Raw genomic sequence first — 56,221 nt, 5'->3', positions numbered from 1 at the left:
GAACACTTTAAATATGTATAATTTATAGCATATCAATTATACCTAATTAAAAAAAAATCTCGACCCCACATACCTCCAGCCATTGTCCAATTTTGTTATTGCCTTTTATGTTAAAACTCCCTAAAGAGCTGTCAAAATGTACCATCTCCAGTTTCTACACCATTCTTTATCTTACTACTCTCCCCTCTCTTGTTCCACACCAGCTAAATGGACCACCTTGCCATTCCTAACTCCCCAGGCACGCTTCTGCACTCTGCCCCCAGATAGCAATGAGGATCCTTCACTTCCTAAAGAACTTTGCTCAGTTGTCATCCCAGTGAGGCCTTCCTTAACTACTCTATTTAAAACTCCAACCCACCTATCACCCCTGACATTTGCCATCTCCCTCCCCTGCCTGATTGGTCTCCATCTCATTTAGCACCAGCCTACCCCACTACATACACACTTGTCTACTGAGTATCTCCCCCAATCAGAACATTGAGGGAGATATTTTGTCTATTTTGTTCATTGCCTATAATCGTGATTCCCTGGCCTCCTATGTGTCTCAATAAATATGAGGACCAGAGGATTAGTGTTTTCAGAGTCATTTGGTTGTAAATAAGAAAAACCCACTCACAGTCACCTAAGCAAACAAGTGTTAGAGGGAATTCAAAAAACATCATGGACCCCTAGGGGAAGAGGTACAACCAGAATAGGGCAATAGGAAAGCATCAGGAACTAAGGTGGTTTCTCTCTCTTCTAGTCTGATCTATTAAAGCAGGATAATCTATTTTCTTTGCACTTAGGTTGCATTCTTGTTCATTCTCTACAAACCAACTTTCTCCACTGATGACCTAGACACAGCATTCCCAGCCTCCCACTTTCCCAGATCAGGAATTTCACTATAAATCCCAATTACAAATCCCTGCTTAGAGAAGGGTTGAGTCCGTTGTACCACCATGGTCCAGTTAACTATAGCCGAGGGAAGAGGCATGTGGCTTTTTAGTGTCTAAGAGGGTATTTTGTTCATAGAAAATGAAATGCCCTCTCTGAGTTGAACAGACTAAATTTGTTTTAATAGTCCCATTTACAATTCAAATTCCCTTAAACAACTTAATAGCATTTATACATTTAAAAAAATGATTCTCTTTTAAGTAGCACTGCAAATGCTTGACCCCATCAACAAAACCTACCCAAGTGCTTAACTCTCATAAATATAATAAATTAAACATATGGTGACTTTCCAACATACGGTGACTTTCCAAGTTCTCTGAAACATTTCAGTACTTTTGCAGACTTAGTAACATTTTTAAAATACCTTTCAACTAAAACTCACGAGTCTAAAAATCTGTTAAGCATTTTAAATTAGAATCTTAAGGCCAGTGTCACATATTGTAATATGCCAATTATGTTTAAATACTTCAAAGAGCAAATACTATAGTTTGTCTCAGTGAATATAATAACCATTCCTGCTGGGTGCAGTGGCTCATGCCTTTCATCCCAGTCATTAGGGAGGCTGAGGTGGGAAGATCGCCTGAGACTAGGAGATTGCCTCAGGCCTGGGCAACATGGTGAGAACTCTTCTATCAAAAAATCAAAATAAAAAATAACCTGGGCATGGTGGCTCATCCCTGTAGCCCCAGTTTCTCAGGAGGCTGAGGTGAGAGGATGGCTTCAGCCTAGGAGACAGAAACTGCAGTGAGCTATGATCACACCACTACACTCCAGCCTGGACAACAGAACAAGACCTTGTCTCTAAAAACAAAACAAAACAAAACAAACAAACAAAAAAGTATTCCTGAATTTAAGTATTAATGGCTATGGGAATTGCTTCCCAACCTGTTTGAAAATGTGTAACTGTTACATATTTTGAGAACTACAGCACTCAGTGAAGCTTTGTTAAAAGGAATGAGTAGTTTAGGCCTCAGCAGGCAAGCTACTGCACAGTGCTGGGATGAAGAGCTCACATTCAGGGACTTCAAGAGCGAATCAACTACTTTCGTTAATTCAATGTTAAATGAGAATAATATCAGCCTTCAATGGCTGTGGTGAGAATCAGATGAAATGACATATGGGAAAACCTTTGTCACATGTTACAAAATTGATGGCAACTACAGCTTTAGGTAGAATTTCAACTTCTAATTTTTACTACTATGCAAATTATAAGAATATTTATGATGTTAACTTTTTAAAAAGGTTTTTAAATAGAAACTTTATTTAAATAAATGAACCCTTCCCAACCCCAAAACTCAGCTTCTGATCTTGACGAAGATCATAATTACTCAGGGAAATACACTGCTGGCTCCCTTACAAGCCAGTGTGCTGTATGATTGCGGAAACCAATTCATGAAAAGGAAACTGGCCCTATTTCCAAGTATACCCGTACGAGAACATATTAAGTATATTCACTTTATATTCATGTAAACGTTAATGTTGGTCTAAATGTTAAATTAACTTAATATGTTAAACTTAATATGTTTATTTAATTTTTACTTAAATAAGTAAAAATTATTTATTTTTACATAAAAGTACAATTACTTGCTGGAACATATTAAGCATTTTTTCCGGAAAAAAAAAAAAACCCTGAATTTACAGAACTACAATTATGAGAGGAGATTCGCATTACAAAATCTTCCTCTATGGGTTCTTCTAGCTCAAGACATTTTTCTTACTGATTTTTAACTACTCGAGTTGGGGTAAGAATTAGAGAAAGGTCAGAGAGGTAGCAACTGTGAAATCAGTGTACTAGGAGTTACTAGCCAACAATTATCTACCAAGAATGGATACATCAAAAAGCCAAGAAAATAAGAATCTCTTTATAAAAAAATAATATTTACAGGCTGGACAAAGTGGCTCACACCTGTAATCCCAGCACTTTGGGAGGCTGAGGCGGGTAGATCACTTGAGGTCAGGAGTTTGAGACCAGCCTGGCCAGTAAGGTGAAACCCCGTCTCTACTAAAAGTATAAAAATTAGCCAGGCCTGGTGGCACACACCTGTAATCCCAGCTACTCAGGAGGCTGAGGCAGGAGACTTGCTTGAACCCAGGAGGGCAGAGGTTGCAGCGAGCTGAGATTGCATCACTGCACTCCAGCCTGGGTGATAGAGTGAGACCCTGTCTTTAAAAAAAAAAAAAAAAAAAAAAACTTATAAAAAAATAATTATTTACATTAAACTTTCAAAAACAACTATTTTTCAAAGCAAACTGCTCTGGATTGGGGTTCTGAAACACAATATGATTGTGAATAATGGGGGGGAATCTAAATACAAATCAGAGAAAACAGTTTTCAGAGGATTAGGTAGCTAGCTATAAGATTAGCTGGAAACATATGAAGAATAGTCTGAAAGGCTATTGTAAGAAAAATGACAAATTCTGTCATTCCTCTGACCTGAAACAAGGTGAAAACTTGGTATAAAGGCTGCATGAAGAGAAGAAAAAAAAAGTAGTCCAATAAGGTCTATCTGTAGAGCTTTCGCTCTCACTCTGAATACAAACCTAGCTAGTGTCAGTTCTTCAGAGCCTTACTTGCCACACTTGGAACCGATGCAGTACCATTACCAGCTGAAGCAGGGCATGTGATCTAAGACAAGTGTAAATATCAAGGAGAGAGGAAGCAAGCTAAGCAAGGGCCTAGGAATCCCAAAGGCACTGATTAAAGTCAAGAAAGAGGCTTTTTGTTGTTGCCATTTGTTTTTGTTGTTGTTTTCCAGAAGTAATACAAGGCTTTGTTCCTTTAGCAGGATTACCAGTTGGACCCTCTCCAGAGAGGATTCAAATTTGAATTCCCATCTGAATACCAACCCAAATGTTGATACAGAACACTCCTGTACTAAAATTAATATCCAACCCAGACAAACCTACTCTGTGACCAAGACAATTGAGATCTTCTAGGTGAAGATGCTATGATTCAAAATATTACATGGAAAACCATGTCTTACTTAAAACAGGTACTTGTTTTCCAGCTATAATTATTCCAGTCTCTTCCATGGAACTGCTTCTGCAAATAGTTTTTTTTAATGTATCAAAGACAGTCTCTTTCCGACATTTAATACATCAAATCTATTCCAACTTCAGAGTTCCTATATGTCTTATTTAGCAGACACTATGATTCTATCTTCTTATTCTCTGGAAATCCATCAGATGTATGTTCCAACACAGAAGTGCCTTCCTTCCTTCTCATGGTGGCAAAAAGCATATCCATCATCCCCAGGGTTTCTAATAATTCTCTTTGGTAATCAATCTCTTTTTCTACAAGTCCTTGAAGTAGCAAAAACTTTTTATCAACTACAGGGGACTGACCAATTACAGGCAGATATATATCTAAAAAGAGAGAAAGAAAACACATTAACTAGCAATATCTTTCTATATATTAAGTGAAAAGCCAAAGTTTTTAAAAGTATAAAAATATTAACCATAAGAACACTGCAAATCTGTACTTACTCTATAAATAATTTATGGTTTATAGAAAGTATAACAATCTGAGTAAGTTTATTTCAAAAAATAATAATTATAGAAAGTATGGAAGTCCTGACTTACTTTCATTTTCCCATTTGAAAAATTGTCGTCATTATAGATGTCTATAAAAGTTTTTTTATAATAACCCTAGCAAAGTCACGCCACTATAAACATTTTACTACCTTTTAAACTGCATTGCCTTATTATTTTCTCCATGAAAATCCATATTGAGATTTGATAAAAGCAAGATATTCTGATCTACTTGATTTCCAAATTTGATTATTTGACATCTCTACTTTTGCAAGCATGTTAGGATTTTCAAGTTTTAATGACCACTTACCAATAATTATTTCAGCAGCATTGATTAAAACAGGGGCAAATCTTGGCTGAGAAAGATGCCTACAAAGTAAAAATTCAGGTTAGTGAAACTTGTAAACTTAAAAAAAAAATCCTTAAAGCAGATTTAGTTGTTTCATCAGTTCTCTATAAAGATCAAACTAAATGTCTTTTATTTGGTGATAAAGGATTTCAGATGCAAAATGTGTTTCACAGACATAAAACATACCTTATCAAAAAATTAAGAACATGACTGATTTCCTTCTCATCCCGACCTGCAAGTGCATTTGCAAGGACTCCTCTTCGATTTAACTCCTTTATGATGGACACCGTAATCTCGGGTGTCTTTATTGTACAAGTGGGCTAGAAAAATTGTCAAAGTCAACATGAACAGACAAAACAGCACAAAAAACATCACTCTCTTGCACTAAATTATCAAGTTTGAATAGGTGTTTATTTTCACAGTTCCAAGACATGGTAATATGCAGGGTAAATAATAACATGATTTAAAAAAACAAATGCTCACTCACATCAAGAACTCTGTCGAGTGCCTTAGAGATCCGAAAATGTTTCAGATCCCTGTCGTACAATTCTAGGTGTTTCTTTGCTGGCCTGTTAATCAAAATGTCATCCTGCAATGAAAAGCACATTTATAGAGAAGAAAAATCAGTACCTGTATAAAGATACACTTAATATAAACTTTTCCATAATGAAGTGGTATCTCTGAACTATGCCACAAATAATGTTCATATGCCCATAATGTAGATTAAATAAAAACGAATCCTGCTAATCAGAGTCAGAAGAAAAAAATGGAGTAACTTGCCACATCAACATGTTCTTACTTTCTTATAATTTTAACTTACAGCATGCAACATTGCCTTAATTCTAGGTAAAAATTCCTCATTTCAAATTTTCTTTATGTGGCAGGCAGTGTAATACAATAGAACCAAAACAACAATCAGAAATAATGAGATCTAGTCTCAACAACTCTGGATACCAGTAATGAAATCCTTAATCAATCACAAATTCTTTGTCTCTCAATCTTCTCAGGTGCCAAACGGGGACATGATTGGTTCTACTACTTCTTGGGACTTAGATCAAATCAGGTAGTATGTGAAAGACAATATTTTGAATGAAGTAGAGCATTATGTTATGATGCAGAGTATTACAAAAAGTAGTCCTTGTTCCCTATTACTCGTCAATAATGTCCCCAATCTAGCAATCTAGAAATAATTCTGATGTAGAGAAATGCAAAATAAAGTGCCATAACTACACTTTCCAGTAATGTGCATGGATGAAGCTGGTTACTCTAAAAAATTTCACCCTTTAAGCAAAAATGAGAAATGCACAAATACCCGTTGCTTCATGTAATTTTTTCCTTTAATAAAGGTTCGATATGCAGGCCTTCTTCTTCTGGGAATTGATTCCTTCTTTGCTTCAGATTTCCGATGTTTAACACTCAGTATTCCATTGGTCATTCCTACAACTATTGTCTCATCTTCATGCTAATAACAATTAGAAAAATAAGTTAGTCTATTCTTAACTCATAATTTATAGTACTTTTACTTCAAAACACATTTATAATGTGTTTGCTGCTTGTCCATACATTCACCAACAGTTCCATTCAGATACACATAGTCTGCCTAACAATGATTGGTATAAGACGTTAAAGTGAAATCCTTTTTTCCTTAGGATACAAGTACATTGACAGAACTTATACTTGTAAAATATCACCGGCAAAGTTTGTATAATAATACAAAGTTAACGGCATCAAGGATTACACAGTAGCATGACTTTTACGATCTTGCTCCCCAAAAATATTTTTAATAAGCTTTTCCTCTCCCAAATCAGATTTCTGTATAATATAGTCAAATGCCTTCCTGCCCGAATGTGGCTTCTCATAAAACTTGACAGTATACATTTCAGAAACAGCAGTAACAAAGAAAAGGAGGTATTTCATTTTGTTGTCCCCTTCCCCCTCAGTCTTTTTTTCTGCTCAGAGAGCTAATCTGCCTTTCTAGTGTACTATAATACTCTTGAATTAAATGAGTTGAAGAGAGATTTACCAGCTTCCCAGGACCTGCGTTTAGTGTTAACAATGCCTAGAGCACTGTACTTAGTTTGAAGTTATGCAGTGAGTGGGACCTAAACCTGAATTCATGCTAAGTCATTAGGACAAGTTACATATTCCAGTAATTGTCTTAACTCAAATATCTAATGTGGTAAGAAAAGTTACTCAAATCCAAAAATAAAGCCCAAAATTCCATTTCAGTTTCATTTAACAGGCAGGGTTAGTGACAGACTTAAAAACAGGTAAAGGTACTTACTGCAAGGGCAAGACTCAAAATTGAAGCTGCATAATCAAAACTGTGGACTACTTTATAGGAAGTTGTGCTGTATACTTTCACCTTCCTAATAAAAAAGAAAAGCTTTCTCAAAAATCACCTTGAAAATGAATATAAAATGCAAATTTCTATTTTCTGAAAACTCAAAATACAAACATTAAAATCTATACAACAGTGAAGAAAAACAAAGATCAGTAATGTTAATTACAAACTAATTCATCACTGAATCCCTTAAAAAATGAGCTGCAGGCAGGGCACGGTGGCTCACACCTGTAATCCAAGCACTTTGGGAGGCCAAGGTGGGTGAATCACCTGAGGTCAGGAGTTTGAGACCAGCCTGACCAACATAGTGAAACCCCATCTCTATTAAAAATACAAAATTAGCGAGGCGTGGTGGCACATGCTTGTAATCCCAGCTACTTGGGAGGCTGAGGCAGGAGAATTGCTTGAACCTGGGACGTGGAGGTTGCAATGAGCCGAGATCACACCACTGCACTCCAGCCTGGGCAACAAGAGCGAAACTCTGTCTTTAAAAAAAAAAAAAAAAAAAAAAAAAAAGGCTGTATACCAGCCCTAACTATAACATCTATATAAAGACTGACTAGCCATTTACAAAAAAAAATAGAAGGTCCGAGTGTGGTGGCTCAGGCCTGTAATCCTAGCACTTTGGGAGGCCAAGGTGGGCAGATCCCTTGAGGCCAGGAGTTCAAGACCAGCCTGGCCAACATGGCATAACCTGATTGTCTACCAAAAATAATAAAAACTAACCAGGTGTGGTGACACATGCCTGTAATCCCACCTACTCAGGAGGCTGAGGTATGAGAATTGCTTGAACCTGGGAGGCAGAGGTTGCAGTGAGCCAAAATCATGCCATTGCCCTTCAGCCTGGGTCACAGAGTAAGACTCTGTCTCAAAAATTTTTTAAAAAAACAAAACAAAACAAAACAAAAAAAACGAAAGGATAGACCATGAGCCACTGTCATCTGAAGATCAAACTTGGGAGTAAAGAAAAGGTATCGGCCGGTCACAGTGGCTCACACCTGTAGTAATCCCAGCACTTTTGGAGGCTGAGGCAGGTGGATCAGCTGAGGTCGGGATTTAGACAGCGGCCTGACCAATATAGAGAAACCCTGTCTCTACTGAAAATACAAAATCAGCCGGGCATGGCGGCACACGCCTGTAATCCCAGCTACTCAGGAGGCTGAAGCAGGAGAATCGCATGAACCCAGGAGGCAGAAGTTGCGGTGAGCCAAGACCGCGCCATTGTACTCCAGCCTGAGCAACAAGAGTGAAACTCAGTCTTAAAAAAAAAAGAAAGAAGGCTGGGCGCGGTGGCTCAAGCCTGTAATCCCAGCACTTTGGGAGGCTGAGACGGGCGGATCACGAGGTCAGGAGATCGAGACCATCCTGGCCAACACGGTGAAACCCCGTCTCTACTAAAAATACAAAAACTAGCCGGGCGAGGTGGCGGGCGCCTGTAGTCCCAGCTACTCGGGAGGCTGAGGCAGGAGAATGGTGTAAACCCGGGAGGCGGAGCTTGCAGTGAGCTGAGATCTGGCCACTGCACTCCAGTCCGGGCGACAGAGCGAGACTCCACCTCAAAAAAAAAATAAAATAAAAAAGAAAAAAGAAAAAGAAAAAGTATCAATGAAAGCACATCAGAAAGCCTAGTGTGATGGCTCACACCTGTAATCCCAGCACTTTGGGAGGCCAAGATCAGCAGATTGCTTGAGCCCAGGAGTTCAAGACCAGCCTGGGCAACAAGATGAAACCCCGTCTCTACAAAAAATAAATCAAAATAAAAAGAAAGAAAGAAAGTACATATGAAGCCAAAGATCAGGGCTTCTCAACCTCAGAATTTACTGTCATTTTGGGGCACAGAATTCTTTTTTGTAAGGGCTGTTCTGTGCATTGTAGGATGTTTAGCAGCCTTCCTGGCCTCTATCCCCTATATGGCAAGTACCACGAGTTGTGATAAAAAACAACACTTTCTCAAGATATTGTCAAACATTCCTTGAGGAACAAAAATCACTCTTGGTTGAAACCACCACAAATAGAGCCAATTTACACTTAGCTTTTAGGAACATACCTAAGAATCAAGTCCCAAATTGCCTAGTAACATGATTTCAGTAACATGTGTAAATACTTGCCATGTATTTACACAAAAAATTCCTTTGTATTAAAAATATTTTCTAGCTTTTAAAATATATACATTCAATCCTTATGGCAGGTTACACATCTGCAGATTCAACCAACCATGGATTAAAAATATCCATAAATACATAAATAAAACAATACAGAATTTTAAAATACAGTGTAACAACTATTTACATAGCATTTGCATTGTATTAGGTATTACAAATAAGCTAGAGATGATTTAAAGTATATAGTGGATGTGTGTAGGTTATATGCAAATATGCCATCTTAAATAAGGGACTCGGGCATCCACAACCAATTCCCCTCAGTTACCAACGGGTGACTGTATACTTTTTAATGAACATGCTGAAAACTAAAGTCTTTCATAACAGCAGAAAAAAATGAAAATATGGAAATAAAATAATCAAAAATAGATCATGTAAGCCAGTCATGGTAGCTCATGCCAGTAATCCCAGTACTTTGGGAGGCCAAGGCGGGAGGATCTGTTGAACTCAGGAGTTTTGAGACCAGCCTGGGCAACATGGCAAAACCCCACCTCAACAAAAATACAAAAATGAGTCAGGTACAGTGGCACATGCTTGTGGTTCCAGCTACTCAGGAAGCTGAGGTGAGGGGATTGCTTGAAGCTGGGAGGTGGAGGTTATAGTCAGCCAAGATCATACCACTGCCCTCCAGCCTGGGCAACACAGCAAAACCCTGTCTCAAAAAAAAATACTAATAATAAATCATGTAAATTCTAAAACTGTGCCATACTTCTAGCCACACGTGGCTACTGACCATTTGAAATGTGGCTAGTGAAAATGAGAAACTAAATTTTTTATTTTACCTAATTTTAATTTAAAAACTGAGACAGTAATTTTTTTTTTTTTTTTTTTAAATTGAAACGGAGTCTTGCTCTGTCGCCCAGGCTGGAGTGCAGTGGCGCGATCTCGGCGCACTGCAAGCTCCGCCTCCCGGGTTTACGCCATTCTCCTGCCTCAGCCTCCCGAGTAGCTGGGACTACAGACGCCCGCCACATCGCTCGGCTAATTTTTTTTGTATATTTAGTAGAGACGGGGTTTCACCGTGTTGGCCAGGATGGTCTCGATCTCCTGACCTCGTGATCCGCCCGTCTCGGTCTCCCAAAGTGCTGGGATTACAGGCTTGAGCCACCGCACCCGGCCTGAGACAGTAATTTTTACAAAGTATTAACGTTCTTTTTTTTTAGAGATAGGGTATCGCTGTCATCCAGGCTAGAGTACAGTGGTACTATCACAACTCACTGCAACCTCAAACTCCTGAGCTCAAGTGCTTCTCCTGCCTCAGCCTCCCTAGTAGCTATGATTAAAGGTGTGTACTACTGTGGCCAGCTAATTTTTTAAATTTTTTGTAGCGATGGGGTCTCACTATATTGCCCAGGCTGGTCTCAAACTCCTGCCCTCAAGTGATCCTCCCACCTTGGCCTCCCAAAGCACTGGGATTACAGGTGTAAGCCACTGCACTCAACCTAAAACATGATTATTGTATCACAGTGCACATGTTTAGATGCTTAATTTATTTCTAGTATCTTAACAATTTTGACATAGATTACATGCTAAAATTAAATTTTATATATAATATATATTTTATTTTTACATTAGATATTAGGCTAAACAAAATATGCAATCTAACTTTTAGGCCAGGCACAGTGGCTCATGCCTGTAATCCCAGCACTTTGGAAGGCCAAGGTGGGTGGATGATGTGAGGTCAGGAGTTCGAGACCAGCCTGGCCATCATGGCAAAACTCCATCTCTACTAAAAATACAAAAGCTAGCCAGGCAGGGTGGCAGGCGTCTGTAATCCCAGCCACTCGGAAAGCTGAGGCAGAATCACTTGAACCCAGGTGATGGAGGTTGCAGTGAGCTGAGATCACACCACTGCACTCTAGCCTGGGCAACAGAGTGAGACTCCATCTCAAAAAAAAAAAAAAAAATTATCTAATTTTAAAAAAACTTTTTAGGTCCAGCACAGTGGCTCACACCTGTAATCCCAGCACTTTGGGAGGGCGACGTGGGCAGATCACAAGAGGCCAGAAGTTCGAGACCAGTCTGGGCAATATGGCAAAATCCCATCTCTATTAAAAATACAAAAATTAGCCAGGTGTGGTGTTGTAGACCTGTAATCCCAGCTAATCAGGAGGGCCACAAGAATCAATTGAACCTGGGAAGCAGAGGTTGCAATAAGCCCAGATTGTGCCACTGCACACCAGCCTGGGCGACAGAACAAGACTCCGTCTCAAAAAAAAAAAAACAAAAAGAAAACCTCAAAATATATGAATGTACAATAATGGTTTTAAAATATGGTTTATAGAATAACATTATTTAAAAGGTTATCATTCAAATGGTTCAATAATGTTGTTTAAGTATACAAGTTAAAACAAATTGTGTCAAAAGAGAAAATAAGTAGCTATATGTAAACAAAAGGTCAAAACTATTTTCAACTCAACAGGTTTTTATCTCCTGGAAATCATTATCAGAATACTTAACACAAATATTGCTGAAATAACTCATTTCCTCAAACAGTAAACATCTGTACACTAATAATAATATACAAAAAAATTAAAATGCCAACCTATCCAGTGAGCCAGAGAGTAACCTCTGTCCAGAGCTGCTTAGACATAAACATGTCACGGTTTTGTGATGATTTTTCAAAGATACGAGCAATTGGCCTCCTTTTAACATATCCCAGACTTTAACATAACGACCTCCTATAAAAAGAAATCATCATTAGTTGGATATTCTGCCAACAGATTCAACATATTAAAGAACTGAAAAGCATTCTTCCCTGGACACTCCACAAAGCTTGCAGGCTGAGTGAGGGAGCCCAGGCCAGGCTGCCTGGTAAAATCCTGGCTCCACCACTTCCTGGGTTATTGGTAATAACAGTTCCTACCTCACAGAACTGTTATGACAAATAATATTTGTGAAGCATACAGAAATTCCAGCAAAATAAATGAGAGTTCATTTGAAGAAATGAAGAGTTCATTTGAAGAAAACTGTAATAAAATCATTTTTTAAAAGAAATTCTATATAGCGGTGGGAGTGAATAATGTAGATTTGCAGCAAAATATCAAGCAGAAAAGTCTAATATGGAAAAACAGAAAAAGGGATGGAAGGGGAGACCGAAATCTTGACTGGGGAACAGGAGTTGGAACCCAACTCACAGTTCCCACCTCTCCACTCCTATGTGGCACCTCACAAGAGGGATCACAGTTGAAATCACTGATCTAGTCCAACCCTCTCATTTTCAAGGTCTAGAGACCTTAAGGGATTGCCCAAGGTCACAATTAGCTAGTGACACACAGTGGAGATTAGCATTCTATTCTCCCTATTCAACTTGATATTTTTTCCATTTGTCAGAATAACAGCAAGAAAAGTAGAAATATCTGACATTATCAACCATATATTTTTTTTAAATTAGAGATGAGTCTTAGAGTCTTGCTATGTTGCCCAGGCTGGTCTCAAACTCCTGGACTCAAGCTATCCGCCTGCTTCGGCCTCCCAAAGCGCTAGGATTACAGGCATGAGCGACCATGCCCCGCCTCAACTTATTTTTAAATCAAATAGCTACTGGGGAAAATAATATAAAGCAGAGTAATTTCTAGCCAGATTTTAGGAAAAAAAAAAAAAGGATGCACACACAGCAACATAGCAACATATATGTTGTCAAGTGTACATACTACCAATACATTCTTCTAATATGAACACATTTTACTTTATTTACAAATGAAAAAACCAATTTACTTCTTCCATTGTAATTATGAAAATGCAATATGTACAAAATGAGAAAAACATCTCAGTCCCAACTTGTTGAAAAATGTACAAGGCCCCTTTTGAGGTCACATTATCTCCTTTCTCTAGTACTAGCAGCTATTCGCTGGGTAGGGGCATTTCAACCAAGAGAGGCACAGAAAAAGAGACAAGCCTACCAGATCTCAAATAACTGATTTTCAAAAGCTGCCGCAGATCTGTTAGGTAGGAGTAAAAGGAGTATGAGCTAAATTTCTGGGGTTAAAAAAGATGGCACAGGGCTAAATACATAAGGTAGGTTCTCGAGTTCTGTGATTTCAGCTCACTTACCACTTTGCCTTGGAAAAATCAGTTAAAACTTTCATTTCATTAGCTGTAAAATAGGGAAAAAGCTAACTACCTTGTAGCATCATCTAGGGCATTAGAGTTAATATGTATATAACAGCACAGTGCCTGGCTCACATTAGGTACACAATAAATGATAACTGCTTGCCAGTCCTATCAACTGTTTGAACAGAAACTTAGATACGCAATTCAAGTGCACACTGATAAATTATAAAGAGCAACTGATTTTAAACAAATGTAATTCAAAACCAACAATATTGGTGAAAGCTATTTTTAAGAAGTACCTGCTGACACCAGAAGACCTCCAGAGGGGAAAAGCAGGACACTCTCCACTGGCTGCCCATGCTCAACAGAGAGAACACTCGTATTCGTTCGTGCATCAAACATCTTCACGGTATGATCATATGATCCTAAAATGTCAATTTTTGTATTTTTAGTTTGACTGTTTAAAACAACAAAAACTGTATGTATCCAGGTACAAATTTTAAAAGGAAAAAAAGTTTAGATGGAATTTTAAAAAGACATATATGTATATTCATGAAGACACAGGACCTCCAAACCCTCTACTACTGATCGTGCCTGAAGAAGTACTACACAATACTATACAGAATCTAACTTGCTCTGATCTTAAAATATTCCTTTCTTTGGACTACTGTCACTACTGAATCATCTGGAAATCTTTGTAAAGGCACCTACAAAGGCTAAACTGCACTGTCTTTGTTTCTTGGCTGCTTGAGGCAGGGAACTATCCACTACAGTTCTGAGAGTCTATTATGTTTTCAGGACAGCCTGATTTTTCCAAACACATTTGGAAGACATGAACAATCCACAAAAGAAGAAGAAGAAAATAAAAAACAACTGGAAGTCAGGCATGGTGGCTCACACTTGTAATCCCAGCCCTCTGGGAGGAAACTGAGGTAGGCTGATCACTTGAGCCCAGGAGTTTGAGACCAGCCTGGGCAACATGGCGAAACCCTGTCTCTACAAAAAAAAAAAAAAATACACAAAGTAGCTGCACGTGGTGGTGGGCACCTGTAGTCCCAGCCACTTGGGAGGCTTAGGTGGGAGGATCACTTGAGCCTGGGGGTAGCAGATGCAGTGAGCTGTGATCACATCACTGCACTCCAGCCTGGGTAACACAGTGAGACCCTGTCTCAAAATAAATACAAACATACATACATAAAAATTAATTTAAAAACTGGAGAATTGATCAGAAACATATTCCTTCATAAAAAAATTTTAAACCCCTCCATCCCAAGAGTCCCTTAGCAACATTAAAGTACATCCCCGTGAGATTATTTGCTTCAGGAGGGAATAGAGGTCACCAACCTGTTATAAAGAGATCCGGATTAAGTTTGCTAGCACATCCACACCTCACATAATCAGAATGTTCTTTAAATGTCAAAATTTCTTTGGAGTTTGGAATATCCCATAATTTAACTGTATAATCATCAGCTCCAGAGACCACATGATATTTATCAGCTGTAAAATCTACTGTATGAACTGCTCTGAAAGATCGAAGATCAGTACATTAAAAAGCAAGAAAATTATTTTTCTGGTACCTTCTAACATAAAATGTTCCTTTTTCTCAGATTAAAAAAAAAAAAGCAGCTGAGTTTTAGGGAGTCTTCATAGAGAGAAATCATGAAAGACAGAGAAAACTTACAAGTGTTTCCCCCAAGCCAATTAAGAAATGTAAATACTCCTATATTGTAAAGTTTAAAAAAAATTTAAAGAATAGCCTTAAAATCATATTTTCTAATATGTTAACAATTCCATTTAGCTGCTGAATATGGGCGCAAAGGCAGTTCAATTTTTAAAATTTCAAAAAGTTCTTTAAAAAACTCTAAAAAGATTTACCACTAAATAGAATCATGTTACAAAAATTTCTGTTATATTTTATCAAATTTCAGCAAGGACATTGGTAATCCTGAAAATGAAGTTATAATACAAAATTGTGATGGCCACTTAAATTATCAAGGGGCAAAATACTATAAATCCAAGAAGAAAATCCACCTTCCAACTTGACTTCAACATGAGACCCTCCAAGACAGTACAGGCCGATAGAGCTCTCATTACTAGCTGTAAGGTTGTCTTTAGATCAGTAACTCATCACCTCAACTGGGCCACAGACCCCACTAAAGTTAACCAAAAGCTACAGAATAGCTCCCTAGATAAACATATATTTCCTAAAATATCACATACAATTCTAGGGAATTCATAAGCCCCATGAAACTGGACCACGGAACCCAAGTTAAGCACTCTTAGAACAATCAGGAAATATAGTACACACAGGCAAATAATCTTCATAAAACTGCTCTATGTTTTTCATCAAAGCCCAGAGAAAAAAAGAGCTTACGACAAAATAAAACCAGAACACATAAAAACCAACTGTCTCTTACTTTGTATGGCCTTCAAACTGCCTGAGGGGAGCCCTCCCACTTATATCAAAAAGTTGAACTCCCCCGTCTTCACTGCCAGCCACAAGCAATCTACCATCTTGTCGAAAAGTAGCACAGTACGCTGTGTCTTTAAATCGAGAAAAGGTTTTTATAGGTTCTTGGGAGTATCGGCCATAAATGTGAATCTACAAGATGAAAGACAGTATTTCACCAGATGGCTCAAGATCAACAGTAAACTATACAAAAGTAAAATAAAGAAATTCAATATTATACTTACTCTTGAGGAAGCTGTGACAGCATAATTATACGGAGGCTGAGGAGAAAAGTCTACTTTTGAAACTGCACCAAATTCCTTAATCTGAACAGGGGTCTTAATAAAAAATAATAGCATGTTAACAGAGTTACTGCTGGTAAGACCTATCTAAGCATTACATAATTTCTTACAGACCATTTCTCTTTGTTCTTAGTAACATTTCTTAGGTTGTATTTAACATAAAATTACAAAGAAAGCAAAAAAGGTCCATATCTCATCACCCAGACTATTCTTGTTGCCACTGAAATAAATGTATGGTTAGAAAGCCACACTCCACTCTGTCTCTTCAGCTATTGAGTTTACTGTGATTTCTACCAGAAAAAAAAAAAAAAAAAGTTATCATGTCTATATCAGCCAATAATAACCATGTACTTTTAAAATAACACAAAGATAATCATACCATGCAGGTTGTTCCACATCTTGCTTCTTTTCACTTAGTAACACATATTAGCTGTCATAGGAGCAACAGACTTACCATCCATTTTAAGGACACACTGAAATTTACTATACCAGTCCACTACTAATAGACACAGGTTTTTCAAGATTTCTACTATTATAAGTAATACTTCATTAAACATCTTTACATACATGAGATTCAAATTTTAAAATTTAATTCACTTGGCATTGATTGATCATCTATTCTGTGCTAGGTATTTGTATGGTTAATCTGATTTACATAAAATTCCAAGAAAAAATAGATATCGGGAGGCTGAGGCAGGAGAATGGCGTAAACCCGGAAGGCGGAGCTTGCAGTGAGCTGAGATCTGGCCACTGCACTCCAGTCCGGGCGACAGAGCGAGACTCCGCCTCAAAAAAAAAGAAAAGAAAAGAAAAAATAGATATCAAATTATCTGCCCAAACTATAAGCTGCTGATAGTTTTTAGTTAACAATTCTCTGTTAGAGCATCCAGAGTATAACATATGCTAGAGAAATTGGCATAAACACAAATCCCTCCTCCCTAATTATCTCCCACATTCACCTTATAGTTGTTCCAGTACAGTGTATCTTGCGTGATTTTTTCACCAAGTATAGGATATGTCTGAATAGCTACAGGCTTATAACCAGCCATAATTCCATATAATTGCACTATTGTCCAAGGGTCACTATTTTGGAATTGGTATTAGAAATAATTGCAGTGACTCTGTCGTAATTCTGAAAAAGAAAATATTTTATATACATATTATAAACTTGTACATATAGTTGATTTCCACTCTGCTTTCTTTAAAAAGTCTATGTGGAAGTATATAGATTAGAGACCAATAAGCCATGTAATTGTAACCCAGAAAAGGCAATCTATAGGAAGCAGGAATAATTAAAGTAAGGGCTATCACATCGCACCATCTATTCAGTTGTACACAAAGGTTCTTACACCTAGCCAACCGTTTTACAACACTTGCAAATAAATCTAGCACAGCCTTACAGTAGCCAAAGCAAAAAGGATTATGCTTGTTTTGAGTGTCCATTTTTTGGCAACAGGAAATATTAAGGTGAAACTGCAAATACAAGTTTCCTGAATCCAAGTTTTGGATGACATTTAATCTATAACGATTATAGTTACGGACTTGATTTCCTGAAAGCCTAAAAATGCTAATAATTAAGAAACACAAAGCTTCTAATGTAGAAGCTTAAAATTAAATTTACTTTAAAAGGTTTAAACTGTAGGAACGAAAACTGTAAAATCCTGAAATTAAATTCAACATTAAAGTGGCAGAATAGGACAAAACTTTTAAATAACATGCAATCGAGCCAAAACATCTTCCCAGAACGATTCAATTGCAAAAGAGATTCAATGTTATCAGGTAAATGATTCCAGAGGTGCTACTCATCATCTATTCCAAGAAGCCTGAAAACTTTACATCAGTAACACCACGATATAACATATATTTATAACATATATATAACATATATTTAAAAGGGGCTTTAATGAAATACAACGACCAATGATTAAACGGGGAACACTCTTCTGTTCATTAAAGTACCTATCAATGTGCAGGACACTGTTCTAGGCACTGGGGATATAATGATGAATGAAATAAAGACATGGTCTGTGCCCTCGCTTACTCCAATATACTCCATTTTGGCTGGTGACTGGCACCAGATATTAACCTAGACTCAGCCTTTCCGTGTCCTTCTTCCTCACTCCCTGCATCCAAATAGTTAACAAGATCTGCTGATTTTATCTCCCAAATCTTTTAAAACTCCATTACGTTCACTTCACCTGAGGGAACCTCGTAAGCAAAGACAAAGATGGAAATGTGTCCATTGCCTTGGAGAGTTGCTGATTACTCCGGGAACTAACAACGGTGGACAGGAGAGGGTGTAATCGTAGAGAAGAATCTAGGTCGAAGCTTAATTGAGGGGAACTTGAACCGGTTAAAGAATTTAGCCACTCTACTATACAGCCTGGAAAGCCCCAGAAGAGCATGCCAGATAACACAGGAAGGCCGGGTGTGTGGGCTTCCCTCAATGGGAGCCGCCTTCACCTACCTCCACCGAGCCCCAAAGGGTCCGACGAGACACCTCGACCCAAGGACAATTAATCGGACTGGGCCAGCTCCCTAACCCCTGGACAGTTCAGCAGCACTGGCGTAAAAATCACGTGGACCCTCAAGAAGCCGGCGACACACACAGCGACCCTAACGTCGCGCGAAAATGACGTACCAGCGCACGCTCAAGATACTCACGCAACCCGGCGGCGCAGAGGCGAGCCAGGTGGGCGGGGCGATCTGTAGCAGGAGGCGGGACCGGAGGGCGAAATTAGGGCTTCCTCTGCTCTGGTGACCCAGAACCGTCAACTGAAATGACCCTATCTGTGTAGTACTCCGGCAGGATGGGCCTTGGCGCGTAAAGGCGGCAAAAAAAAAAAAAAGAAAAAAAGGAGAGAGAGACAAAGAAAAGAAAACCTGAAAGTCTCAGCTGCACTGCTACAGAACGTTTTTCAGCCAGAAGGCGAAAGAAGAACTCGGAAGTGACGTCGCGGCCAAAACAAGCCCGGGCTTGGAGGCCTGTACTGAAGCTGGCCTCAGATGGGAAGGCTCGACTCGCTGTCTGCTGTCGTCGGTGGTCGCGAGACCCTGCACTCTCACCGGGTCGGCCTCCAGCCCCCGTGCCCGGGATCCGCTCGCCGCGGATGAGCGAGAGTTTCTTCCTGGGACTTTTCGGGCACAGCTGGCCGGTGGCGACAGAACGGACTTCCTTTCCTACAAGAGTCTCCCCTCCAGCGGGCTCCTGTCTCGGGACGCTGGGACACCTGTAGCCTGTGAGGCATCGTTTATTTTCATAGCACCTTCCTCTCCTTGTAGGATAATTCCAGGATCAGGAAGAAACGAGGGGCTCCTATTATTAACATCCGCAGGAACTAGCATAGCTGCCCACTTTATCTCCTTAGACTCTCTATCCCTTCATCCCTGGGCTCTGACAGATCAAGGTGAACCTAGCTATCTATTGCCTTACCCCCTTTTTCTCACCACCTCCTCTTCTAAGTTGTGTTTACCCCACCCCCCACACCCCCCCGCCTCCCTCAGCCCCGCCTCCCTCTCCTGTTCTTCAAAATTTTGTCTTACCAATCAACTTTGCTTCTCCTCTCATTAGACTGCTGTGCCAAGATAAGCGTTCTTTTTCCACCCACCCCCTTCCCCTATGCACATTTGCTATTCTCCTCTCGAAGACCTGTAATTCCATCTATAAATCTTGATTTGTAACATGGAAGCTGTTTAGAGCTGGAAAGAATATTAGAAAGGCCTATTTCAACACCTTTTTATAATAGGTGAATTTCAGAAAACTTGTATTATTTATTTGTCCAGGATTGCCCAGCTCGTTAGTAGCGATATTGGGAGTGGAAAGCCAGGTCTAATCAGCAAATGTTAGAAATAGAAAAAAGAGTATGGAAAAAATTATTAAAGTTAAGATCAGAAAACATTTACGGAGCACCTGGTAGGATCAAGTACTGTTTTGTGTGCAGAGATTGGTAAGAGTGGTCCCCATCCTAGGGGAGTTTTCAATTTAGATGCTATTTAAATGGTCAAGAGAATGGTAAATGCTAAAATACAGATATATGCAGGGTACTCAGAGAGCTTAGGGGAGTTGCACTTAGCCAACTGCTGGATAGGAGAAAGGGGGAGATGGTTCTTCCCTCAGGAAACACAGTTGGGATTGTCTAGTACCTTTTAAAACAGCATGGACTAATGCATTGCACATCCATCTCCCTTTGAATCACTGAACTTGTTTTCTTTTCTGGTTTCCTTCTTTTTGCCGAAATGTATTAACCTTCTTCCTGCCCTTTTTTTTCCCCCCTTACTATATACTATGTGTTATTTGTTCAACTCTCTCGTAGAGGTTTTGGCTTTGTTCCGTGCTGCCTCATTTTAATGGTCAGAGTGATGGAGTAAGAAGAGCTGAGTAAGCCCTCATAATTCATGAGTTTCCTTTTTCTCCTCTCCTAGGTGGACATATGATTATCTGACCTGCCTACTCAAAGGATTGTTATAAGGATTAATCTTTGAAAATGTTTTTAAAATTGTAAAAGGTGGTTATCTGTAAATGTAGGGTTTGGTGACCCTTGCTCCACTGTGATCCTAATGCATTTTTCTTTTAATTCGAATTCCAATTTTATAACACCCTGCACCCTCTCAAAACTTCTAAGAGGCAATAAACCCTAACGTGAAAAAATTAACTGGATGTTATTAATTTCCTTCCTGTCCCAAATGATAATGTATCTAAGACAATTACATATCTTGGAAAGCCAATCCATAATCTACCTACTTTATTTGTCATGAAACCTACATTAAGTTGCTAATGCTTAATCTGAACAAAAATTGATAAATGTACCTTCAGTTCATGAAAACCAAAGTTCTGTAAAGTCTTTCACGGTCTAGGAATCACAGGCGTTACAGATAACAATGCCAATAAACTTGGATACAACATGAATTATATCATTTCTAAATTCAAACTAAGGGCCATCTATATAAACATAGCATATTAAAGAACTAACCTTAGGTAAGAAGTTAAAGTTTATTTTCATTGTTAGCCTGATCTTTTATCCATTTGGCAATATTCAGGTATAGGAAATGGGAGAAACAGTAACTAAAATTTATTGGAATTTAATGATGGAGGTGAGAATGTCACTGTCCAGTATTTCATTTGGTCTTTACTAGAACCCTGTAAGGTTAATGGTGGTATCCCTATTTTATAAATGACACGGAAACTCAGAGGGATTGAGTAACTTATACAGGTCACACAGCTAATTAATGGCAAAGCTTGGTTACATACTCAGGTTTCTCTACCTCTGAACATTATATGCTTTCTATTATGTATAGGTGCTTTCAAGAGCATTGTTTCAAAACTGGATTGAAAATGATTATTTTGTGTATTTTTGCCTAAGTTGATAGAATACTTTTAATTTTCTAATTTTTTTCTTTCAGATTTTTAAATATCCAAATTCCAAGAATACACTGGATACTGCTCTTATAAAACCAAGAGGAAATCATGAAGAAATGTTTTAATTATTGAAACTACAGTTGAAATCATGGCTACATCAACAAATCTGGATATTGGAGCCCAGCTTATAGTGGAAGAGTGTCCCAGCACTTATAGCCTAACTGGCATGCCAGACATTAAAATAGAACATCCACTGGACCCAAATTCAGAAGAAGGGTCAGCTCAGGGTGTTGCCATGGGAATGAAATTCATATTGCCTAACCGATTTGATATGAATGTGTGTTCTCGATTTGTGAAGTCCTTAAATGAAGAAGATAGTAAAAATATTCAAGATCAGGTTAACTCTGACCTGGAGGTGGCATCTGTCCTATTTAAAGGTTGAAAGTTATGGTATAAATATCTGCGTTTGTTTTTGTTTTCGTGTATTTGGGTTTTTTTCCCAATCATGAAATTTTAAGTTTGGGAAGACAGTTTAGAAGTCATTTTTTAATATGATTTTCTGGAATCTCACAGAAGCCAAATTAAAATAATTTCAGATTATATAATATTTAAAGGAAGTACATGTTGATTTTTTTAAAAACTTCCTTTTTAATGTTTGTTTACAAATTCCCTAATGAAGTTCCCTATTGTTCCTTTAAAAATCATAGGGCTGGGCACAGTGGCTCATGCCTGTAATCCCAGCACTTTGGGAGACGGAGGCGGGCAAATCACTTGAGGTCAGGAGTTCAAGACCAGCCTAGCCAACATGGTGAAACCTCGTCTCTACTAAAAATACAAAAATTAGCCAGGCATGGTGGCACATACCTGTAATCCCAGTTACTCAGGAGGCTGAGGCACGAGAATTGCCTGAACCAGAGAGGCGGTGGTTGCAGTGAGCTGAGATTATGCCACTGTACTCCAGCCTGGGCAACAGAGTGAGACTCTGTCTCAAAAAATAAAATCATAAGAAAAAAAATTCGTGTTCCTTTTAGAAATGAATTAGTGTAATATCCCTTCCTGAATATTCCTGTTCTTATGAATATTTAATGTGCATTCACTTTCTATGCTTTAATGCATTGAAGTCTGTCATCATGCCCTAGATTTGCTTTTATAATGATACCCTGAATAATAAAACTATTCTCTTAGGATAACATCACTCAAGATTAATATTTTTTTCCAGAACTTTCACTGTGGTAGTACAGTACAGACTTTTTTTTTTTTTTTTTTGAGTGGAAGCCTCACTCTGTCACCTAGACTGGAGTGCAGTGGCGAGATCTTGGCTCACTGCAACCTCGACCTCCTGGGTTCAAGCAATTCTCCTGCCTCAGCCTCCCGAGTAGCTGGGATTACAGGCGTACACCACCATGCCCAGCTAATTTTTTGTATTTTTAGTAGAGACGGGGTTTCACCATGTCTGCCAGGCTGGTCTCAAACTCCTGACCTCAGGTGATCCACCTGCCTTGGCCTCCCAAAGTGATGGAATTACAGGCTTGAGCACCATGCCCAGCCTAGATTAACTCGCCACTATGCAAACAAGGAAGTATGGACTTTCTATGATAAAAACAATTTAGTATCACTTGATAAATAGTTTAATTGAAGCTATTATACCTCATGTATTTCTTTTTAAATGTAGGCATTGACATAGAACTCTTATTGAAATGCTTTTAATGTGTTTACATTTGTTTTTTACTTAGCTGAATGCAATATCCATACATCTCCTTCTCCGGGAATTCAAGTAAGGCATGTCTACACCCCATCTACAACAAAGCATTTCTCACCCATAAAACAGTCAACTACTTTAACCAACAAACACAGAGGAAATGAGGTCTCTACCACACCTCTGTTAGCAAATTGTAAGTATTTGCCACTGATGTATTACTATATTCTTAATATAATACTTTCAAGAATTTGACTTTAAAACATTATTTTCATTAAATGCATATTCTTTGGATAAAGAAATATTATACTACACAATGGAATGCTATTCAACCTTAAAAAAGAAGGAAATTCTGTCACTTAGCGACACATGGATGAACCTGGAGGACATTATGCTAAGTGAAATAAGTCAGGCATAGAAAGACAAATACCACACGATCTCACTATATGGGACATCTGGAAAAGTAGAACTCAGTGGAAATACACAGTAAACTGGTGTTTACAGAGGCTGGGAGAGGTGAGTAGATGCTGAAAGGGTAGAGATATTGGTCAAAGGATACAAAGTTTTAGCTAGACAGGAGGACTACTTAATACCGTATTGTGCACAATGGTGACTATAATAAATATAATGCAGTGAAGGCTGGGCATGGTGGCTCACACCTGTAATCCCAACACTTTGGGAGGCCGAGGCTGGTGGATCGCTTGAGCTCAGGAATTCAAGACTGGCCAGGGCAACACAGCAAGACCTTGTCTCTACTAAAAATACAAAAAATAAAAAACGAAAAACTTTTTAAAAATAGCCAGGTGTGGTGGTGCATGCCTGTGTTCCCAGCTACTTGGGAGGCTGAGATAAGAGGATCACTTGAACCTGGGAGGGGGAGGTTGCAATGAGCTAAGATTGCACCGTTGTACTCCAGCCTGAGTGACAGAGTGAAACCCTGTCTCAGAAAAATAAAAATAAAAAATAATAATGTATTATATTTTTCAAAATTGTTAAAAGAGTAAATTTTAAATATTTTCACCACAAAAAAGTAAGTATGTGAGGTGATAGATTTGTTAATTGGCTTTAATCATTCCACAATATAAACATATATTAAAATACCCCTTTGTACTCCATAGATATACACAATTATTGTCAATTAAAAATAAATAAATAAATGCACTAAACTTAAGTTTTTTGAAAGCTTAAGTGATGTCCTGGTAGTTTTAGCAATTGAAAACTTTTTCATATATTATTACATTTTTTAATATTTCACGTGGGGCTAGACACAGTGGGTCACACCTATAATCCCAGCACTTTGGGATACTGAGGTAGGATTACTTGAGCTCAGGAGTTCAAGACCAGCCTGAACAACATAACAAGACCCCATCTCTACCAAAAAAAATTTTTTTAATTAGCCAGGTGTGGTGGCATGCACCTGTAGTCCCAGATACTCAAGAGGCTAAGGCAGGAGGATCACTTGAGCCCAGGAGGTCAAGACTACAATGAGCTGTGATCACGCCCCTGCACCCCAGCCTGAGCAGCAGAGTGAGACCCTGATTCCAATCAATAATAAGTAAATAAGTTCATGTGTTACATTTCTCTGTTGAGAGCAAATACAGATTAAAATATTATGAAAACTTAAAAGTTTTACTATAAAAATGAGTTAATGAGATTACAGATAATAATTCTGAGCCCTTTGAAATTAAAACACTGTCAGTGTTTTCATGTTCTTGGAGTTCAAGGCTTCACATTTTACTTATAAACCAGATCACTGATTAATAAATGATTTTATAGTAAAAGCTGAGTGATTTGCACTGTAATTTTGAATTTGAATATAATATGAATATGAAACTGCCTCTTTTAATACCTTGAATCCACAACTTTTTAAATGTAGAATCATTCTAGAGGAAGTAAAGTTTTTCTATTTAAACTACAAAAATATTCTATGTAGCATAAGTATGTTCAAAAGAGAAAAACAACTGTATTTGTGTTAGTATTTAACTGTATATATGTTAGTCACTGTATTTGAGAATGTAATATAAATATATCTATATTCTAAAGCATGACAAAATCTGTCTTTTCTTTGGAAACACTAAATCCCTCCTGATTTCTGAGTCACATACTGTAACAGTTTGAGCTAGGAAGAATCTTCCTGTAGGACTCTCACCCCACTGTTGGCCATTTCTGGTTTACTTACATAAATTTGCATAGGACACCAGTTGCTTTTCCTTCTGTAGTAAGGCCATCCAATCGTATCATTGAAGTCAATGATCAAATGCTACTAATTTTTAAGGAGAACTCTCCCTATTTGGCATTGTCTTTAAAGAAGTTGTCTTAAAATAATCCACCATAGAATTTTTGAGCTAAAAACAAATACCTAAGATCATTTGATTTACATCCCACGTTACAGACAAAAATGTTTAAAGTTACCCAAGATCACACAGCTAATCAGCCACAGCTGGGCCTACACTCAAGAATTTATTCTCAGGCCAGGCACAGTGGCTCATGCCTATAACCCTAGCACCTTGGGAGGCTGAGGCTGGCGGATTGCTTGAGTTCAGGAGTTGAAGACCTGGGCAACATGGCAAAACCCTGTCTCTACAAAAAATATGAAAATTACCCAGACGTGGTGGCACCCACCTGTAGTTCCAACTATTTGGGGGCATGAGGCAGGAAGATCACTTGAGCACAGGAGATTGAGGCTGGGTGACAAATTGAGACCCTGTCTCAAAATAAATAAATAAATTTACTCTCAAGGCCTGTTTTTCATTTATGACCTCATTCCTTGTAAAAAGAAAACCCCATAGAGTCTTGAAATAAAAATATTTAAGACCACAATGGGGTCAGTCAATAAAAAGACAAAAAGTGTCTTCCTGTCTTTTAGACCCATCTTCCTCTTAAGTTTGGATACAGAAATAGCATTTTAAAAATTAAATACCTAAGCCATTTCTTGAGAATAGATTTCATTGATAATAACAATTTGTAGATTTTTTTAAAAGGCCGAGGCATGGGGGTTCATGCCTGTAAGCCCAGCACTTTGGGAGGTCAAGGTGGGAGGATCCGCTTGAACCCTGGAGTTCAAGGCCAACCTGAGCAACATGATGAAACCCTGTCTCATAAAAATAAAATTGTAGATATCAAAATTACCTTAAGTGAATATGAATCAATTCTCAGATACAGAATGAGTACTTGTAATTTTAGGATACTTTTTTTTTTTTCTGTCACACAGACTAGACTGCAGTGGCGCAATCTCAGTTCACTGCAACCTCTGCCTCCCTGATTCAAGTGATTCCCCCCACCTCAGCCTCCCAAGTAGCTGGGATTATAGGCGTGCGCCACCACGCCTAGCTAATTTTTGTATTTTTTGTAGAGACAGGGTTTTGCCACGTTGGCCAGGCTGGTTTCAAACTCCTGACCTCAAGTGATTCACCTGCCTCTGCCTACCAAGGTCCTGGGATTACAGGCATGAGCGACTGCGCCCAGCCTTAATTTTAGGATACATTTTAAGTTATATTTTTAAAACAATAAAATTATAGTTTTTGTTTTGGAAAAGAAAATTGTGACACAAACATGAACCCTGGGATGATGCAAGTGTACCCTATAGATAATGCATGAAGTATTTTCTGTACTGTTTCAGCTTTGTCTGTTCACCAGTTGGCTGCTCAGGGAGAGATGCTGTATCTGGCTACTCGTATCGAACAAGGTAATAGCCTATTTAAAAATATTTAAACAAATTCAATAGGATTTATTAGATTTGTTATTTTATTTTAATATAAGAATGTATAAAGACAAAAACAAATAGTTACATAAACTCACCAGGCAGATAACCCAATGGATAGTTAAAAAAAAAAAAAGAAAAAAGGAATATAAAATGTAAAAGTTCCTTTACCACCCTTGCCTTTTCCCCAAAAGCAAACATTATAAGTTTCTTACATTTTCAGAAAATTTTTATGGAAAACATTTCTATTTGTGTTTCAGGTTATGTGTGAGAATGTGTATGTGCTTCTTACTTACACAAAAGGGAAAATATATACTACGTTGCACCATTTTACACTGAATACTGTGAAGAGCTTTCTATATAAGCACATATTAAAGACCTATTTTATTGTTTTTATAGTTCCATAAGTGTGCATTGTATTGCATATACATGTTCTGTTATTTATTTTAACTGCCCCCCCTTAAGTTTTAGGTTTATACTTAAAACTTAAAGTATATCTATAGGGCAGATTCCCACAAGTAGATTTGCTGAGTCAAAGGGTGTGTGTGTATGTTTGTATATATACACATACATACATATATGTGCATATATACATACAACTTATATATGTAAATATATAATATATATGTAAAACCAGATGTGTGTCCTTACACCAGAGCTAGAGTTTCTGTTTCCCCATGCCCTCACTGATATAGGATATTAGCAGACTCCAAATTTTGCTAATCTGACAGGTGAAAAATGGCATCTCAGAATAGTTTCATTTACATTTTTTAAGTTATGGTCTACTGGAATTTTGTGTGTGTGAACTGCCTGCTATATACTGGTATGTAAACTCTAAATTAAGGAAATTAGCTTTTTGTTGTTGTTTATGTTGCATATATTGTTCCCCAGCTTGTCATTTTTCCTTTGGCTTCCTTTATGAAGTTCTGAAAGCATAACATTTGTAAGTCATAAATTTATTTTCTTCTTTGTGACTTCTGGATTTTATATCTTGCTTAGAAAGGATTTCCCATTTTAAGATTATAAATAAATTCACTCATTCCTTATTCTAGAACTTCTGGGGTTTCCTTTTTACATTTCAATCTTTAATTCACATGGAATATGTTTTGTTGTAATGGAGTAAAGATTGAGCTGTATTTTTATTTTCATGCTTTAAAAGTTAGCCAGTTGTCCCAAAACTGTTTATGGAATACAGGGAGTCTGATCAAAGAGTTTTATTTTGCTTAATCACATCATTTTTATAAGAAAGACTTAATCATTATATTTCTGTTTGTTTATGAATATTTGGAGGCGTCTTCAATCTACTAAATAAATTTAGAGAAAAGGCTGTGGACTTAATAACTAGTAGACAATCTAGAGAAGAAAATGAGGTTCAAGGTAGAATTGCATGGTACTGTATTTGAGACTATTCTTCATTCACATTATATTATCTGTCATCCACGTAACATTGTGTTAGCGAACACAAGAATGAGAGAAATTCACAGGCAGCAATGTTAGCTGTGGAGTAGAAGATAGCTTTAATAAGATTCAGTAAGTTTATGTATTTCTGTAATGCTGAGGGCTATCATATAATCTCATTTTTATTATGATCCTCCCAACTGTACATCGAGGTAAGCAAGGAATTCTGTATGTTGAAGAGATTAAGTGTCTCGCCCAGGGTCATATGGCTAGAAAGTGACAGAGCCAGAATTCAAACTCTGGTCTCCTGATTCTGAGACCAATGTTCTTTTGACTGCCTTGTACCTGGCATTATGTCATGTCTGGTAGTTTGTACTTTAAGTAATATGTTATCTGAACCCGGCTATGTACACTGAGGCATATTTTAATACATTCAGACTACAAATTACAACAACATGCAAGAGGACACCAGTGAAAAGTCAGCAAAAAGTGAACTTTGTTGAGTATTATAATCAACTCTTCGGAATGCCAGTTTTTCATAGTGATATTAAGATGTGGTTGTTAAATTAGATCACAAAAATTGCTTTTCTTTTAAATAGAAAATGTTATCAATCACACGGATGAAGAAGGATTTACTCCTCTGATGTGGGCTGCAGCACACGGGCAAATAGCTGTGGTAGAGTTCCTACTTCAGAATGTAAGGAAAATGCCTCAGAAAATGTATATGTATAGTTACTTAAGTTCAGTTAAGTCATTAGTAGAGTTTTTATATATCCAGCCAGCTAGGTATAATGGTAGAGGCTACCAAAAAAAGTTTAATGCTTTTCATATTCTCGTGGAACTTGGATCTATTTGAGAAGACAAGACTAATCATACATGCAACAGTAAGAAATAATTTAAGGCCCAGACCTCTCTAAGTCCCACGGGAACAGAAGTACTGTCAGCTTTGAAGGAGAAGGCTTCATGGAGGAGCGTGACTTGACTCCAGAATGAGGATAATTAGGGGATTGATACAGGACAGAGGAAGGAAGGCATCCAGGCAATCTCAATAAAAGCATCCATGAGTAAAAGTTTTCATTATTTCTATATTAAGCCCAGAACATTACCAGGCCTAGTGTTTTACTATAATTATTGTAGACAGGGATAACAATATTCTTGTTTAAACTAATTGAGAAGTCTTTTATCTCTACTTCCCATACCAGGGCGCTGATCCCCAACTTTTAGGAAAAGGTCGAGAAAGTGCACTGTCGTTGGCCTGTAGTAAAGGCTACACAGATATTGTCAAAATGCTGCTTGATTGTGGAGTTGATGTAAATGAATATGATTGGGTAAGTTTGTGATACTACATTTAAAATTACTCTAACAAGTTTTAGAATTTGTTTGGTTCAGGAGAGATGCAGTAAGTTTTATTAAAGAAGAAATAGACTGGGCATGGTGGTGTACACCTGTAGTCCCAGCTGCTTGAGAGGCTGAAGCGGGAGGATGGCTGGAGCCCAGAAGTTTGAGGCTGCAGTGAGCTATGATTGCACCACTGCACTCCAGCCTGGGTAACACAGACCCTGTTTCTAAAAAATAAATCAAAGAATAAATAAAGAAGAATAATTAGCTAAATACCTAGAAGAAAAAGTTAATATCACAGACTCAATTATTAGTTCTGATTTAAGTATCCTTCACAAAATATTAAAATTACTTTAAATGATTGTATGTCCAATTCTAGTAAAACTTCTCACAGCAGCATTAAATTAGAGTCTTGCTCACCCTGAAAAACTCTGAATCACCTTTTCGTTTTGCAGAATGGAGGAACACCTCTGCTTTATGCTGTACATGGAAATCATGTGAAATGTGTAAAGATGCTCTTAGGTAAGCAGATAAAAGTGAATACTATGTAGAAAATGCCATGTGAGGACTTGATTTTATTTTTTCAACCTGGCCTCCCCCGGTGCTACTCAAGAGAATCATTAACTATTGTTAAATACATGAATCTTGCTGCTCTTCACCCCTAGAGCACCTGCCACCATAAAGTTGCCCATGTGAGAAGCACCTCCATCACATACCACAGTTGCTTTCTTTTTTTTCTTTTTTTTTTTTTTTGAGACGGAGTCTCGCTCTGTCGCCCAGGCTGGAGTGCAGTGGCTGGATCTCAGCTCACGGCAAGCTCCGCCTCCCGGGTTTACCCCATTCTCCTGCCTCAGCCTCCAGAGTAACTGGGACTACAGGCGCCGGCTACATCGGCCGGCTAGTTTTTTTGTATTTTTTTAGTAGAGACGGGGTTTCACCGTATTAGCCAGGATGCTCTCGATCTCCTGACCTCGTGATCCACCCTCGGCCTCCCAAAGTGCTGAGATTACAGGCTTGAGCCACCGCGCCCGGCCCCTTGTTGCTTTCATTTGGGGGGTCACATGTGAATCCACTATGTGGCCGGGCACAGTGACTCATGCCTGTAATCCCACACTTTGAGAGACCAAGGCGGGTGGATTACTTGAGGTCAGGAGTTCAAACCAGTCTGGCCAACATGGTGAAACCCCATCTCTACAAAAAATATAAAAATTAGCCAGGCAGAGGCCGGGCGGATCACGAGGTCAGGAGATCGAGACCATCCTGGCTAACACGGTGAAACCCCGTCTCTACTAAAAAAAATACAAAAACTAGCCGGGCGAGGTGGCCAGCGCCTGAGTCCCAGCTCCTCGGGAGGCTGAGGCAGGAGGATGGCGTAAACCCGGGAGGCAGAGTTTGCGGTGAGCTGAGATCCGGCCTCTGCACTCCAGTCCCGGCAGCGAGACTCCGCCTCAAAAAAAAAAAAAAAAAAATTAGCCAGGCAGGTGGGCGCCTGTAATCCCAGCTACTCAGGATGCTAAGGTAGGAGGATCGCTTGAACCCCAGGGGCAGAGGTTGCAATGAGCCGACACTACACCGTGGCATTCCAGCCTGGGCAATGGAGCAAGGCTCTGTCAGGGAAAAAAAAAATGAAGAAAAGAAAATGAATTCACTATTGTTTTCTTTCTACAGTGTCCTTACGTATGAGCTTTATCTTTCACTGTGTATGAGTTTCAGCTACTCCAGAGGATGCTGTTTGTTTGAAGTGTCTTCCCTCCAATCCACTAAAATAAATTCTGAGTACCCCATGCATTCTGTACTTTGTCAGACTACCCTAAAAACATTCTCCAAACTGAAGACTCTCCAGCTATTTCTACATGAGCCAATAATAGACAAACATATCTTGCATTTTCATTTCATTCATGTAGATTTTTCTATTTTGGTATAGAAAGTGGGGCTGACCCAACAATTGAAACTGACTCTGGATATAATTCTATGGATCTAGCTGTAGCCCTGGGCTATAGAAGTGGTAAGTATGTTCGAACTCTTGTGTCTCATCTTAGTAAAGCTCTGTAAATAGTATAAGCCAGTACTCCAAACCATCTTTATCACTGTAATCCTAAAACACGTTATCCCAACTCCTGACGTACACTTTTAACTTTGGGAAAAGTCCACAAATTCCTATAAAGTCTAGAAATAAGTTAGAAAAAAGTCTAGTTACTATACTTTTCACCAAACCAAATAATTAGTTACCGGAGGATAAGTGCATACCTGTTTATAAGATTTATTTCATATTTTGATAGCAAACTATTTATAAGGCAACCTTAGGATAATCTTGTATTCTGGACTCCTTCAGTTTCAAAAATACAGAAACCAAGATACAACGTCCAGTAACTTGGACAGTTACTCAGGGACAGACTAAGTTTCAAGTATTTTAAAGTGTTGCATTGTATTATCGCCCTCAGACTATGCATGTATCCTGCTTAGAAATAACTTTATTTTACGAAAATATTGGGGCTAAGTTAAATTTGATAGTTTTTTAAGAAATGTATAGTCAGTGTGCTGTAATCTTGATGATCTGTCTGTTCTAGTTCAACAGGTTATTGAGTCACATTTGTTGAGGCTGCTTCAAAATATCAAGGAGTAGACACCATCGTCAGAAAGCATCTGCCCTTTTGTTTACTTCTTGGTCCTTATAAGTGATAGTTTTGTTTACTTATAAATGTTTACCTCAGTTGCAATATTTACTGGTTTTTAGTAGGTTTTAATAAATATTTCTCTGAGTAATTCACTGGTTTATAATAAATTTAATACCCTTTTTGTAACTATGTTTTACTGTATATTTAAAATTATAAATTAATGTTTCATGGCATGTAAATTTTTATGGTACAGATAGTTATCATCGTTCTTTGTATCAAGTGCTGTAACTTGACATTTTCAGAAATTATTCTACCCTAGTCATCTTCACTCATGTATTAAGTCATTCACTTTATATAGGGTTTGCTATTAATCCCTAGAAAAAAATTTTTCTTATTGTTGAATTAAAAAGTGCACAGTGTGATTGTTTACAAAATGATATTATAAATAAATAAAATACTTTTTCTGTCAGTTTGTATAATACTTTTTTTGAGTATACGAGATTATTAGAGATTTCTTTAGGATTTTTAATTTCACCCTTCTGTCCTGCCGTAATACTTCATTAGATCAAACAATATATGTAATTAAAATAAACTGAATCTAAGTCAATCAACAAAGACTTACTGTCATTTCTAGAAGTATATTTAGAATATTTTTCTCTTTTAAGGAAGTTTTTCAGTAGGAAAAGACCTCTGTGAAGAGAAGTCAGTTCTTCAGTACAAGTGCGATATTCTCTAATGGCACAAAGGGAGCACTACAAATCTGTGTTTCACAGAAGCCATGAAGAAAGAGCCATGGGTTAGAAGTTGATTTGACCACTGAGTATAGGACTTGACTTAAATCACTTCACCTGGAAAATAGATGTTTTGTCAGTTACGGTACTTGGTTGTAAGCCACATAAACTTGATCTAGCTAATCTAAACAGAATGGAAGGATACAGAATGGAAGAGGAAGCCGAAGAAGCATGCAGTCCCAAGGAATGAAAGGCAACTAAGGATCTCGGTCAGGAAACCATGGCCAGGCATTTCGGATGCTGTTACTATGATGTTTAGCTTTAAACCCCTTGTTTGTCATTCTGCTCAGGATTTACATTCCCAGGAGGCAGAACTCTGTTAAGCATGGCATATAAATATACCGCTGAGTTGGGGGAGAAGGGGTGACTGATTAACAATACCCAGCATTGCCCCCAGACCACAGGGAATGTGGCAGGCAAAGGTTACCTAAAGGAAAAGCAGGGGGGAAAGAAAAACAATAGATGTTTACACCAAATGCAAATCTAAATAATATGTGAGGCCGGGTGTGGTGGTGCACGCCTGTAAGCCTAACACTTCGGGAGGCCAAGGTGGGCAGATCACTTGAGGTCAGGTGTTCGAGACCAGCCTGGCCAACATGGTGTAACCCCATCTCTACTAAAACTACAAAAATTAGCTGGGTGTGGTGGCACATGCCTGTAATCCCAGCTACGCAAGAGGCTGAGGCAGGAGAATTGCTTGAACCCAGGAGACAGATTGCAGTGACTCAAGATTGTACCACTGCACTCCAGCCTGGGTGACAGAGTGAGACTCTAAATAAATAAATAATATGTGAAAATAGTACTAATGTTTCACCCACAGTCTGTAAGACATATACTTTAAATTGATTTTCTAGTACTGTTGGTGGGTTAACCTAAAACCATTTACCCTTCCATTTGGTTCCTTTTATTACTAATGGTACTTACCCATGAAGTGTTGATTCCTGTTCATATTATACAGTAACAAAATCCAGTGATCTATTTGGGCACATCACTCCGAGTATTGCTTGCAAGTGCTTTCCCCACTGAAGAGCAATGAAACAATCTCTGCCAGAATTGACTAGCATAACCATTTCACCCCAGTGTGACTCAAGATTGACAATCAGCAGATCTCAGAATTCTCAGGCCTGGCTGGGGACTGCACCGTCGGCTTCCATGGTTCTGAGGCTTCAGACTTGGACTGAGCCACGCTGCCAGCTTCTCTGCTTCTCCAGCTTGCAGTCGGCATGTGGTGGGACTTCTCTACCTCTGTGATTGTGTGAGCCATTTCCTCCTAATAAATGCCCTTCCATGTATCCCAACGGTTCTGTCTCTCTGGAGAAGCCTGACTAACATAGCAAGTAATTCTTGGTTGCTTTAAGGTTGCTTATAAACAAACAGATTAAAATAACAAAACAGAAACAAAAAAAGACCAATAAATTGAATTCTCTGTCAAATCTCACCCAACAAAGAACAGGTCTCCCTTATTCATCCAACTGAGATAACCAAATAGACCATAAAAGCAAGTCCCCAATCATTGTTTTGTTGCTACCAATAGGGAATAAGTTACTGAAAGTGTACAAACCAGAAACAAAAACAAATATGAATACATAAAATCAGAAAGGGCAAAAGAACTAGAGAGTCAGAAAAGTTCAAGCTCTGTCGCCACCCAGGATTCACTTCGGAGGTCAAGAAAAGATGAGCAGGCAAATCAGTGTCTTGGGCTCCGCCAGGCTAATCCTCTCAAACATCTCAATACATGACCTTAAAAAATGATCACCTGTGATTTCCAAAAGGTCACAAGACATGACTCTCTCTTACACATAAACACATGACAAGGACTTTATTCAACTCATTAATTAATGAGGAAAACAATAAAATGAAAACTGACTCCAAGAGCATTTGAGAAGCTGGGTAATTCTTGGCAACATTAAGATAAGATTACTGGATTGAATACAAACCTAGCTACTGTTCAACAGGGACATAAATTACCATTTGGGGGCAAAATAAAGTATTTGCTTCTTTACCAGACAAAAATCTTCAAATTAACATGCGACTTCACTAATTCTAAGAACTTGAATAAATAGTAAAGACAGGGCCAGGTGCGGTGGCTCATGCCAGTAATTCCAGCACTTTGGGAAGCCGAGGCAGGTGTATCACTTGAGGTCAGGAGTTCGAGACCAGCCTGGCCAACATGGCAAAACCCTGTCTCTACTAAAAATACAAAAATTAGCCAGGCATGGTGGCGCACGCCTACAATCCCAGCTACAATCCTCGGAAGGCTGAGGCAGGAGAATCAATCGAACCTAGGAGACAAAGGTTGCACTGAGTCGAGACTGCGCCACTGCATTCTAGCCTGGATGACAGAGTAAGACTCTGTCTCAAAAAAAAAAAAAAAAAGTAGTAAAGACTGAATCAAATTACATTTTTCTAGATAGTGTCTTTGGGCAACCTTTGTGTCTTGTGACATGGAAAGGACATGTCACCATGACCTTTAACTACTTCAGTGAAAGCCAGCTGGGGTTAAGGTAATCACCCTTGTAATTAATCTCCCTTCTTTCATGACCTGAGAGGTATAGTAACGTAGGTGTCCTGAAGTGTTGGTGACAACGCTTTTCTTACATCACCTGCTGACTAGATAACGAAATTCACTCCAGAGTTACTTACGGCAAAAGAAGCTACAAAGCTGCAAATCTGAGTGAAAAGGTTAATATTTTTAATATTCTTGATCTTTACAAAAGCATGCCAATAGCTTAGATACATGTATACATTTTTAGGGAAATTATAAAGGATGATTTTTAGTCATTATACGGTAAAGATTTTAAAAGTTTTTAGCTTTGAAATTTTCTCTAAAATGTAAGTTAGCCTCCTCATTTTTAGAAAATATTCTTTTAAGATTTCATTATCATACCTTTTTATCTTTATACGTACAAAAAGTTAAAACTTGAAATTCTTTTGTTAGAACAAACTGCTTATAACCAGTTGGATACATATACATACACTATACATATCTAAATGTTTTGTGCAAGTTATATCATTGAATATTAATATTTCTATTAAGTGGTATTGTATTCATAGCTGTTAAGTGATTTGTTGTGTAATGAATAAAATGTTTACAAATATGAGAGTTATAAACTAAATAAAAATAGAATAAGGTCAGGTGCACTGGCTCACACCTGTAATCCTAGCACTTTCGGAGGCTGAGGTGGGAGATCACTTGCGGTCAAGAGTTCAAATTCAGCCTGGACAACATAGAAAGACCCTGACTCTACAAAAACTAAAAAAAAAAAAGTAGCTGAGTGTGGTAGCACACGCCTGTAGTCCCAGCCACTTGGGAGGCTGAGGTGGAAGGATCACTTGAGCCCAGGAGTTCAAAGCTGCAGAGAATTGTGACCACGCCGCTGCACTCCAGCCTAGGTGACAGAGTGAGAATTGACCTTTTGAAAAAAAAAGAATGAAAGACAGGACAGACTCTGGCTATTGTAAAATTCTTAAATTAATTAATTGTTGGTTTACTCTTTAATATTTTCTGTGACCAGTTCTTATATTTACATACCTACTGAGAGCTTTTGATATCCTGATCTTGCTGATTTGACAGTTCAGTCACTCACTTTATTTGGAAGACTAACATCATTAGAGTAGGTCTGACAATAATAATCTGAGATTGACCAAGGAGCAGGGTTCTCTGTGAGTACTTCTCTACACCAGACTTTTATTACCTCCATTTCTCCCACAGCGGAGTGCGTTACTGAGTTCTTCCAGCTGCGTGTGGAGCTCCCGGCGGTGGCTCGTGTCGCTCTGAGCAGCCTGTGCGAGGCCAGCTTCTCCAGTTCCCGCACCTGCCGCCGGCAGCTCCGCTTTCGCGTTCCAGCTTCTCCGCCTTCCGCCTCCGTTGGGCCCCCTCGGGCTCGGGGAGGATGGGCGTCCACAGCGAAGGCGACGGCGGCCGGGACGGTCCGAGACCGTGAGGTCGGGCGCGAGGCGGCCGCGGCCGCGGAGGGATTGCGCGGGGCAGAAGCGGAGGCCAGCGAAGCCACAGCCACAAGGGCGCGCAGGCAGCCACAGGCAGCCTCCCGGGCCAGGAGGCCCCGAAGCGCGGAGCCTAACGGGGCTACGGTAACGAGCAAGGGGACTGCGAAGGCCATGCCCAATCTGCGCGGCCTGGAATCCCAGGAACGATGGTTCCTTCCCCAGTTACGGGGACCGAGGGAGGAGCCTCGAAGTCCAGGGACCAGAAGCGCTTCGGCCGCTCCCGAGCGGAGCTGGAAACGGTGGCCAAGAGTGTTTTAAATCGAGTTTCCATGTGGCTAGCTATGACCTGCTGGTTACTCTTTTTTTTTTTTCTCCATTTGTTGAGCTATAATTGACAAATTGAAAAGTGTATTTTTTAGGGTGTACAACAGAGTGTTTTGAGATGTGTATACGTCTTTAAATTATCTCAGTTAAGCTAGTTAACATATCTATCCCCTCACATAGTTAATACGTTTCTGTGCGTGTGGTGAGAGCACCTGAGATCTACTTTTGTAACAAATTTCAAGTACACAGTATTAACTATAGTCACCAATCTGTACATTAGGTCCCCAGCAGTTACTCACCTTATAACTGAAGGTGTGCCCCCTTCCATGGTTATCCCCCCACTTTCCCCACTTCCTGGCCCATGGGAACCACCGTTCTACTCTGTTTCCATGGCTTTTTCTTTTCTTAGTTTTTTAGATTTTACATACAAACGAGATCATGCAGTAGTCTTTCTGAATTCAGCTTATTTCACTTAGCATAATGTCTTCAAGATTTATCAGTATCGTAAATGAATTTCATTTTTTATTAAAGCTGAAATTATATATCTCTCCGTTAATCTATTTATCTGTATCAGAGGAGTGCAGATACCCTTGACTATAGTGATTGTATGCCCTTTGGCTATATATTTCGAATTGGGATTAATGGTAGTTCTAGTTTAAAAATTGTAAGGAACCTCCATACTGTTTTTCATAATAGCTGCACCATTTGACATCCTCAGCAACAGTGTACAAGTATTCTCTTTTCTCTGCACCCTAACGCTTTTTATCTTTTGACTTTTTGATAATAGGTATCCAAACACCACGATAAGGTGATACTTCATTGTGATTTTGATTTTAATTACTCTGATAATTAGTGATGTTGAGCATTTTTTTATATACCTGCTGGCCATTTGTATATCTTTGGAAAATTGCTATTTATGTATTTTGCCCAATTATTAATCAGGAAACTGCTTTTAATTCTACTGTGGATTCTTTTGTATTGATTAGTATGATATATATTTTGGATAGTAACATATTGTCCTACATATGGCTTACAAATATTTTCTCCCATATAATGCCTTTATATTTTGTTGTTTCCTTTATTGTGTGGAAACTTTTTACCTTGACATAGTTCCACTTGTTCATTTTTGCTTTTGCTGACTGTGTTCTCGGTGTCAAATCCAAAGCATCATTGCCATGACCAGTGTCAAGGAGGTTTTTCCCCATGCTTTTTTTTTTTTTTTAGAGGATTCATGATTTCAGTTCTTAAGTCTTTATTTCATTTCAAATTCATTTTGTGATGGTATGAGAGAAAGGTTTACTTTTTGTCTGTGCATATCTACTTTGTCCTACACCACTCCTTGATGTGTTTATCCTTTCTCCATTCTGTAGGATTCATTGACTGTATATTTGTGAGTTTATTTCTGGGTCCTCTATTCTGTTCTATTGGTTTTTATGTAGGTACTATACTATTTTGATGACTATAGCTTTGTAATATAGTTTGAAATCCGGAAGTGTAATATAGTTTGAAATCAGGAATTGTTCTTCTCAGTATTTGGCTATTTGAGGTCTTTTGTGGTTCCATACTAATTTTAAAATTGTTGTTCTGCATTTTTAATAAAATGGCATTAAAATTTTGATAGAAATTTATTTAACTCTAGATCACATTGTGTAGTATGGATATTTTAACAATATTAATTTTTAGAATCGATGAACACAGGATATATTTTCCATTTTGTATTCTTCATTTTCTTTCCTCAACATTTTGTAGTTTTCAGTATGCAGATCTTTCATATTCTTTGTTAAACTCATTCCTAAGTATTCCATTCTATTTGATAATATTGTAAATGGAATTATCTTTATTCCTTTTTCAGATATTTTGTTGTTACTGTAAAAAAAAAAAAAAAGCAACTGATGTCCATATGTTAATATTATATCCTGAAAATTTACTGAATTAGTTGGTTAGTTATAACAGGCTTTTTTTTTTTTTTTTTCTGGTAAAATGGTGGGTATTCTGAACTCTGGTTAAACTTTTAAATTGATAGTTGCTATTATCATTTCAAAATTATTTAGAATATGACCAGATGGATTCCTGCTTTCATGAATTCAATGGAATTCAAATCTTCCCATTTAAAATAATTTTGTGTGGTTGACCTGGGTCCTGGGGATAGGGGGCACCCAGTGGGAGCCGGGAGATTCGGTGGGGGGTGGGAGGGAGAAGCGGTCAGAGAGGGGGCTCAGCTGGGGAAGCAAAGAGGGGCTCCGGGGACAGCAGAGAAGGGAAGGGGGTCGTGTTGGAGAGCCAGTGGGGAGACAGATGGGCCAGAAAAGGAGGAAGGGTGAGAGTGGGCAACAGGACGGCTTCCCGGCGCGGCAGGGAACTTTGCTGAAACTGCGGGCCCCAGGGAACAGTGCGGGAAGGGCAGAGGGAGTGGAAAGGACCCGGCAGACCCCAAGGTCAGTGTGGAGAAAGGGACATTTCCCGGTTCCTTCGCCTCTGCCCAGCGTTCTGCGGGCATGGCGCCCCCAGGGGCAGGGCAGGGGAAGAGGTGGCTCCCGGCGGCTCGGAGAACTAAGGGGCGCACACGCGCTTCGCAGGGCCGGGGTGACAGGTGTAGCCTGAAACGGCTGCGGATCTCCCTGGCTCCGTGGGTGGGCGCGGGGGCGCCGGCAGGGCCTGCAGGGGACCCTGGAGGAATCTGCAAGCACCTGCCCGTGCAGCGGGCCTTCTGGGAGACCAGTGTGGACACGCCCTGGACACGCCCTTCCCAGCTGGGACGTGTGTGAGGCTGGAATTTAAGCTCCGGCAAACAGAGAAGTGGCCAGAGGCAGAATTGGAAGAAACCCAAGTGCAAAGTCCAGCCCGAGGGTAGGAAGCAGAAATGCTTGACCTGCGTCAAACTGCGCTGTGAGGATAAGGTTCTGGGCAGAATGGTTCACTGCCCTGCAGAGACGCAGACTCGGCAGGAGCCTGAGAAGCACCAGGAAGCCCGGTGCAGCCGGTCGGAGCGGGCGCTGAGGACCCCACGGCTGCTGCTTCCGGCGCAGTTCGCCTCCTCCAAGGCCCGGCCCTCAGCAGAGCCCAGCACGGAATCGCATGGCGCCCCCTGGAGCACTGGCGGGGTAACCAGTGGAAGACCGCACCTCCCAGGGGGAGGACCCCAGTATATCCCCAGATAATAAAACTGTTCACTCCCCCCAAAAAATATAATTTTGTCTGGTCTTTGAAAATGTGTATTCTCTGTCTACTGGTCAAAACGCTGCCCACTTATCTATATGCCTAATTAGTCCAAACTTTTTAATGAAGTTACTTAACATTCTTTTTTATTGTGAAACAAAACAGTAAATTTGTTAATGGTTTTAATATCATCTAATATAATTGAAAATATGTCAATTTGTTGTTCCAATGAATCTTTGTGTTATTTATTTTACTCTGTTAGATATTCTGTCCATAAATGTCTAAGTGGCTTAGAATCTAGCCTAACATATTGTATGTGCTAAGTACTACTCTAATTCATCAAAGTATCTTTCTATACCATTCTTAAAATACAATACTATTTTTTATTTATTTTTATTTAAAAAATGTTTTTGCCTAATCTAATTATCTGTGACAATTATGTGGTCTATTCAGTTTGCCCTCTTGATAAAAGCCAAAGTTTTTTTTTTTTCTTTTTTCTTTTTTTTGAGACAGAGTCTCCCTCTGTTCCCCAGGCTGCAGTACAGTGACACAATCTTGGCTCACCACGACCTCCGCTTCCCGGGTTCAAGTGATTCTCCTGCCTCAGCCTCCTGAGTAGCTGGGACTACAGGTGTGCTCCACCATGCCCGGCTAATTTTTGTATTTTTAGTAGAGACAGGGTTTCACTATATTGGCCAGGCTGGTCTTGAACTCCTGACCACGTGATCTGCCTGCCTCAGCCTCTCAAAGTGCTGGGATTATAGGCTTGAGCCACTGAGCTAGGCCTTTTTTATCTCTTAATTAATACGTTAGAGAGTACAAATGCATCTCCCTCACAGAAGCATGTTGCATAGTGACGAAGTATGGGCTTTTGGTATGACAATCATCTGAATGCCGCTTATTGTCCCAGTTAGTTATTTTCTCATTCCTAAACCCTCTGCCAACCTCCCATCTTTCTGAGTCTCCAGTGTCTATTTTTCCAGTCTCTATATCCAAATATATGCATAATTGAGTTCCCACTTACAAGTGAGAAAATGCGGAATTGGAGTTTCTGTTTCTGAGTTTTTTCACTTACAATAATGGCCTCCGGTTTTATTCATGTTGTTGCAAAAGACATGATTTTAGGCCGGGCGCGGTGGCTCAAGCCTGTAATCCCAGCACTTTGGGAGGCCGAGACGGGCGGATCACGAGGTCAGGAGATCGAGACCATCCTGGCTAACACAGTGAACCCCGTCTCTACTAAAATAATACAAAAATCTAGCCGGGCGAGGTGGCGGGCGCCTGTAGTCCCAGCTACTCGGGAGGCTGAGGCAGGAGAATGGCGTAAACCCGGAGGCGCAGCTTGCAGTGAGCTGAGATCCGGCCACTGCACTCCAGCCCGGAGAGCGAGACTCCGTCTCAAAAAAAAAAAAAAAAAAAAAAAAAAAAAAGACATGATTTTATTCTTCTTCATGGCTGAGTAGCATTCCATGGTATAAACGTAGAGCACATTTTCTTTATTCGATTATTGATTGATAAATTTAAATTGATTTCATATATTGGCTATTGTGAATAGTGCTGTGATAAACATGTGAGCATGGGAATTTTCTTTAGTAATAAATTATTTTCCTTTGGGTAGATACCAAGTAGTGGGAGTGCTGAATCAAATGCGAGCACTATTTTTAGTCTTTTTTTTTTTTTTTTTTTTTGAGACTGAGTCTCGCTCTGTCGCCCAGGCTGGAGTGCAGTGGCTGGATCTCAGCTCACTGCAAGCTCCGCCTCCCGGGTTTACGCCATTCTCCTGCCTCAGCCTCCCGAGTAGCTGGGACTACAGGCGCCCGCCACCTCGCCCGGCTAGCTTTTTTTTGTATTTTTTAGTAGAGACGGGGATTCACCGTGTTAGCCAGGATGGTCTCGATCTCTTGACCTTGTGATCCGCCCGTCTCGGCCTCCCTAAGTGCTGGGATTACAGGCTTGAGCCACCGCGCCCGGCCTATTTTTAGTCTTTTTTGAAATCTCCGTACTGTTTTCCATAGACGTTGTAGAAAATTACATTCCCACAAACAATGTATAAGTGTTCTTTTTTCTGTGTATCCTTGCTGATAGCTCATTTTTTCTGCTTTTTAGTAATAGCCATTCTGCATGGTGTAAGTTGGTATCTCATTGTGATTTTTAATTGGCATTTCTGTGATCATTGACAATGCTGAGCATCTTTTATGTGCTTGTTGACTATCATTGTCTTTTTTTTTTTAAGTTCATATTCTTTGCTTCCTTTTAATGAGTTACTTGTTTTATTTTTGCTGAGCTGTTTGAGTTCCTTGTATATTCTGGACATTAGATCTTTGTCACATGCAAAACTTGTAAACATTTATCTCATTCCATAGGTTTTCTGTTCACTGTGTTAAGTAAAAAACTCATTTTCAGGAGCTTTTTAGTTTCATTGAGTTCCTTTTGTCTATTTTTGTTATTGTTACATCTGCTTTTGAGATCTTAGTCATAAATTCTTTGTCCAGTTAATGTCCAGAAGAGTTTATCTGAGAGTTTCTTCTAGTATTGTTATAGTTTCAGGTCTTACATTTTAGTCTTTTAATCCATATTGAGTTGATTTTTGTATATAGTGGAACATAGGGATCTCATTCCATACTTCCGCATACGGCAATATAATTTTTCCAGCACACTTTGTTGAATAGGACGTCATTTCTCCAGTGTATGTTTTTGTTGACTTTGTAAAAGATCAGTTGTTTGTAGGTATGTGGCTTTATTTCTAGGTTCTCTATTCTGTACCATTGATCTATGTGTCATTTTATATCAGTACCATGCTGTTTTGGTTAATAAAACCTCTAGTATAATTTTAAGTCAGATAATGTAATATCTCCAGCTTTATTCTCTTTGCTTAGATTTGCTTTGGCTATTCAGGCTCTTTTTGTGGTTCCATGTGAATTTTAGAATTTTTTCTCTAATTTTATAAAAAATAACATTGGCATTTTGGTAGGAATTGCATTTAATATGTAGATTGCTTTGGGCAGTAGAGTCATTTTAATGATCACAATTCTTCCAATCCATGAGCATGGGATGTTTTTCTCATTTGTGTTGGGTACAATTTCTTTCATCAGTATTTTGTAGTTTTCCTTGTAGGGATCTTTCATCTCTTTGACTAATTGTATTTCTAAGCATTTTACCTTTTTTGTAGCTATTGTAAAAGGAAGTGACTTTTTAATTCAGTTCTCAGCTTGATCATCATTAGTGTATAAAAATGCTACTAGGCCGGGCGCGGTGGCTCAAGCCTGTAATCCCAGCACTTTGGGAGGCCGAGATGGGCGGATCACGAGGTCAGGAGATCGAGACCATCCTGGCTAACACGGTGAAACCCCGTCTCTACTAAAAATACAAAAAAAAAACGAGCCGGGCGAGGTGGCTGGCGCCTGTAGTCCCAGCTACTCAGGAGGCTGAGGCAGGAGAATGGCGTAAACCCGGGAGGCGGAGCTTGCAGTGAGCTGAGATCTGGCCACTGCACTCCAGTCCGGGCGACAGAGCGAGACTCCGCCTCAAAAAAAAAAAAAAAAAAATGCTACTAATTTTTGTACATTTATTTTTGCATCCTGAAACATTATTAATTTATCGTATTAAGAGTTTTTTGGTGGTCTTTAGATTTTTATATATATATGGTATTATGTAAGCATCAAAGAGGGACAATTTGACTTTCTCATTACAATCACATAGATGCTCCCACCAAGACCAATAGACACAGTCTCTGGGGAGGGCACAGGTGATGGTATTCCTTTAAGCTGGCCGTGTGATTACGGCTGGAAGCCTGGGCTGACAGCCACTTAGCTAAGCATTGCCTCTCAAGTTTCTAAGTTAGTTTCTTTCTTTCTGTCTGTCTGTCTTTCTTTCCTTTTTCTTTCTTTCTTTTGACAGAGTTTTCACTCATTGTCCAGGCAGGAGTGCAGTGGCGCCATCTTGGCTCACTACAACCTCCGCCTCCTAGGTTCGAGCGATTCTCCAGTCTCAGCCACCCAAGTAGCTAGGATTACAGGCACCAGCCACCACACCTGGTTAATTTTTGTATGTTTTAGTAGAGACATGGTTTGGCCATGTTGCCCAGGCTGGTCTTGAACTCCTGACCTCAGGTGATCTGCCCACTTCGGCCTCCCAAAGTGTTGGGATTACAGGCGTGAGCCACTGTGCTCCGCTGCCTCTCAAGTTTCAATGTGCCTATGAATTATTTCTGATTCCAGGCCTCTCTCTTAGTGATGTGATTCTGCCCAGCTGCCTCTCAACTTTCGATGTGCATATGAATTATTTCCCATTCCAGGCCTCTCTTTTAGTAACGTGATTCTTCAGGTTTGGAAAGGGTCCATGAATTGGCTTCTTTAAAAAGTCTCCTCTTAATGCTGATGTTTCTTCCACTACATCCAACATAGTAGCACTAAGCTAGAGAAAGTAGGCACAGCACAGAGCTCCTGACACCAAACACTCTTACCACAACACAAATACTTTTGGCCCAAAGTGGAAACCACCAGTCACCATTTCCAAACATGTCATTTTCTGCTGACTCTTTACAGTTTAGAAAGCCTAGAGAAGGCATCAATGTTTGAGTTAGTCTGCATTTGGAAAACACCTACATATGAGTTAATACAATGTTTATTGAGTACATACCATGTGTTCAGAAGTCTGTCACAGAGCACTGTTCGGGGAACATGATGATGTGAGTTCAGAAGTCTGTCACAGAGCACTGTTCGGGAAACATTGCATGATGTGAGTTAATCCTCAGCACCCTGGGAGTTGGGTGCTAAGTTTTCTGTAATTTTCAGGATTTAAATGAAGGGCCTAGCATTTCTATTTTTTTCTTCCATTTTAAAAATTATTTACCTGAAAAATATAATGTGCAGAATAAAAACTATATCAACAGATGAGAGGGATAGAGAAAAAAGGGAGAGCTTTTCAGAGAGATGTTTTATATTTGTATTTCCTTTCTTGTGCCTTGTGGAGCAGCTACTGGATTTGCAGGAATGGAAAACAAGTTGCTAGGTGGGATGTCTCTAGAAGCATTGGCTTCAATGAAAAAAAATTATAGCCTCCAAATATAGAATTATTTGCTTCCATTTATCTGCTTTTCCATTTTAGGAAATTGTGGGCACCAGCTCAGGAGGCAGCAGGAGCCTCCACCCGAATCTCCGATCTCCTTTAATCAGTTCTGTGAGAGAAGATTCTAGGGTGAGGGCAGACCTGGATGAGGCCGTAGAAGAGGGTGGATCTGGGCAGAGCTGGACCGGAAAGTGGACCCCATGTTTCTGATGTCCATGCTGGTGGACTATGTCCAGTTCTGTCTTTCCTAAGCCTGCCCAACGGAAGCTCGACTCTTAGAGCTTGTATAATTTTATCTGTTTAGCCACTTCCCTGTTAATTTTTATAACACATGATAACAAGAAAATTAAGCAAAACTCTCAGGGTGTTTTAGGACAATTATTTGAGAAGCTAAAAACTTATTTTTACCAAGATAAAAGAAATAGAAATAATCACAACAATAACAGTAATTCTTCTGTCCACAAATAGCCCTTCAGGTGGTGACATCGGAACTCAGAGGAACAGCATAAGGGAAGTGGAGCAAATGCAGCTAAGGCCCCCTGTGCAGCTCCCTTCTCTCTTCCCACCCAGGATGCTGAATTCAGCCATTAATCCGTTTGCTCTAGATAAAAAGTTTCCGGACAGTAGAAACCATGAATTCTTTATCTGTTTTTCTGATGGTCATGTGACGTAACTAGACGTCCCCTCCAAATCTCATGTTGAATTTTAGTCCCCAATGTGGCAGATGGGGCCTCGCGGGGAGGCGGTTGAATCATGGGGTGAGTCCCTCGTGGCTCTGTGCTGTCCTTGTGATAGTACTCACGAGTACTCACGAGATCTGGTTGCTTAGAAGTGTGGCCCATCCCTCCCCCATCTTCTTGTTTCTGTTTTACCACGTGAGACGCGTGCTCCTCTTTCACGGTGATTGTGAGCTCCCCAGACCTTCCCGGAAGCAGACACAGGTGCTGTGCTTCCTGTACAGCTTGCAGAACCATGAGCCAATCAGACTGTTTTCTTATAAATTACCCAGTCTCAGGTTTTCTAAATAGCAATGCAAGAATAGCTTAATACAGCATATGAAAAGAAAGCAATTCATATATTTATCAGTTTGAGTCTCCAGATGTCTGCCAAGCTTCAACTCAAAGAGCAGGAAGTGAGCAACCCCCATCTACTGCTCCTGCTCATGGGAGAATTTTCAGTTTATCTTAAAACATTTCAGGTCAAAAGCCCCGTGTTTTATGTAAAAGAAGGAAGGTGTCTAAAAGAATGGGTCTGTATTTATTTTTATTTCTGAGACAGGGTCTCTTTCCCTGTCATTCTGGCTGGGGTGCAGTGACTCACTGCAGCTTTGACATTTTGGGCTCCAGCTATTCTCCCACCTCAGCCTCCCAAGTAGCTGGGACCACAGGGGCACCCTACCACAACCGGCTAATATTTGTATTTTTGGCAGAGATGAGGTTTTGTTATGTTGAGCAGGTTGGTCTTGAACTCCTGAGCTCAAGTGATCCTCCAGTCTCTGCCTTTCAAAGTGCTGGAATTACAGGTGTGAGCCACCACACTGGGCAGATGGGTCTTAACTGATTTTAATCAGGGTACCTAAGCATGGAAGACATGCCCTCAATTTTTTTCCTAATACCATATTTGACAGTTATATAACTATGATTTTTTTATTCCTGTAATTCATAAGGATATGATAGTAAAAGACCTTGAAAGCCTTTGGGAAAAAAAGTGCTATATTGTGCTTGAAACCACCTTTTACTCTGAAAGCAAGTGCCATCCAGATACATCTGTTGAGAAGATATTTTCTTCTGCTGCATTTTAGCCAAACAGCTGAGTGTGTCTTGAAGTTGTTTTTTGATTTTTAACAGGACAAGTGTGTTTTCTAAGACCCCAAACTCAGGAGTGGCCACGGGGCAAATCACCATTGCTCACATGGAATGCCTGCGCAGCAAATGCATTTCTCACCCTGAACCAGGAGTTGTTCCCCCTGGGTGCACATGGGAATCAACAGGAGGCTTTTAAAGTTACCTAAACTCAAAAGGCAATGGATAAATGAATGCAGAATCCCTGCAGTGGGACCTGGGCCACAGTGCTGTTTAAAGCTCTCTGGGTGACTATCGGGAACAACCAAGCCCCCAAACTGCTGCTTTAAATCAGCCTCTTCCGGTGAACTAGTGGCAAATGGTTTCCTGAAATGAATGGTTTAAATCAGCCTCCTCTGGTGAGCTAGTGGCAAATGGTTTCCTGAAATGAATGGGAAGATTTGCTGGTGGGTTGTGGTCTTCTGATCTTACCTGCATTACCTAATTTTCTTTGCGGAACTGGCCTCTGCTACACATTTTATTCCTGATTCAGTCCAGTTCTACTCATACCAGATGCATAGTATGCGCTAGGTGACCTTGCATTGCTGGACCCAGGGGAGAGGACTTTGCTGAATAATAATTGCATCCTAAAAAAACTCAAAATACTGGACTCAAATGATTCTCCTGCCTTGGCTTCCCAAAGAGCTGTGACTATAGGCATGAGCCACCATGCTTGGCCTATACCCTAAAAAATTAAAACTATCCTACTTACTAAATTGATGTAAACATGGGAAGACCTAGAAGGTCACCAAAGTGTTAGGACATAAGTAAATACCTTGGAATATTAACATCCACCTGATGATGCCCTGAGTAAACACGTCCTACTTTAAAACAATACAAAACAGTGCTATTATTCTGAAATATGAAGTTAAAATTTTGTACAAATAGGTAATATTTAAATTTTTATATATGTATAACATTCATGCAGAAAGACATATACAAAGAAATCACGTAAAGTTCAATCAGTTATTACAAAGTGAACACACGTGTGTAACCTAGAAATAGAACCAGCTTCACTGATGCCCTGGCAACCACTTTCTCTCTTTTCGTCCCCCAAAGTCACTAAGATCTTAAGGGCTAGCATTGTAGATCAACTTTGTTTTCTTACACATGTTTTATCACCGAAAATTTAAAACATATGCAAAATAAAAGAAACAGTACAATATGCCTGTTACCCAGGCTCATCAATACCTAATAACATGCCAATTTTGTGTTATCTATACTTCAACTCATTTCTCACACAGAGAAATTGAAGGTAAAATCTTGGCTGAGCACAATGGCTTATGCCTGTGTAATCCCATTACTTTGGAATGACGAGGCAGGAGGATCATTTGAGGTCAGGAGTTTGAGAGCAGCCTGGGCAGCATAGTGAGATCACAACTTTATTAAAAAAATTTTTTTTAATTAATCAGGTGGGGTGGTGCACGCCTGTAGTTCCAGCTACTTGGGATGTTTAGCAGGATCCCTTGATTCTGGGAGTTTGAGGCTACAGTGAGTTGTGATCGTGCCACTGCACATCAGCCTGGGTGACAGAGTGACTCTGTCTCAAAATAAATAAATAAATAAATAAAGCTTCGATCTTAACTAGCTTTTTACACATAAACACATCCATATAAATAATCCCTCTTTTAACAGTAGAAGTACCAAATTAAAAATCATTAATGTGAACCCATTTTTAACTCAGACTTTACCTTTTAATAAGTTTTTTTTTTTTTTTTTTGAAGTAAGATATGCACTCACTGGAAGGTCTAATCTTGGCTGGGCACGGTGGCTCAGGTTTGTAACCTCATCACTTTGGGAGCCAGAGCTCAGGAGTTTGAGACCAGCCTAGGCAACATAACAAGAACTCACTGGGGCAAGATAGTAAGACCTCATTTCTACAACAATTTTCTAAAAGTTAGTTGGGCACAGTGGGGCACACTTGTCATCACAGCTATTTGGGAGGCTGACTTGGGAAGATCCCTGGAGTCTGGGAGGTCAAGGCTGTAGTGAGCTGTGATTGCACCGCTGCACTCCATCCAAATGGACAAGTGAGGCTCTGTCAAAAAAAGGTACAATCTTAACTGTACATTTTTGACACACCAACACATCCATATAAACAATCCCTCTCTTAAAAATAAAAGTATCCAATTTAACAGTTATTAATATTCATGGGAATTACCTAGACATTTTTTGTTTGTTTTGGTTTGGATTTTTATTGAAAGGACACACCTAGAAATGTTATTTAAAATCTAGATTTTGATAAAAATAAGCCTGAGTTTTTTCTTTTTTTAAGATGAAGTTTTGCTGTGTCACCCAGCTGGAGTACAGTGGCATGATCTCGGCTCACCAAAACCTCTGCCTCCCGAGTTCAAGTGATCCTCCTGCCTCCTGAGTAGCTGGGATTACAGGCGTGAGCCACTACATTCAGATTTTTTTTTTTTGTATTTTTAGTACAGATGGGGTTTCCTTATGTTGGGTAGGCTGGCCTCGAACTCCTGACCTAAGGTGATCCACCTGCCTTGGCCTCGCGAAGTGCTGGGATTACAGGTGTGAGCCACCGTGCCCGGCCAGGCCTGAGTTTTGCCTGAGCATTTCTCTTTCTAAGAAAGTACAGCATATGGCAGTTACAAGGTCTCTTTTATCTAAAATAAATAGAATTTAATAAATAAAAATTTAAAAAATTTACCTGAGATTAAAGGACAAATCAAAACATATGTGTATTGTGTTGTCTGTAGAAGTATATTTTAACAATGACATAAATTATTAATAACCAATAAATGTTATAATAATTTATTAACTAAAATAAACAAAATTCCTATTATGATATCTATGAAAATACTTTCTTAGAGTAAAATATTCTCATATCTTGAGATGGCACTGGTTAAAAACAGCAAAGATTTGCAAGTCGATGTCTTATCAAGTACTTACTTATCAAGTAAGTAGCAGATCCCTCTTCACACCTTTACAGAGTTATCCAAAAAGCAGTAATTTACACAAGAGCAGACAATTTTCCTAGCTTTCTATTGAGTTTATATGTTAATGTTGTTATAGAATTTAACTCAATTTTCTTATAAAATTACCTGACCAAATTTTATATGATATTATGATATCATAATATATCAAAATTTATTTAGATGTCAAATAAATTTTATATATCATAATATTATACAATATAACGATATTATAAGTTCCATTCAGATAATTTCACTAGGCAGTGTCTGTCAACCACTAATATCTTTTCTGGTTCCACTACTTGCACAGATAGCACAGTTGGGAAAACGCAGACTCACCCAACACAGTCTATTTCCTGCTTCTTTCTCCTCCTCAGGGAATCAACTCATCAGTCAATCAAGTCATCTGGGACTGGAGGTGAGTACTCCCTGACACAGAAGGTCTCATTCCTGCATGCTTTCCTCAGCAGATGGGGAGACAAGAAGGAAAACTTCTTGTTGGCTGAACAGGTTTCTCTTTCCTGCCACTTCTTAGAGCCTCAACAAGAAGTTTCCTGCTGTAGTTCTACTGGGGGCCTAGACACAGTTAAGGAGAGACTTTTTCAGGATCCTGTCATAGTGACAAGAAAACAAAGAACCGGGAGCATGTTCCAGCAAGTGTTTCAGCCAGGAAACACTTTGAACCTGGAGCTCCACCACACCTTGTCCTGTCTCACTGAGGCAATTTTGAGAGGCTGCCCTGGAATATGTCTTGATGGTGGATGCTGAGAAACAATGTGGGCTTTGAAGGGATTTGGGTGGTGTCTGCTGTGTGAAGACAGGAGCTGAATGTTCAGAATCTAGGCTGTTTTTCTTGTGATCAGTTGGGTTACCTGTTTGGAATCAAGTCCATTTTTACTAGGGAGGCTGAATAAATTCCACAAAACAGAGCAGTGCTCCCAGGATGACTGAGGCAGGATGAGAAAGGGGAAATGTTTTTCCACCTAGACTTTTTGCTACCTCAGGAATCAAGGGCTCATTAGGTGAGCACTGGCTCTAATCTAATCAATTCAATTTTATTGCAGTTGATCTAATTATCTTCCCCATTTTTAAGGTAGGATGGGCCATTTCATTTGGTATTTATTTTTTCTTTGCATTTTTATTTCATCATATATGTGGGGATCTAATACAATCAACCATAATTTGACATTTGTTGTTTCCAAGCATTTAAGAAATTATAATATCTATGTATACAATGTTAACACTATGTATAATAAATTATCTTTCTGTGCAAAATATAACTGAGACAGAAATTGGAAGAAATGATTCCCCGATCTTCTTCTGATCCCTATGCTCCCGGTTCTTTGTTTTCTTGTCACTATGACAGGATCCTGAAAAAGTCTCTCCTTAACTGTGTCTAGGCCCCCAGTTGAACTACAGCAAGAAACTTCTTGTTGAGGCTCTAAGAAGCGGCAGGAAGGAGAAACCTGTTCAGCCAATAAGAGTCAGCCACGTCCAGCCGAGGGACGTATAAAGGCAGGTCCAGCGGAATAACCCGCAGTCCGCCTTTGGACGTGAAAGAGCGGCCTCCTTTCACTTGAGCGTCAACATGGGAAAGGGAAATGAAGACCCCAAATCTCCACTGCTCCTCCATCCAGCGCCCCACTGACCAGCCCCCTTCCCCACAGATCTTTACAGAAAGGGGCCCAGATGAGAAGAAACCATTCAAAGGAAAAGGGAAGACGGCCTCCTCCCATTCCAGTGAGAAGCACATACAAAGGCAAGGTAAGGCCTTGGGCTGCTCCCATGGAGGCTGGAAGGAGGGTTGGAATCAGGGATACTGAGCCATGTGTCTTTAGTAGGGTTTTATTTTGAGATTTGGGGATGGGAAATGGCTTGGTGCCCTCGGGGGACTTTGAGAAATGTGTTCACTCGTGATGCTGGCAGAACTTCACATGAAAGACTGATCCGCAAAAACTCATCAGAGATAGACTAGGGGACTCTGCCTAGGGAGAGGTGAGTCATCTAAACTTCCTTTTGCAGCAGGATCGGAGCCCAATCCAAACAAGGAGGAGAATTCTGAGGAAACCAAGCTCAAGGCCGGGAACGGCACTGCTGGATCCGGTAAGATTTGACTCTTTCCAGGCAAGAAGGGACAGGGCAGCAACACGGGCTCCCCTGGCCAGAAAACCGGGAGCTCCTTGGCAGCCAGGGCCGTGCAGATCCTGGACACTGGAGAACAGAAAAGAGCTGGGGTTTGGTGGCAGCCTGAGCTCCTGTGTGTCCAGGATGGACTAGGAATTTCAGGGTGTTCTGTTGGAGGCACTTTCTCAAACTCTCATTGTATTCACAGAACTAGAGTCCAGCTCATACCGGAAACCTGCAGGAAAAGAAAAATCAGTTCCAAGGACCGCTGCCAAGACAGAGCAGGTAGAATCTTGGTGTTTTTTGTCGGTGGTGGTAGTGGTGGTTTTTTTTGTTTTTGGTTTGCCCCAAAAGGTAAATAATCAGGAAACTTTTATATGAGGCTTGAGCGGAAAGGTAGTTCCTTACTGACAAGTAAATTTTTGAGATCTTAGCACTCTGAGAATATTTGGGGACTCACAAGGGGTTCAACCTCACTTCATTCCAGTGCTGAGATGGTCAGGAAGGAGTGGGAGAGACAAGTGGGGTTCGCCTGGGTGCACAGGGGGTTCTGGAAATGAGGGTCTGTGGGGACTGCTCTGGCGAGTCTCTCACATGCTTTCTTTGCAGGGAACTGTCCAGAAGAAGAGTGCAGCTTGACGCTGAAAAAAAAATCAAGATCCTCCACTGCTGTGCTCAACAGTGAAATCCAGGAGACCTGTGATGGCCACCATGGGGGACATTCCAGGGCTCGCACTGGGCGCAGCCAGCCGCACACGTCTCGGGCCCTAGGAGTCCAAACACCGTCACTTCGAAAAAGCTTGGTGACCTCTGTGCGAGTTATGTCGGAGGTTATTTATCAAGACCTAGCTCAGGTGTGGGCCCAGCAGATCTGTTCTCCACTGACCTGGGAGCAGCTCACACTGCTCACTCAGCTCCGGGGGCCTCTGTGTGCCCAGGTGCAGACCTTGTATTCCATGTCCACCCAGGCAGCTTATGTCTTCCCTGCTGAGGGCTGGCTTGTCCCAGCCACACTGCCTGGTCCTGGGGATTCAGCCCTGGATAGAGAAGCCCATCCCTGGGCGGAAGATAACTGAGCCTGTCAGTGGATCAGATGAGGCTGAGCTGGGAGCACCCTGACCCTACTCAGCAGAGGATGCATCTCTGGTAATGAGAACAAGGACCTGTTACTTCTCAAATTCTTCCACATGACCAGCAGTGACAATTTTGGATGCACTGTGTTAATAAATGACAGAACTTGAAGAAGTCATAGGAAAGAAACTTGAGTGGCATACTCAGAATTGTGAGCCCTGCATTTTACAGAGCGCTAAGGCTATAGACAAATTTTATATTTCATGTTAGACATTTGATGCCTTTCGGATGTCTGATGACAGTCGTGCATTTCTGTATAATCAGAAAAATATTAGAATGTAATCATGTGAATTTGCATATTTTAGATTGTAGAAAAGTAAATATAAAATTATATGCTTTTTTTTTTTTTTTTTTGAGACAGTCTTGCTATGTTACCCAGGCTGGAGTGCAGTGGCACAATCCTAGCTCACTGCAACCTCCGTTTCCTGGGTTCAAACAATTCTCATGCCTCAGCCTCCCAAGTAGCCGGGACTCCAGGCAGGTACCACCATGCCTGGCTGAGTTTTTTTCTTGTTTTGTTAGTAGAGACAGAGTTTTGTCACATTGACCAGGCTGGCCTCGAACTCAAGTGATCCGCCAGCCTCCACCTCCCAGTGTGCTGGGATTACAGGCATGAGCCACCTTACCAAGAAATTGCTTCTCTTTTAATTCAGAAAAGGTTGTAGGCTCTCACTCTTCCAGCCTGAACCCATGGAGTACTAATATCCACAAACCATTAATAGCACTCCCTGTGGGAAAATGTCTATACATTTTTACAGTTTGATATAAGTATAGTAAAATTAATATGCAAGCTATTTACTTTTAATATTTCTACATAAAATTTAAGTCAAGATCCATGAAATGGTAAATGATTGTACTTATTTATTCACCTGCCTCATGTTTTATTTCATTTTAAATATCCTAAATTTAAATTTTATTGTATTTTATACATTTCAATTGATTGTACTGTATTGCAGGATATGGAGATTTCATCACATACTACAGCACAGTGTATTTTGTTATATTTGACGTACATTCTACTGGTATTTTGTACTGAGATCATACAATCTTTCATTATCTAAGAGTATTAATTACTTGTTTGGTTGCTTTATAATTTTCATTTTATGTAATAATGAAATAAACATTAATGTTGTTTGGAATTTTAAATTTCTTTCATATATAATTTGTATCTAATAAAGATGTGAAAAAGAGAATGTCTTATCTTCACTTCTGCGTCATCCTAACCCTGACCTCCCCGCAGCCCACAGCTCTTGTCATAGTCCGGGGACCGTGTTCCGTTACTACAGGAAATGGGGCCAGTTCAATGGGAATACACAGATAGCAACTGGAGACACAGAGATTTTATTCTCGACCACTGCGATAGAAAAGAACCACAGTCACGTAAGTCACACAGTTTTCAGGTTGACACTGCTTACGAGTTATGCTTACACTATGCTGTAGAATAACTTTGAAATAAATTTATGTCTATTAAACAAATGCACATACATAAATAACGTGTCTAAATAGCAATGTACATACCTTAGTGAAAATGAACTTTATGGCTAAAAAATGTTAACACACAGATACACACAATGGGATCATAAAATGTTGAAAAATAGAGATGGGGAGAGAAACAGAGACAGAGAGAAAGGGAGGAATGGAGCGAGAAAAAGACAGATGCACACAGGGACATCGCAAAGGAGACAGTGGGGAGAGGGGGAGGAAGGGAGGTAGGGAGCAGGGATGGAGGAAGGGAGGGAAAGAGGGAGAAAGGAAGCAAGAGACAGAGAGAGGAAGGCAGAGAGAAAAGCGGTCTTCTGCCTCCAGGACCAGCAGGACCTCGCACTCCAGGAAAATGTTGGGTGCCCAGTGCGGGCTAAGGGCTCGGCCCACAGCCGCGTCGGCCTGCGGGGCGCTCACTGGCCCTCCGGATCGCCAGCCGGGTCACTTCCTTCCGGAGCAGTTCAGACGAATTCCGTCTCCCAAGGAATGAGCGAATTGATCAGAGAGAAATGAGCCGAGACTCCGGTGATTGTCCGTTTTTCATCCACACGGTTCACAGATGACATAGCCCCACGTTGAGCCTGCAACAGAGCGCGAGGCGGATAGTCCCGTCCACACAGGAGTCACACTCAGGCCGACTGAAGCGTGGTTTCGGGTTCCACGTTCCTTTGCCCTCTGCAAGGGGGCCTGTTGCTCACGTGTCTCCGGCCCCCGAAAACGTGATCATGTTGACTGTTTGTTTCCCGACCTCTGTGGGGACCCAGAAACCTCCAGCGAAGCGTGGAAAAGCAGCACCGTGTCGGTGCTCTCCTTTCCAGTTTCCAAATAGGCCACTTTGGTGACTCCCCGTGTTGCAGGAAACAGGAATCCATCGTCAGGCCGTTATGCTCCGGACGTTTCTTTTCTCTGTGGCTTTGCTCTCGTTTTCTACATGAAAATGAATGCGATCCACACACCTGCGTGTGTGAGGCTATCACAGCAACGGCGACACCCACAGGCATTGCCGCCTTCACGGAGAGGGCCTGGGAAACTCGAGACTGTCATGGAGGTTCAGTTCCACGCTCCACACTTCAGGCTGGTTTCTCCATGAAAACGTGTGCTAGTCGACAGCGGCTCCCAGTTTCCATAGACAGAGCATGTCATTTTTCTTTTCCAGAAGTGTTGAAACACTTTCCTTCCCTTGGCTTCAGTGACATCTTCT

At 39.9% G+C, this 56,221-nt stretch overlaps 4 protein-coding genes across 6 annotated transcripts; 2 read left to right on the top strand and 2 right to left on the bottom strand.

Moving 5' to 3' along the window:
• Positions 1-1,033: 1,033 nt before the first annotated feature.
• UTP15 (UTP15 small subunit processome component) lies at positions 1,034-18,767 on the bottom strand. Its single transcript, XM_033179857.1, has 13 exons — positions 18,588-18,767; positions 17,080-17,252; positions 16,064-16,156; positions 15,787-15,971; positions 14,714-14,892; positions 13,669-13,794; positions 11,862-11,997; positions 7,098-7,182; positions 6,126-6,275; positions 5,301-5,402; positions 5,000-5,133; positions 4,775-4,833; positions 1,034-4,299 (listed from the first exon to the last, which is right to left on the bottom strand). Exons 2-13 carry the CDS (start codon positions 17,167-17,169, stop codon positions 4,082-4,084), a joined length of 1,557 nt encoding a protein of 518 aa, XP_033035748.1. The 5' UTR covers positions 17,170-17,252; positions 18,588-18,767; the 3' UTR covers positions 1,034-4,081.
• Positions 18,768-18,797: 30 nt separating this feature from the next.
• ANKRA2 (ankyrin repeat family A member 2) lies at positions 18,798-32,692 on the top strand. Of its 3 annotated transcripts, none has more exons than XM_033179858.1 (9): positions 18,798-19,359; positions 21,521-21,913; positions 23,210-23,368; positions 26,792-26,857; positions 28,870-28,967; positions 29,473-29,598; positions 30,064-30,130; positions 31,533-31,613; positions 32,176-32,692. In XM_033179858.1, the coding sequence occupies exons 2-9, from the start codon at positions 21,625-21,627 to the stop codon at positions 32,229-32,231; spliced, it is 942 nt and encodes a 313-aa protein (XP_033035749.1). In that variant the 5' UTR covers positions 18,798-19,359; positions 21,521-21,624; the 3' UTR covers positions 32,232-32,692. The 3 variants fall into 3 exon arrangements, with proteins under 3 accessions (XP_033035749.1, XP_033035751.1, XP_033035750.1); XM_033179860.1 differs by having other exon boundaries at positions 21,521-21,926; XM_033179859.1 differs by lacking the exon at positions 18,798-19,359 and adding an exon at positions 19,375-19,527.
• A 3,843-nt stretch (positions 32,693-36,535) lies between these two features.
• Positions 36,536-38,866, bottom strand: LOC117065250 (angiogenic factor with G patch and FHA domains 1-like). The gene has a single exon (XM_033179856.1). The coding sequence runs from the start codon at positions 37,133-37,135 to the stop codon at positions 36,590-36,592; it is 546 nt and encodes a 181-aa protein (XP_033035747.1). The 5' UTR covers positions 37,136-38,866; the 3' UTR covers positions 36,536-36,589.
• Positions 38,867-51,575: 12,709 nt separating this feature from the next.
• LOC117065249 (protein FRG2-like-2) lies at positions 51,576-53,924 on the top strand. Its single transcript, XM_033179854.1, is given in 7 exon segments — positions 51,576-51,892; positions 51,894-52,047; positions 52,306-52,386; positions 52,616-52,639; positions 52,642-52,692; positions 53,017-53,461; positions 53,463-53,924. Coding segments are annotated over 7 exon segments (840 nt in total). The 5' UTR covers positions 51,576-51,871; the 3' UTR covers positions 53,527-53,924.
• Positions 53,925-56,221: the final 2,297 nt, after the last annotated feature.

The sequence above is a fragment of the Trachypithecus francoisi genome, unplaced genomic scaffold (genome assembly GCF_009764315.1).
Source record: "Trachypithecus francoisi isolate TF-2019V2 unplaced genomic scaffold, Tfra_2.0 Lachesis_group2, whole genome shotgun sequence".
In the NCBI taxonomy this organism is placed as follows: Eukaryota; Metazoa; Chordata; class Mammalia; order Primates; family Cercopithecidae; genus Trachypithecus; species Trachypithecus francoisi.
Note: the sequence above shows the minus strand (reverse complement) of the source record. Positions and strands in the feature narration are given on the sequence as shown.

Excerpts from the sequence above, each read along its gene's own strand:
- UTP15 (XM_033179857.1), bottom strand. The coding sequence starts at position 17,169 with ATGGCTGGTTATAAGCCTGTAGCTATTCAGACATATCCTATACTTGGT. Across the intron at positions 16,157-17,079 it reads TGTACTGGAACAACTATAAG|ACCCCTGTTCAGATTAAGGA; the intron begins GTGAATGTGGGA and ends TTTTTTATTAAG. Across the intron at positions 6,276-7,097 it reads TTTTGAGTCTTGCCCTTGCA|CATGAAGATGAGACAATAGT; the intron begins GTAAGTACCTTT and ends AATTGTTATTAG.
- ANKRA2 (XM_033179858.1), top strand. The coding sequence starts at position 21,625 with ATGGCTACATCAACAAATCTGGATATTGGAGCCCAGCTTATAGTGGAA. Across the intron at positions 21,914-23,209 it reads GGCATCTGTCCTATTTAAAG|CTGAATGCAATATCCATACA; the intron begins GTTGAAAGTTAT and ends TTTTTTACTTAG. Across the intron at positions 23,369-26,791 it reads CACACCTCTGTTAGCAAATT|CTTTGTCTGTTCACCAGTTG; the intron begins GTAAGTATTTGC and ends GTACTGTTTCAG.
- LOC117065250 (XM_033179856.1), bottom strand. The coding sequence starts at position 37,135 with ATGGCCTTCGCAGTCCCCTTGCTCGTTACCGTAGCCCCGTTAGGCTCC.